The sequence below is a fragment of the Protopterus annectens genome, chromosome 5.part0, assembly GCF_019279795.1.
Source record: "Protopterus annectens isolate FY-2018-M chromosome 5.part0, PAN1.0, whole genome shotgun sequence".
Classification (NCBI taxonomy): Eukaryota; Metazoa; Chordata; order Ceratodontiformes; family Protopteridae; genus Protopterus; species Protopterus annectens.
Genome location: NC_056735.1, coordinates 603,182,098 through 603,254,186, shown reverse-complemented (window position 1 = coordinate 603,254,186; position 72,089 = coordinate 603,182,098).

The window sequence follows — 72,089 nt, the reverse complement described above, 5'->3', positions numbered from 1 at the left end:
CATCTTGCTTCTTTCTTTCCTATATTAATCAACTGAAATAAAATCACAGGCCACTGGTGGCATTCACAAAAATATGGAAGGTTGGCATACTAGTTAAGGTCTTTACCTCATAGGCACAAAGTACAGCATTTGATTCTAATGTATTGTTATAGGTTAGACTTAAAATAGCCCTTCAGGGCAGTTAACCTAGTATTCCCCTATGAAACTGATGGTCAACATTGGTAATGTTGCTAACCAAATAAGAATCACTTGCAAGTGCCCTACCCAATTGCAAACAAACGTGATTTGTGGACAATGTGGTCATACACCCTGGATTATTCCAACCTAACAAATACACCTAGCAGTGCAAATGAGGAGATCCATGGCCATTTGTGATTTACAGTTGTATTTACCTTGGAGTAAGGGCAACAGACACTGGCTAGAGAATACTGATGTATGACTGGAACAACCATAATGTAACTAAAGCTGCAAATGTGGATTAGGAAAATAAAAAGCTGTAGTACACAGTATAACGTGACTAACCAATAAGATATAGCAGATAGTACAATGTACAGCAAATGAATACAATATATCCCAGTTTTGCAAACAGTCATATGGGATTTCAGTACTGTGCAACTGTGAAAACGCATACCCTGCAGCTCTTTTAGCTGATAATGCTACAGTAATGCCTCATTAATAAGTAATCCTGTAGTGGATGTTGCAGATTAAATCTATGCAAACAACTGGTCTACATACATGAGTAACAAGTCTCCATTACTCATGCTTGCAGACTAGCTTTTACCCTTTCTGCACTATTATGGCAGGCTTGTACAGTGTAATGTATAGCAGATATTGTACTATCAGTTAGTGATGCTGATTACATCTGCAGTATACACTGTAATGAAGCATACAAGGGATATGCACTAATGGCTGTGAGTGGGCACCCATGGGTCAACAATGTGGTGGTGAGCACAATGCAGCAGTAGTTGGATTAAACCTACTACTGAGGGCACAAGTTTCAAGTCTCTCAATTTATCCTGGACATATTAAGAATCATTTGTTGTCTGCCTTCCAAAATTAAGCTGTCCAGTTCCCATTTTCACAATGTCACGCTGCTGTGCATGATCTTGTATGGCAAACAAATGTTCTTCCACTTTACCTATCAGAAGAGGGGGCTGGTATGTTTGAAGTAAGAGCTAGCCTCAACCATGCTAATGTCAGTTAGGTGCATATTTTTCAGCTACGCTCTACAACAGATCATGTATCAGATACAGGTACAAAGTCTGCTGTCTTTCCTTAAGGGACAGGTGAAATCCTACTAATCTGCTCATTCACCACTTGTGGTAATTCTCAACTTTGACTTTCCACTGATAAGACACAGGGGATAACACACTGGAATATGACTGGAAGTGCCCCGGCCACTCCTGTGTAGGAAAGTGAAACATGTCCTAGATGGTACTTAGTGTCTGTGTGTTCAATAAACAGCAGAGCAATGAAAAAATAACCAAAATGTACAAATGAAAATCAGCCCTGCTTAAAAAACTGTATGTGTAGTTGTCATACTAAGTGTGGTAAATGTAAAGATGTGCAACACAGGATTTCACAGTTAAACATACATCATGCCTAACAAAACTAACATGAATAGGTAATGGACAAGTAATTGCTGTTGTAATAATTCAGCTCAAAAGTAAGCCTCATTACAGTGGTACATAGCTTCATTACAGTTGTTGCACCCATGTTATTCCACAAATAACTGGCACAGAGAAGGACACTGAAATGGCTACAAAAGAATTACAAAATGGTGGTGCAACAACAGCAATGTTATAAGTCTGTTTTCTTCTATTTCCTCTTTGTTGCAAAACACAAAAGATAGACTAATGGGCACAATTTAACCATGGACATTAGAAACAGCATATACCTATACATTAAGTTCTACTGTAAGATAACAAAGCACATTAATAATCATTACTGTAATAGTCAGGTTGCCTCTCTGTATGCTCTTCTACTCACTGGTGAAGAAAGTCAGAATGGCAGTTCCTCACGTCATTATACACATAACAGCACTGCTTACCAGAGCAGTTAATGCCCATGACATCACTCTCTGCCCTGGAAAGTAAGTGCCAATTGTCAACTTTGCACAGGTGACCCTCACAGGAGTCCCCCAACAGGCACTTCCAGTGGGGCATGTGTAGCAGAAAAAGAACAATCGCACTCTCCATATTGTACCATGTAGTAATCCTGCCACTCACAGATCTTACAATACCTTGTACCCCCAACAGGTCAAGTCCAGGAGTGAAAATGAGTACTTGGAGCAATTCCACACATTAAGGATACCATGTGATGTGTATCAATAAGAAGCATAGTAGTACAATGCCTGTATATGGCAACACATTGAACGTAGTCAGTAGTGAAGGCCAAGGTGACAGTTCTGTGGCTATGCCCCACATTCACACAAGCTACATGAAATACATGCCTAAGCATGCCTACAGTTTGCAAATAGGTAGATTAATGGCATGGCCTTTATTGGAATGTAAATGTAAAGTAACACAGCCCAACTAGAAAGTTCTGCAGACCTTAATTGACCAAATTGTATATGATAAGGTAGGTTGAGTCTCATAGCATCAAACAAGGCTGAACACACTGCATTATTGGCATGATTCAGAGAACATCACTTTATATTGTCTCTTTAGCATAATCAATGTGTTACTTATTTATTTATTTATTTACTTACATTTATTTACATTTGGTTACTGGGAAATTCTGACTGGACGCAGGTCCTTTTTCAGCGGATGCCCGGGGAGAAAAGCTCAACATCATGTACATGATAAATAGAGATACAAAGTTGCAGCAATAGTAAACAACATTACAGGTTGTTGGCTTTAATACAATAGCAAGATATTGATTATCAGCAGTATATACAGTAAATGTTTGAAGTTAAGATAGTTTCTTGTCGTTTATAATATTAGTAACAAAGTTGTCAGACAAGATGTTAAAGTATGTAAAGACAACTAGCTAATTCTGACTGTGGTTAGTAGTGGTGGTAGTATAGTTGGGTTAAGAGTCTAGGTAGGGGAGGTAAGGGGGGTGTTAGTCTGGATTAGAACAAGGACAAAGCCAGTGCAAATGTAAGTGGAATTTGAGTGCAGTCTTGAAAAGGCTGCTGGAAGGTAGAGTAGTTATAGAGGGTGGAAGATTGTTCCAAAGTTTAGATATGGTACATGAAAATATGGCTTCTCCTGCTGAGATTTTGGGTTTGATAACAGTGAGTTGATTTTTGTTGCTTGACCTTAGGGGCCTAGTGGACTGATAGGGTTGGGGAAGGGTTTGAAGGGAAGAGATGTTAAGAGTTGGTTAATAAGTTTATGAGCAAAGGTGAGTTGATTAAAGTGAAGGAGTTGTGGGAGTTCTAGTTAGTTTAGTTCTTTAAGAGAGATACAATGATGCCTGCGATAGGAGGTTCCAGTGGCAAATTTAGCAATTTTGTTGTAACAAGCATCCAGCTTGTGTAGGTCTGTCTGTCTGTCTAAGATTGGTATTTATGGGGGATGCATAGAGTAGGGTGGAGATTAGCTGGGAAATTGGCTATGGAGATTCTAGCTGTCTTGGTTAGGAATTGGCGGCTTTGATATAATGCATCAAGTTTCTTGTGAACTTTTTTTATTGTGCGAGATATGTGGGTGTCAAATCTAAGTTTGCTGTCTATTTCCACACCGAGTAATTTTGTGTGTTCTGATGGAGAGATGATGGTATTGTCTTTGGCAAGAATGTTGAAGTGGGGAGTGGTTTGCGTGGCTTTGGAAGGTTGGAACAGGAGAAGTTTTGTCTTACTTGGATTGAGTAGGAGCTGAGCATTGGATAGCCAGCTTTCTACAGAAGAGAATGATTCCTGTGTGATTTGTTGTAGTTCTGGTAGAGTGGGGGCAGAGCAGATGAGAGTAGAGTCGTCTGCGTACTGTATAAGAGATGCTTGTGTGGTGGCAGCATGTAGGTTGTTAGTGAAAAGTGAGAATAGCAGAGGGCCAAGGATAGACCCTTGGGGAACTCTGAGAGTAATTGGGAGGTGAGGTGATATGTTATTGTCCCAGATTACTGATTGCTGGCATCCGTGTAGATAGCTGTCGAACCAGTTGCAGGCTGATTGTGAGAAGGAGAGGTTGGGTGGAGTAGAGAGTAGTAACTCATGAGATACCATGTCAAAGGCCTTTGAGAGATCTAGAAATACAGCAGTAGAGAAGAGGTAATTGTTACAAGCTCCAAAATAGTGAAAAGAGCAGTGCAGTTACTATATTACACAAGACCAAGCTATAAAAAAGGATAGATTACCCCAACAATAGAATAATGCACAGAAACAAAATATAGGAAAATCTACAGCAGATAGGAGTATTGGTGAAGTGCACCACATTGTAGGGACAAATCCAGGGAGTATGGTAGCCACACACTGCTGTCACACCATACTGATTGCTTTGTGCTACTACTGCAATGACCCTCATAAAAATACCTGTTTTGGGGTGGCAGTCACCAATATAATGAGTAAGGCTGAGAGAATGGGCAGGAAATGTTGTAGTGTTGGACTGAGTAGTGTTCAAATAGCAAACCCAATGGGAAGAGGCACAACAGACACTGTTCCAAATGGTGGTAACACATTTTAGTCTTTTTGGAGACAGCTGCACAGATTACAATAAATGGCCATTCCAGCTGGCATGCATGTAGGGATTGGGGATCCAGGAAGAGAGCCCAGGAAGACTATATTGTATACCCACCTGGAAGATTATTCTTGGATTACAATTCTATGGGAAACACCTGTGTTGTGAGCACTGCACTGACAGCCACTGTGTGTGGACCACATGCCCACATGTAATGCTGTCTGGCTCAGTGTCATAACAGTTAGGTAATTACATCGGAAAATACAATAACTGCCACAGTGAATTGGTAGGTGTTATGCAACATAACAGTCCTGAATACACATGTTGATCTATGTGTGTTTCCATAAGTGTGCTGGAGTTGTCATGGCATGTAAAGAACAGCAACACACTAAGAAATATGCACTTCAGGAACATATGTTTCACTCTAGGCCTTATTGGCATATGACAGGCATATCCTGAAGATAGATGAAATAGATAATGTCTTCAGGGACCATGTGTTGAAGGAAGTGGTACAGAAGATAAATGTTGTTGGTGGTCACAACTGCATATTGCTGCATTTTTAATGGAGGGCGATTGATGTGATCTTGCGTGCAAGGAAGAGGGCACAAAACATAACTGTTGCCAGGTATGCCACTAAGGTTACTCCTCCCACAAATCTTCAGCTCACAGAGATGGAACAGCTCCTAATAACATTCAGAGGTGACACTGAGGGAACACTGATTTCAGGTAATAGACTGGATGTAGGAGTGGGACAGGTCATGAGTGCCTAAGTCTCTTTTTGGTAGGTCTCAGGTAAGTAGCAGCAAATGCCAGTCATGTAGACATTGGTATCTGATCCATGTGGTGTATGTAGACTTTACCATGTGCTTTAATACCATCCAGGAACATCAGAGCTTCAACTCTAAACAGAGGTGATAACTGCCTGTTTGCCTGTGTAAGGAGTACCTGGTGACTTTTGTGACGTGATTGCAATCCAACATTGGTGAAAATCTCTTCAGAGCATATTTCTACATACAATACTACATTTCAGTAACCCAGGGACTTCAGGACAGCAACATATGTATCCTTCATCAACAGATATGTATGTGATCATAGGTTCTGTATATTACTAGAACTCAGCAGTCTACCTCACACATGGTAGCAGAGGTCACATATGTACTGGAATGCATATGGTTAAGTTACTATAATTTTTTCACAGGCTGCATCATCAGTGCTTAGTAAAGGATAACCTATCCATATGCATCCCACACAATGAACGCAGCAATCACAAATAATGCCAGCATCAAAGTGACACCCAACATTGAGGAACACACACATGGTATTAGGGAGAGGTGCACGCCCATAAGTGACTGGGAGTACAAGTATTACATACTATTGGTATTTCCCCAACTATGAAGCAATAAATGTGCTGGGCTGTGATCCAGATACAGATGGATGCTACTCAGAGCATGCCAGCAGTGCTCAGTGTGCTGCATGTCCTGCTGGAAGACAGCCATGACCTCTGGGGAGTACCTTTAAATACTGCAAGGAATGGCAACCCATGACATCTGTTAGTGTGTCCTGCAGTTCACTGTACACAAAAGAAATAGTTAACATGGGGTAGTTGCACCCCTTTGCACAGTCACATGGCTCCACTGTTGCCTCAGTCCCCATTTTTTGACATTATCATGGATATGGATGACACCTCTTAAGGCTTCACTGTTGCCTCCTGTCCTGACCAAGCCCACTCATGTGGATATGGAAGACAGTTTTCTGTCTCCATTTACTGCATCCACCTGTGACTGCAGAAGCTGTCTTGGATATGCACAATGTTTGTCTTGTCCTTCAGTGGGCTTTCCCTACACATCAAAATTACTGTCCCAGAGTTACACACTAACCTGTCCATGGTTGATGCATCTGAATGACACATATCTTTGGCTAGACACACTAGGCAGTCATCCAGCCATCTGTCATGATCACAAAGCATGGAACACAGACACAATCCTACATATGGAGACCACACACACTATCACCTCCCTTGAAGCACATGCCTGCACACCTGCCACTGCTGCAACAGCTGGTGCATATGTCCAGCAAACTACTCCAGGTAGCTCCACATCATCACCTTAGGATCTGATCTCTAACATCCCACTCACTACCCAAGGGACATGTGCAAGCTTATCAAAGGCATAAACTATGATCTCTCCAACTATGCTAGTGTTTTTATCCTATGCCACTTGCATTTCATCTGTGCAAATGCTGATTAATCTAGCTTTCTCACCCACTGGCTCATGTGGATTAAGTAATGTATGATACACAGTTTGGATATTCTGTGAAATGAACTGGGTGCATAAATGCATGCATTACTTTTGTTCAGTGTTTGTTCTGTCATGGTCAATAGTTGTGACTCAGACACCATCTTTTTGTCAGTGCCATGACAAATTGCACCTGCCTTAGCTTCACAAAGGAGCTCACTCCAGCAGTGTCCTCCTCTGTCTCCTCACTTGGTTCCTCCTCCACTAGTGGCACAGTAATGTCAGCCAGTGCTATAGTCTTCCCTTGTTGCAACAATTTACATAGCATCATGTATGTAACATATCACACACCACAGATAGCTTGATGCATGTCTTGGGAAAGCACTGTAGTCACTGCTAGATGTATCTAGTCAGTGGAAGCAAGACTTCACCAGTCACATTCAATGTTGTCCAGTGTCTGTACTAGTCTGATGTTGTACACCCTCTCTGCCTCTGTTTGGGCACTGCAGATAGGGGTCAACAGATGTCATTCCAAAGGGTATGCAACATCAACTGTAAAATACAAGAACAATCACTTTTATGAGCTGTCTGCTATGTATCATCATGTCACTAGACAGTTATGGGCTGTATGGTTGTTAATGTGTATACAAGAAGCTGAACTTGTGAAAAGTCCCACTCTGCAAGAAGATCTGGTACAGTTTGCATGTCTCCCAGGTGCAAGAATCAATAGATCCGTCTGGATGGCATGCAGGCACGCTGTCTATAATACCCTGTTCATTGCACACCACCTGGAAGTTGATGGAGTGCAAACCCTTCTATTTGATATAGCAGATGCCATGTAGACCAGGTGGGAGTATGATGTCAGTTTGAGTGCAGTCAGTGGCCCATCAGCACCTCATGGAAATGAGTTATGACACAGGACACCCACACAGTGGTAGTTTTCTTATTTGCTGCCCATGGGAACCTCTTCTGCTCCTCAACATGCATCAGGATCATATCTAGGAACAGCTGCACGATTTATGAAGCTGATATTTGTGAAAGTCCTAGTGTGCCACCATTTGGATACCGAAAGGTCCCCATAGCAGGAAATCTTAGTACCACTTAACCCTTCCTGTCAACAGGGACCAATAATCCATGCATCTTCCTTGATATAGTGGTAGGACAAGCACCAGTCAACCAGCTTCTGTGTAACATATCTATCCACACAGTAGTGTTCAGCTATGTTCTGGTTATGGAGGTGTTAGTATGTCAACCACTTACAGATGGTCCTGTGATGCGAAAGGCAAAGGCATACAATACCAGAAACACTGGCTTCTAAGGTCACTGCTAACACTGGCTAAAGTAGATGCTACTTCTAACATCATTGCTCACGGTATAATCCTGTTCACTGACAAATGCTGGTCATGTTAGAATTAAATAATCAACTAGAAAGGGTGATAACTGTCACTATAACTGTGCTTGGCTAACCCCACAGGAATGTGCTCCAACGTGACAGTATAACTGCTTATCCACAATGAAATGTGCAGAACACAAGACAGAGTATTCTGCCTTAGCACTGCCAGGAACCGCAGCACACCAAGCAGTCATACCCATTGCTGATTGTTGATTTAGTCTGCCTGTGTCCTGTACTTTCTGTGCTTGTCCATCTCCTCAGGAACATCTGAAAAAACATAGTATAACCTGCCTGGACACACTGAAATATGCAGAACATGAGACAGAGTAGTTTGCCTGACCAATACTGCCAAGAACTGCAGCACACTAGGCTGTCATATATTGTTTGTTTTAGATAGCTCCTTTAGTTCTTTCATGACTAAGCTTGCCTGATTATTCTCCTTAAGTGTGGCATCCCTCCACCCTCTTCTTACCTCTTAGTCTAGTTAGAAGTGCTAGCCATATTTACATTAATTATGCCAAGTATGGGACATCTGTAAGCATTCCACTGTAACTCTTCCTTCCCACAAGTTTGTTGAAAGTGCTTGTAACTGTACTGTTTCCTCTCAGGACTCTCTGACTGCTTCTTCAGAGAACCCCACTATTGAATTACTGCAGTTTATTTTACTTTGACCAATGCAGATATTTCTGTCTTAACAAACTAAACCCACCTCTACTGCACAATTATGCCCTATCTTTATTCTACATTCCCTTGATAAAATTCCTGTGACATTCATATGTAATCTCTTCACTTCCAACATACAACAATACACCCATTTTTCCAAAAAGCAGCATGGATACTGATCAAAAAGGAGTACCATAACTTTAATATGTTCACTGACAGATGATATTGTAGAAAAACATGGATGAAGATAACTTTACTGTGGCTCTTTTCACAGGTTAATAGGTAAGAAATACTCTAGCTGCCTTGCAGACCACTTTAAGCCTAGCAAGTTTCCTTTTTTGTGCTTGAATATACCTATCCTCTTTGGTTACACACTGGCCTTACCCATCCGATGGTCAATAATTATAATTATTGACTAATAGATGATGATTGATGATTCAAATTAATTGACTTCACCTCTGCTTTTGATCTTGTCGGTCACACCTTTCCTTTTCTCACACCTTACTGACATAGGTATCAACCAACAGGCTACCATATGGGTGAAGAACTTTTTAAGTAAAAGATCTTTTAGTATAAAAATGTTTTTTTCCCTTCAACAGACACCGCCATCCAACCTGGTATTCAGCAGTGATCAATTCTTTTAAAATCTCCATACTTCTCTCACGCTAAGATTACCGCCTACAAACCAAATTAGCAATTGTATATGTATTGATAATTGTTTCTCTTTATTTTACTATCTACCATATTTCTCTTAGTGTACAGCATTTCTTGACATCCATTATAGTGTTATTAAATTAATAGGAATACCCTGTGTTACATTTAATAAACCCTTTTTGCTGTGTGCTTTAGTATGACTTCAGCCATCTTTTATATATCAGTATATATGTGGTGTCTCCTATTATAATTCCTATATCTATTTCTTTTGTACAAGCTGAGCCTGCATATGGCTATCTTGACCTGTGCTCTACCCAAGTAAACAGACAGACAGTTAAATAACTAAATAAAATGCTGTTCTGAATACAGATATTTTATGCTAATGAAGTGTGTCGGTCACATTCAGAAAGCATTATTGTTTCACAATTATTTTCATTCCACATTATTCTCCTCATGTGATTTTGCAACAAAAATAAAGATTGTAGAGCGTTGTTTGATTTTTTTATTTTCACTGTTTACTCCGGTTTTCTGTAAAACCACAGATGCAAAATGATGTCATGAGATGTATTAAACAATGATTTACATTTGACTGTAACGTATTGTGGGTACTCAAAAGCAAGTCACCTCTGCAGAGGAGCCACTTCTTACTTGCATTGCTACTACCGCATCATGTGTATTAATTTTCAGAGTGAGGTGCTCCACCTACAATAATTAGTTGCCAATTTGCTTTTCTAGGAAGTAAGTAACACCTGCTGATGCATTTACTGTGGAAATGCAGCAGGCTATACATTAAGGTAGTGATGTATTGTGGGCAGTCCTTTATGATGTCATAGCATAGATTATCAACATCTCAGAAAAAAATTAAGGGACTGTCCACATCAACAAAATGCAATACAGAAACACTTTTTGCATCAAAATGCATAATTTGGTACTGCAAATGGTAATGAGGTTATGCTGAACTCCAAAGGTTTGTTACTTAATGTTGCTCCAGAATATGACCAATGCACTTTAAGGGTCCCTCATTTTTTAGCTGTATTTCCCTAATTATTATGACCTCCGTCCCTTATTTTATTATTAGGAGGAAGAGAGCTTTAAATGAAGATACACCTGATTTAGAAAATGTTTCTGATCCTGTGTGTTGACATTCCTAACCGAGCACTTGCAAACTGCAAAAGTATCCATATCTACAGTGATCATAGTACTACTGCACTATTTGCCCTAGAGGCATCACATATGGCCATGCACCTGTATATCCAGGTGGCTTCTAAGGGTCTACTTTGGAAGGACAAAATACCACAACACTGACATTCACAATCCTGAGATGAGAAGGCCGACAACATCAGAAAACCGATGTCTCAAAACACTAACTGCAAACTCCAGATAAGTAACCACTTGGCCACCATGTTGAATTTTGACCCTTACGCCTGCAGTAGTGCGACCTCAGAGTTGGTATATTTAGTTAGGGGGATGTGGGGGGCAAAGCCCCCACATAGTTTGCCCTCCACATAAGTGGGTTTAATTTGCTTTGGGTTTAATTTTATACTTTCTTGGACAAGTGGATACTTACCTGGAGTTCACAGTCAGTGTTCTGGAAAATCGGTTTTCTGATGTTATTGGCCTTCTCATCTCGGGGTTGTTAAAGTCGGTGTTGTGGTATTTCGGTCTTCTGAAGTAGACCCACATGACATCTGGCTCTGTTTGTGATCCATATCCACAGCAATAGTTGCTGAGGTTTGAGTATGCACAGTCTGACTCTAGGATAATTCTTTTTTTATGAGTCATGCTATCGTCTTGACTACATATCAGCAAATTGTCCACAGCCTAGTTATGGGACTGTGTACCATGTTTGAGAAAAATGCCTGCCTTCCACAGATGTAAGGCATGAAATGACACCTAATTAAAAGTCAATATAGCTTTAGGGAAGAGCATAACATGAAGAAATATATTGTATATGTAGCATATCTAGACCTGGACAAGGCGTTTGACACTATTTCTCATGGAGACATTATTGACAAACTTGCAAATCTCAACATAAATCTATATATTGTCCAATGGATAGCTATCTGGTTGTTTGACAGAACCCATGTAGTTAGAGTCATAGGTAACACTTCTAATTCCAAAAGAAAGGTTACCAGAGGTGTATCACAGGGCTTGGTGTTGAGTCTTCTGTTGAGTATCTGTTTCTCAAACCTTCAAGCCAAATCTTCTGGCCTATAATTATCTAAGTTTATGGGCGGCTGTAAATCGGGTGTTGTGTTCAATCTTCCTTTGACTCAGAATTACTCCAACATGGATTAGACTAACTTAAGAACTGGTACAAGGACAACAGTCTTAAACTGAATGTGAAAAATGTACTATAGTTCATTTCCATAAACAAAACATTTCAGCCTTATACCATATAGATGGTGCAGTGGGCGGCCACTGTGGTGCAGCGGTTAGCATTGTCACCTCACAGCAAGAGGTTCTCCGGTTCAATCCTCGGCTGGGGTGCCTTCTGTGTGGAGTCTGCATGTCCTCCCTGTGGCTGTGCGGGTTACCTCCAGGTGCTCCGGTTTCCTCCCACATCCCAAAGACATGCTGTAGGTGGATTGGACACTCTAAATTGGCCCTAGGTGTGTGTGTGTGTGTGTGTGTGTGTGTGTGTGTGTGTGTGTGTGCGTGCGTGCGTGCGTGTGTGTGTGTGTGTGTGTGTGTGTGTGTGTGTGTGTGTGTGTGTGTGCCTTCTGTGGAAGGTTGGGCGCCGGGCTGGCAACTCGACACTGTAAAACTCCACTGCCAATCATGAGTGGACAGGTGATCTGCTGTGGCGACCCCAAACCGGGAAAAAGCCGAAAGAAGAAGACCATATAGAAGACACATCCCATCACTCAGACATTTTGGTAAGAGATCTAGGTACTTTTGTTGTCACTTCCTTATTATTTTACAAAATGTATCCACAGTAGTTTATAAACCTTCTGACTCATGCAATTTCCATGGGCATCTCATCTAGACCCAAAAAGGAAATAATTCCCCATTACTTATCTTTCATCAGACCCATTATTGAATCCCCTTTGGCCCTGTATTTGTTGAAACATATCACTTAACTTGAAAGATAACCTTTATTATTCTTTTAAAAAGATGAATACCCTCAAGATCTTTAGTTATCCACTATGGTGATATGTGTCTGACCTTTCAAACCATGAATGATCTGACCCCCCCCCTTGAACCTCCTATTCCTTCTCAGAACAAATTGTTCCTTAAATACCTGTTTAAAGGAACTACACTTTCATCAACAGTCAAAAAATCACACTGGCATAGTAGATTCAAATACCAGCTTAGCAATCATCTCTGAAGCAAACATCTAACACATGTCAAGTATAATAACACCCTGCCCATCTTCCGAGTAAACCTAGATAACTCTATGGACACCTTTTAACTATTCCCTGGTTTATTATGTGTCACCCTCCATGAAACTGGATGGAACTTTTGAATATGGTAAATAAAGTTTATTACATGTACTTATTTTAAATGCGGGTCATATCACTTTAAGAGTGGGACTATAAAAAGGGTCTAATATGGTGGATGTTTCTACTTTATTTTATTTTGGCTTTGAGAAAGGCTAACAATAGCCGAAACCGGTTTGCTTCAGCATAGGTTCTTACCTATGCTGACAAGATTTTTTGTGCTATGATGCAGCAATAAATATTATTACCATCATCCTGTACGTGCTGGTCCGTTTTTGGTTTGATGTTTGTGCTTTTTTGGGACCGAGCACGCCAGTCCTACGTGCGTGATAGTTGGTCGGTTTGGTTGCAGTTGCAGTCTTCTTTTCGCGCTGGGGACGCCTGGATGGTTGTTCTACTCCACCAGTCTTCTATCTTTTTGGATATTACCTGCTTCGGATTACCGGCGATACAAGTATAATTTTCCATAGCAATGTAATTTAGACATTTGTTCTCTTTTTGATATTATGAGCTTGCCGAGTATTATTGGTTCTGCTGGAGGTGGCCTTCAGATACTTTTTGTTCTCAGTTAACTTTGGACTTCTACGTGTTGGGCCTTGTTTATGGACGGTCGTTCCATACGGTGACTAGACATCCATGATTTAACATCTCCTGCCATTTGCTCACTTCTCGGCTGTATGGTTATTGAAACGTGGGCTTTAATTTCAGGTACTGTATGTGACTGGCTTAATTTATGAGCTTCGAGGGATCTTATGTGTTGGGCCTTGTTTATGGATGGATGTTCCATACGGTGATGAGACAGCCATGATTTAACATCTCCTGCCATTTTTTCACTTTTCGGCTGTATGGTTATTGAAACGTGGGCTTTAATTTCAGGTACTGTGTGGGACTGGCTTAATCTTTGAGCTTCGAGGGATTTAGGGCAGACTAAACTATCTATTGAAGCCCGCTGAGTAAACAAATAAGTGACTATAATACCTGTCTGGAACTGTCGAGTTTATTATTATTGTCAGCTTGCGATTTCTGCACAGAGGATTAACATTATGAGAGCATGATATATTTCCTAGTTACTCGTTTGGGAATGGACATTATTTTGGACTTCCAAATACAAAATTGTGTTCATGGTTTGTTTAATAATCTGTATGTTTACTGGGATTTGTTCTAACCCATTTTGTTTAGCTTAACATACTTTCGGACTTAAAGATGCAGCATGATGTATGGTTTTTGAACATATTTGTCATCTGATTCTTTAAATATGTTTATTATTACACAATATTTGGTTTTCATGGCACATTTTGCTAAACGCTTAAGCCAATGTGAAGACTTTTAATTTCTTATGTTTTTTTATTTTCTAACTTACTATTTGTATGTAAGTTATACAGTTTCTATCATACAATTGTTTTTTAGGGTAACGATTGGATTACATTGTGCAATTTGAATAATATTTGGCATTGGTGGTTTGGCCCTACGCCTTACGTTATCTTTTTATAACAATAGTTTTGGGCTGGTATATATTTTTTTGGGACAACCTCACCATAATGTGGTTTTGGAAACATAATTGAATAATCTTGGGTTAGTTTGGGTGTAGTCAAATATATATATCACACTATTTCAACCATTATTTTTGACCTATTTATGGTGACCAATATATTTCTTTGTGTTAAACTATTTTTAATATAATTAACACAAACACTAGATGAGACGAAGGTCGACCTAGTGAGGAACATTTGACTTAGCTGTTTGGATACTCCCAAATTGAGTCTTATGGGTTGTATCCTATTTTTTCATTCAACCATAATTGGCATAATTAGGTGGCCGATGGTTGTTTTGATGTTGGAAGGATAAATACCAGCTTTAAAGATTCTGGGTGAGACGAATGTCAATCCAGTTACTGTATTTAGGTTGGATTCTGGTTTGATTCTATTGGGATATATGGATCTTTATTTCTGATCTAATTTTTATTGGATCATTGTTTATCTTTTTGGCTAGCATTTTGCTGGTCAATATATTTTATTAGAGTTGATCACTTATAATAATAAGGCCTTTGATAGTAGATTGGTAGTGTTGGTATTTTGACTATTATAATCCAGACATTTCTAAACACTTTGTATTTATATTTTTTGGGTTTTTTTCCAATATATATATATTTTTAATCATAAACCTCTTATGTCTGAGGTGGTTCTAAAAAACTATATGTCCTGAAGGTCTTTAATTGGGTTCTGGAATTATTCAAATATGGATTTAAATGAAATTTTGCAAGGATTAGCATCTGATAAGGATAATCTTGAAGTGTTTGGCCTGACTACTAGTGCTGGTTCTACTATGTCTAACCCTATAACAAATGACCAACAGAAATGCAGCTATGTTTTCACTAAACTTGGGAGACAGATGAAGATCTTGCGATCTAATGTATGGCACATGAAATTGTTCAAAGCCTATCAAGCTAAGGATATAACACCAAGGGGGTTGAGAGTACGTTTACAACCCTTAGTGGCACAGATAGATAATGAGTTATCCAAAGATTGGGCTGAAGCACAACACTCATCTTCTATGCTATTTGTGGAATGTTTGTTAAAATATTATGACAGAATTATTACATCTAATTTGTCAGAAATTCAAAGTTTATGTGTGGAGGCTGAACAATTTAATAAGTATGAGTATTATTCTCAGCATGTCTCAGATTTGGCTAAAGATTTGTCTATTCTTGAAAAACAATTGTTGAAACGCAAGATCAACAAATTTCAGCGTGACCTTATGGATTATGAAAAAGGCAAACCTTTTATTAGTCAGAAAACAGTTAGATTTAATGAACCAAAAAATACTCAGAGGGTCAACAATAATAATAAAAAAAGACCTAGGTCTATTCTTAGACATCAAAATATCTCATCAGATTTTACTTCTGAAGAGGAAACTTCTTCGGCCACTGATGGAGAAGTAACCTCCCGCCAGGCGTCCCCAGTAGCCAAAAGAAGACAGATGCCCCCTTTAGATCAAAGGGTAGGAGGAGGGGGGGCAGAAAACATAGATCTAGGTTCAAATACCCCAACCTTACAGAATTTGTTGAAACAGATGATAAAGTAATTAACAATGTTTATAATATTTCTTCGACTGTCCTCTCCCCAGTTCAGATTACACTTTTTGAATAAAGGATTGAATTTTGTCCCAAGCTCTGTGGTTTCTGAAAATGATTTACTAAATGATGTTAATGATTTTTGTCGATTATTAAACCTCAAAATATTTTTTTCAGATATTGATGGTTCTCAAAGATCAACTGAATTTAGATTTGGCAAATCCTCTTTTGTCCCTCCGATGAACAAACATGTTTCTATTTTTAGGGAATGTGTTATGAAAGAGTTACACTTTTCTAATGTGTACCAACCACAATTTAATAATTTATCTCCTATGGAAAGACAGGCATTGTTGGAACTCAAAAATAACCACCAGTTAGTTATCACCATGGCCGATAAGGGTGGTGCCATTGTGGTTATGGACCATCAAGCTTACATCAATGAGGCTTTACGACAACTATCGGATTCTAGTTATTATAGAGAGTTACATATAGATCCAACTCCACAGTTTAAGGAAGAAATTGATAGGTTTTTGGAAGTGTCAACTAACCAAGGGGTAATCACTGAACAGTTAGCCAAACAGTTGCAAGTGGAGGAACCCATTCCACAATACCTGTATTTGTTGCCCAAGATACATAAGGATGCTCAGAATCCCCCAGGCAGACCTATTGTATCTGGGCGTGGTTCTCTAACTGAACCTTTATCAGCCTTCCTTACACATTACTTAAAACCATTGTTGATTCAAATCAGATCACGTATTCAGGATACCACGGAATTCCTGAATATTGTTAATGATTCACAGTTAGAATCCTCTTGGTGGTTGTGTACTCTTGATGTAGCCTCACTATATACCAGTATACCACATGAATTACGCATTTTAGGCATTTCCTATTGGCTGTATAAATCCAATCTTTATTCAATGGAATTCAACAACTTTTTGACTAAATTGACGGAATTTGTATTGTGTAAAAACATCTTTTACTATAATGGTAAAGCCTATTGGCAAATTAATGGAACAGCAATGGGGGCCTCATTCGCATCCATATATGCGGATCTTTTTATGGGCTATTTTGAGGCCACGTATATATACGACATACAACACAATACATTTCTTCCGTATTTAGACATTTGGAGGAGATACTTAGACGATTGTTGGATGGTGTGGCGTGGTAATAAGGAACAACTATCTAATTTTGTGAATTATCTTAATGATAATTCCTTTGGAATTAAATTTACAGCTAATATTGAACAAGGTAGCATTGTGTTTTTGGATGTTCTGGTTACGAGACTTGAGGATAACACCTTAGCTATGTCTGTTTATAGGAAATTTCCTCAGTACAACACTCTGCTACATGCGGATAGCTGTCATCCACGCCACATCATCCAGAATATTCCTAAATCACAATTTATGAGAATGAAAAGGATATGTTCTTCTTCACAGGATTGCTCTCATTTTTGTGATGATTTATCGAACAGATTTGTTGATCGTGGATATAAAACATACAACATTACCAAATCTTTGAAGACTGTTAGTAATATACCTCGTTGTACATTATTACAGTATAAATCTAAGAATCAGACCCAATTGGGTTCCAAGGACCATTCTATGTTGAGGTTAGTAATTACATATGGGGCCAATACCAATCGTTTTATTGGTATCATCAATCAACATTGGGATATATTACGGTCACATGAAATCTTGAACCGTATATTACCGGACCAATGTTGTTTTTCTTACCGTAGAGCCAGGATCTTAAATTCCTTTTTTACTCATTATAAGAGATACACTCCCCACACTTCCTTACAAACTACTTTAGGAGGCCAAATACGTAAAGGCAGCTTTCCTTGTGGCCATTATTCTTTCTGCAAATATATGGTAAAAACCTGTGAATTTTCCACCAAAAATACGTTTCAGGTTTTTGATATCAGGATATTTGCTAATTGCAGTTCTGATTGGGCCATTTACTTGGCCACTTGTAATTGTTCGGCATTCTATATTGGACAGACCTCTACGTCTGTCAAATTGAGAATTTGTGAACATATGAGTGCCATTAGGAATAGACGCACTACCAATGCTTTATATAAACATACTTTGGAACATCCTTCAGCTACCTATACATTTGTCATTATAGACAGAATTATTCTTCATAGAAAATTTAAAGCAGGATGGCACCAAAAACTGAATGATATGGAGAACAAATGGATAATTAGATTAGGGGGTCTATTCAGACCAGGTTTAAATACTTTAGAACCATCATATTGAGAGGATATTAAATTGTATTGAGGTGATTATTTTGATTTTCAATTTTTTCTAAATATGGATAACCATGCAAATATGAAATATTGCAACATTTATTACAGCTGGCACTATTCAGTTTTATAAATTAATATGTGCCACATATATATGTATTGTGATTTGTAGTATATTTAGTGTGGCATGGCTATCATATTTCTATTGTTATATATTATGTGCACATAATAATTCACATGTGCAGATTATTGTTTATATACATGTACATGTCTCTAATATGTTATAATTTAACATGAGATATGTGCATAGATATTTTTTGTTGACTATTGATATTTGCCTATTATGGGTTTTGTATATTGTATAATACATGTACTCATTTTAAATGCGGGTCATATCACTTTAAGAGTGGGACTATAAAAAAGGGTCTAATATGTTGGATGTTTCTACTTTATTTTATTTTGGCATTGAGAAAGGCTAACAATAGCCGAAACCGGTTTGCTTCAGCATAGGTTTTTACCTATGCTGACAAGATTTTTTGTGCTATGATGCAGCAATAAATATTATTACCATCATTCTGTACGTGCTATGAGCCTAAGACTGTTGTCTGGCTCCTGTCTTTCACTGCTGTCAACAACATGGGCAAGAGATGCCAAACGAATATGATATTTGTTTATTTTGTAAGGGTATTTCACTCTCTGAACACTGTATTGCTAATTCTCTTGATATTTTCAGACAGAGGCTTCATGCTTGCCCTTGTCAGAGTTGAAAACTAGGTAGCTGACCTGAAGACAATCCAAACTGGTGCCTGAAAAGAATCAGTTCCTCTTCATTACTATGATACTATGTTATTTTTATATCTTTTGACTGAGTATGCATCTTTCTGAGATCCTGTTAATCAGATTTTACAGCATTCTTATGGTATTCAAATATACAACATCTCATGTGAAAATCTAAATGACTGTATAAAATGACTTTATTGCCCTCACTGACTGGACTTGGTAGCTCTACCTCTAGGTTATTGCTAATAAAATAATTTGTTTTATTTGGTGTAGTTCCCCCTGACTGAAGGATTTGAAATACAGGCTGTTTATTGTTTCTGGTTTTGTCCAAATTACACCTCCTGTGGAGCTAAGTAGACCTAGCCCTCTTTCCGTTAGCTACCAGCTACTTGATTAATGAGAAGATTAACACGGTGATAAAACTATGCTATAAGATAACTAGACTTCTGAGCCCTGAAACAAGAATAGTTTTCTGTAATGGGATCCTCATAACAAAGCTGGATATAGTCCCTTCCTTCCTGTAAAAACAGTGCATCTTACCATAAAGCATGCAGATTAATGTGACTATACCTTAAGAGAGAACATAACTACATAACTATCAATAGAGTTCTGTGGCTCCTATTTTGAGAGACAGAGGATATTTTTGTTATCAGCTGCTGGTCATATTTCCCAGTATGGATTACTGTCTTCTATTTACCACCAGTTTAGTAATGTTGGATAAACCATACGAAATGCATTCTGCTGATGATTAAAAATCCAAAATGCACAGACTCAGAATTAACCTCTAGCTTATTCTCTGTGTCTTTTCTGCACTTGGCTTTCCTACAAGGAGTCATATCAGCTTTTTTCAAGATAGCTAGCTACTTTTCCTCAGAAAGAGGTGAGTCACTGAATATACTATGAAGTTCACCTCCATAGACCTGAAGCTATCTGTCCTTGTCTTTGTATATACTTCTTTTGGGGTCAGTGGTAATGTTTTATGTCCTCATAGAGTTTTTTCCTGCTGCACATTTCTTCAAGTTTATGCTATATGCATGATAAATTGTATGCTCATTCTCTGGAGCCCCTTTTACTGCTTTAAATATAGGATATCTGGCAGATTGTAAATGGTAAATATTAATTGCTGTACATGCCACTGGATTCTTTTAAACTGACTCTGGTAGTGATCTTTATTAATGAAACAATTTTCACTGAGCTGAATATTCAGTGCCACGCATTGTGCTTTATATTTCCTGAGATTGTATCACTGTATTGCTGGCCTCTGATGGCTGAAAAAGGTCATCTCTGATCAGTAAACCTACAGAAGCAAAACAAACAAAAAAATAAATAAATAAATAAATAAAAACAACAGCCAAGCATATACATATAAAATAATATAACAAATAACTCAAACTCTCCGAGTATGTTGAAGAAAATTAGATTAATATAAAAACACACTTCAATAACTATTGTTCTTATAAAGCACTAAGTATCAACGAGACGGAGCAGGTATTAAGCTTTCGTTCCTTTATTAGTGTGAGGAACTTCATCAGAATGTACAATATTCGTCAGAACAAATGGATATATACATACAAATATGTCACAGGAGTAGGTGTGCCATTATTATATTAATCCAATAAACAGTAATGTATAGATTTCAATGATAGAATTGATTGGATGGAGTCAGATAATGTATATAAGCAAAGCCGTAGTCATGGAGATCAAGGTTTGACAGGCAGACCGGCCACTGGTCGGTATTGAACTTCAGTTCTAATAATTAAACTTAAGGTAGTAAAACTATGTACAACAGTAAAAAGTATCATATACTTGTAAATATAGATAAAATGAAAATATATATGTGATTAGTGTCTCTAACTCGGAGCGCATTAAACATTCAAAATTTCATTCAATTCTGAGGGTGTCTCAGTGTTTCGTATGAGCTGCCCATGAAGTTCTATGACTTTAAGGATATATTGACATCTTCGGTAACCAATAAACTTCAATAAAATTAGTATGCTTAAGACAGTTATAATAATAACAACATTATGTGGGAACCATAAAAAGTGTACATGTAAATACAGTGAAATAGGAATACACAAGTGATTAGCGTTTCCATCTCAGGGCGCATTTAACATTCAGCATTTCATTCAGACCTGGAGGCGCTTCCGCATTTAGTCTGAGCTGCCAGCGAAGTTCTTTGACTTCGAGAAGAGTGTTGACATCTCCCATAACCATATCTACAAAGTCAAGTACTAAAAATTTGAAATGTGAGAAGTTATGGCACTCTAAACTATGTTTCATTAAGGCATTCTTCATGTCTTTATTACGTAAAGCTGCACAATGTTCCTTAATGCGGGACGAAAACTTGCGTGTAGTTTTCCCTATGTAAAATCCAGGGCATGACCTGCAGACTGCAGCATATACAACATTAGTGGTTTTGCAATTGAAATGTCTTGAAAAGTGTACTTTGAAATTGTTGTGTGGAAATGTAAAGGTATTTCCAATTAAGATAAATTCACAGGCAACGCATGTGCCACAGGGGAATGTGCCAACAGTATTGTTAGTGTTATTAGTTTCATTGTTATCAGTAGGGTTAAAAGGGAGGTCTCTGTTCTCAAAAGAACAGCGTAGTGATCTAGTTTTCTTATGTGTAAACAAAGGGTTAGGACCTAGTGCAGTACAGGTTTCTTGACTGTTCGTGATAATATCCCAGTTATCTGTTAAAATTCTTCTAATTTCATCAGAATCTCTGCACATGGGGACAGGGAAGCTGATGTTCCATTCTGGACTGGTAGGTTGGGTTGAGTCTGTTGGAGATATATGTAAGGGGGTTACTGTTGAATGTGATGAAGTAGGTTCGGGAAACCTGTGGGTATTAGAAGCAGAAAGGACATCATTGGTAGTGGTAGGAACCGTAGAACCAATAGTATGATTCAGTGTAGGCAAAGGGCCAATGGTATTGTTCGTGGAAATTAAGGGGGCTTGGTTGAAGGGAGTGCAATGATTGGAAGTATGTCAGTCTAGTCTTCTACTTTAAGACAAACTCATCAAGGACAACATAGTAAGTCTAAATTGTTGAAAATCTAAAAATCCAGAAATTCAAAAAATATTTTGTTTATTCGAAATTTATTTTCTAAAAAAAACACACACACACACACACACACACACACACACACACACACACACACACACACACACACACACACACACACACACACTCACACACACAGACACACACACACACACACACACACACACACACACACACACACACACACACACACACACACACACACACACACACACACACAGGAAACTCAATCCCTGGGATTCGCAAAGCTCCATGGAAGAATAAGAATATTCTTGCATGGAGCGGTTCATGTCTGCTTAGAAGAGCAGCATGCCTTGCATATGCATGAAGGCGCACTGCTGTTTAATCTACATGAACACAAACCATGAATGAGTGCAGGGGGCATGTCCGAGTAGTGCACGGACACTAAACATGCCCCCTCACCCATACGGCACTTTCTAAGATGAACTAGCATAATATTACAGCTTTGCTCTAATATTATGCCAGTATTTCAGTGTCCGCAACACTGAAATGATAAAATAATCATCTCAGTGTCCACAGACAGTGAAATAAAATCAGAAATTAGAAAGCAATCCAAGCAGTATGTTTCAGGTTCTGTGACACATCCCCTGCATTGCTAAAGTGTTGTACGGCAATTTTGCAACCTGCTAAAGCAGGAAATGTGTGCAAATGCACACATAACAGGGGATAAATCCCACAAAAGTGAAAAATCGCAAGCACAGCTCCACAAACATAGAAAGTTGATAGTGAACAGGTCATGCAGCAGCATGAATCACGTAAGGGTAGACGTCTGAAAGCAAATGTATGGCAACATTCCCTTACAGCACTTCATGTTAACAAAGGCACAAATGATTGGGGGAATAAAACTACACTAGTGACACACCTGAAAAATTGCCCTTACACACTTAGAAAGTTGATAGATAACAGGAAATGTATTAGCAGGAGTCCATGAAGGATAGAAGCCTGAAAGTCAAATCAATGCCAGGATTTCATGACTGCAGTCCAGCGTAGTCAGAACACCAAAACACACACCCATATTACCTAAAAATATAATACTAATAATAGTATTTTTCCACTAACCTAAGGAATGTTTAAGTGTAGCTAAGTGGGTGTGCACGTTATGGCTGTCCACTTAGCAGAGCTTAAACATCTCATAGGAACTAAATGCAAATAGAGAGGTAAACTTTCCAAGCTGTGGTAGTGTAGTGGTTGGAGTTGTGCCTTTATATACAAGTGGTCCCAAGGCAGGCAACTTATTTTCCTATGTGAAAGTAGTGTTAAAATTATTTTAGTAAATTTGAATTATGTAACAACTTTTTTTTTTGTCATCCAGGGCAGTATAGCAGTTCCAAAAGTGAGATGTCAGTGTAGAAAAGACGTGAAACCCCCATATAAACACAAGTGTCCCATAGAGTATAGTCACACAAGAATATAATTTAATGAAAGCACATAGGGGGATGTCATGGAAAAATAAATGTAAAATTATAATGTGTATATAAATATTATTTTATAATATAAAATTATATGTCTAATATGCTTAAACGTGCCTTAATCACTCTGTATCCCTCAGACCTTGTTCTACCTAGCAACAAAATAGTCAGCCCTACCAAGTTTTGAACTCAGGGTGCTGTCCTCTACAATCATAGCAAAATGCCAACATACCATCTGAGCTGTGAGAAAGAGTAATGCTTTAACAAACATATCATGCATTCTGGTCATTTAACATTAATGAAAAAACAGTCCCAAATGTCATACCCATGGCCCTGAACACTATAGTCAGAGAAATGTACCTCTACACCATCTAAACTTATGAACTAATGTTGCTTTTCCAAACATATCATGCAATTGTGGAACCAGTGATGTGTTGTATATACACACACACACACACACACACACACACATATATATATATATATATATATATATACATATATTATACATATACATGTCTGATGAAACATACATATGAAAAAGTAGAGTCATAATATAGATATACATATATAAAAATATAAAGGAAGGAAGAAATTATATATGTATGTATATATATATATATATATATATATATATATATATATATATATATATATATATATATATGTCTAAATATTGATCGTTGTTTGAAATCTGTTCTGTAGTTTAAAATATGTCTTTAAATTAAATTGTTCAAATGCATAGTTTTAGGTATTTTAATGCTTAATTGCTTAACTGATTAATGGATTGAATGTTTTATTGGATGTTAGTGGGTATAAAATGAGTTAGTAACATTGTGAATTTACTCCTTGAAGGCTTAGTACAAGCCAAGGTGCCAGAGTGTTTTGCAATAAATTGGGATTTACTTGACTATGAGTTGTTTCTTTTTAATATCCATCCAGCGTTTGTTGTATATTGTTGAATATTCTGTGGTATGCCGAATGATCCAGGGATTAATTTACCACGTTTCTTTAGAGAAGAGTCTCTGAATTTGTCCCAGTTAACTATGGACACTTTTATGAGATCCAATCGAGAAGGTGATCAGGTGGAAATTGTGACATTGGCTAGTGGCAGTAGTGAAGGGCTACCCAATCTAGTTTGGGAGAGGATGCTAGAAGAGACCTGAAGTAAACGTTCTTCAAACCCATTTGTGGATGTGGGTAAGTGTTCCACTGCTTTCTCGTCTGAAGCTAAAGTCCTGCTTAATAAATTAGAACAGTTATTGAATAAAGAAACGGCAACTCATTATAACAGAATGAGTTTGCAGGGATACATGGAACTAGATATAGCACTGAAGGGACTTAGAGCTATGAAATTTCCATCTTTACCTTTTGATTTATCTAAACCTTGTGAAACAGTGTTTAAACAGAGGTGGGAAGCTGCTGCACATCATTGTGCGGTGGAATGGACTAAAATATTAATGGAACATGATGAAGTGAAACTTTTAGACATTAAGCAAGATATCAGTACAGTATGTTGACTTTGGTTGATAAAACAAAGTTTGAACTTGGATTACATGATATTCAAGAGAAATTGGTAATGTTGGAAAACAAATTGCGTGACCAAAAGTTACATAAATTAAAGTTAGATCTAAAAGACTATGAGAGTGGTACAGCCTTTTTTGGTTGTTCAATAGGAAAACTAGATCTCGTGTTCGTTTTCAAAAACAGGGAGGGGCAGATACAATGTAAGGGGAGACATCTTCAGCAGATACTAGTCGAGGTCAGAGTAACGTAGAAGACAAACAACATTATCCTGCCCTTCCACAACCCAAAAATCCACAATATATGAAGAATAATTTTCATTGCAACTGGAAATCTAATCAACCAAAGAAATGGAACTATGTTGAATATGAACGAGAACAAACCAAGGGAGATTCGAATTATTGACAATGGAATAATAAAAGAAAAAGGACTAAATGGTACTGATATCATTTTTTTTGACACTAGACATTTGCATTGAATTTTTCAGAAAGTGTATTGAATGAAAATTAATTAGCTGTTTTACAGCATTGTTTAAAATTTGTACCCACTGTAATACCTAGATTGCATTTTTTTAAACTAGAGTAGTTTAGGATGATATGAAAAATGCACTTGTGGTATTTTTTTCAAACAAAATTTTACAGTCTACAAATGCTGAAATGTTCTCTCATACTGGGTATAGTGATGTTGATTGTGATGATATTTCTGATATTTATTTTGTTTCATGTGAAAGTGAACTGAATGCGTATTTAACTTGGATACTTCAGATATTAAAATTGAAGGTAATTTTATGCCACCGTTTATGCATGAAGGCATAAAGAAATTTCATTCTATGGTAGAATTTGAAACAGAAATGTTATTTAATGAACTTAAAAAGAAAAATGTCATTTATAATTTAACAAAGCGAGAATGGATGTCCTTAAAGAAATTCTCAGAGCAAAGAGAATTGGTAGTCAAACCCTCAGATAAGGGAAATAAAATTGTAGTGATGCATTATTTACAATATAGCAAAATGTGCTATGATTTACTTCATGATACGGAAGTTTATGAAGTGACGACAACAGCTAAGTTAGAAAAAGCTAAACTTCAATATAAACACTTAATAAATAAGGGGTATAGATTGGGTTATTGGTCTGAGTCAGATGTGGAACCTAGTTGGACTTTCCCGGTCAACAAATGTTAAATAAACAAATAAATAAATAAATAAATAAATAAATAAATAAATGAATAAATAAGAAGCTATCTTATGAAAAGTCAGATAATGCATATTTTTATTGTTTGCCGAAGGTGCATAAACAAGTGATAGATCCACCAGGGAGACCAATAGTCTCAGCCAGGAAATATTTTCTACATAATTTAGGAATTGTACTGCTTAAATATCTGCTAAAAGAGGTAGTTCATCTTCCATCATACACTAAAGACTCTGTAGATTTTATAAGTAAGATAGATAAAGTAATATAGAAAGGCAATATGTTTTGGATGACATTGGATGTAAAAAGCCTGTATACTAATATCAAACACAATTTTGGTATGGAAGCCCTCAAATTATATCTAGGTGACAACCCAGTGGCACGTTTTGTGATGGATGTAGTTGGATTTTGTTTGAAAAATAATTATTTTTATTTTGAAGACATAATGTATCATCAATTACAAGGTACTTCAATGGGTTCGTCATTTGCCTCTATATATGCAAATCTGTTTATGGGAATGGTAGAGACTGAATACATCTATACACACAGTTTTTTTAAACAATATGTAAAGTTATATTATCGATCCATAAATGATTTGGTCTTTTTATGTGATGGAAGGTCAGAATTTATTGAACAATTTGTGACGGATTTGCATGAAAATAGATTTGACCTCAAATTTGATAGTTTACTGTGGAGCACAGAAATTCCTTTTTTAGATATAGTGTTAAAAGGCATTTCTGGAAAAGGGGTTGTCACCAAGCTACATACAAAATTTGATGTGGTAAACCAATTTATGTCAGGCAATAGTTGTCATCTAACTCATACGTTAGAATATTTACCTTATGGTGAATTTTTAAGGATATCTAGGATTTGTAATAATGATGAAGATTTTGAAAAAGAACTATTAAGAACAGAAGATATGTTTGAAAATGGGAAATATGACATGAATAATGTAGAGACTAGCATGGACAGAGTCAGAAATGCAAGATATGGGATATGCAGTAATGAGGTTATTGGACTACCAAGAGATAATATAAGGACATATAAAGATATTAATAAAATTATTTTGTAGTTCTAACATTTGATATACTTAGTGAGACAGTTAAATATATTATAAAACATTATTGGCAATTTTTGTCAAAGTATCAAGAGTTAAAAGGTTTGGCAGAACAGAAGCTAACATTTTCTTATAAGAGAGGGACTAGTCTCAAAGATATGTTAGTTCAAAATAAATTTAGTAGACCAACAGAAAGGTTAATACAGCATATTCAATTCACAGGTACTGCACCATGTGGCAAATGTTTGGGTTGCAAATATATTGCGAATACTTTTCCTGTTACTAATAATATTAGGTTTAAGGCTGTTGCAGCATTTAACTGCCTTACAGAGAGTGTAGTTTATGCAAAAAAATGTGGATGTAATAAATTGTATATAGGTCAGACAAAGAGAACATTTAAAACTAGACTGTTGGAACATATTAGGGACATTAAAGCAAAGAAAGAAGAAAGTCCCTTGGCTCAGCATTTTAAATTGCATCATGCTAGTGATCCTAAAGATTTAACAGCTACAATACTAGAACAAATAAATATAGATAATGTGAATAATAAGAGAAGCAGGTTATTATACAAAGAGACAGTTTTTATTTTGAAGTTTGGGACTTTGGTCCCACAAGATCTAAACATTGATTGTTGTTTGAAATGTGTTATGTAGTTTAAAATATATCTTTAAATGAAATTGTTCAAATGGATATTTTTAGGTATTTTAATGCTTAATTGCTTAATTGATTAATGGATTTAATGTATTATTGGATGTTAGTGGGCATAAAATGAGTTAGTAACATTGAATGTTTACTCCTTGAAGGCTTAGTACAAGCTGAGGTGCCAGAGTGTTTTGCAATAAATTGGGATTTACTTGACTACAAGTTGTTTCTTTTTAAATGTACCTCCACACCATCTGAACTGTATGAACTAATGTTGCTTTTCCAAACATAGCATGCAATTGTGGAACCAGTGATGTGTTGTATACAGACACACACCCACACACACACACACACACACACACACACACACACACACATATATATATATATATATATGCATATACATGTCTGATGAAACATATATATGAAAAAGTAGAGTCATAATATAGATATACATATCTAAAAATATAAAGGAAGGAGGAAATTATATGTTTGTGTGTATGTATATAACATGCAGTGCAGTTATACCTCAGAACCATCCCTCTCAACCTGTTAGTGGAAGAAACCTCTGCAAAGGCTGTAAAGGGGGGGATGGGGCACATATAGGGATATATTTCAAATATTGCTGTTACAAATGAAGACATTTGCTACAGTAACAGGGTGCATTACTGCAAGCAATTACTGAAGGATATGAGGATGGAAACTGAAATTTCATGTCATTACTTACTGACATAAATCATTGGATCATCACTGTGATTTACCAGACAAATACACATAAATTGTGGAACTGAACAAATGTATGGGCCAAACATCTGGACATTCTGTGAAAATCCTGGCAGTGGAGAGGTATGCTCAGAACTCCTTAGTACAAGGGTTGGGAGGGTGGCCTGGTGGTTAAGGTGTTTGCCTTACAAACACAAGGTACAGGGTTTGAATCTCACAGGGGATAATTGGACAGGCTTAAAATGGCTCGCAAGGGCAGTTAGCCTAGTACTAATCTATGAATCTATGAATCTATGAATTAATCTGGACCAAGCCTGGAAAACTGGGGTGACAAAGGCATGAAAATAAGGACATATACAAAATATGTCCGTAGATAACCTGAGAACGTTGATGTAGTAACACTATATCCTAACATATATTGAATGAAATATCACAATTTCAGGACTCAATTGCTTCATACTAGTTAGTGATGTGTCAAGAATACACAACAGTTATGGAGACGAGACCAAAGATATTGGCTAGAACCTGGACATCCTACAAATATGTGGACATAACACAACAGTAGGGAAACTACACTGCGCTACTGAGCAATGTCCAAACTACAATCAGACTGACATAACACTACCCAAGTCCAGCTCTGTGGCTGTATACATGCATTTGCAAATATAACAGGCACTACATGGATGTAACACTAGTGAAAAACAGACACTGGTGTGAAAGTGCATACCCCCCAAAAAATTGCACCAGAGTCACAACGATATTCCAGTAAACAAAATGAACACTACAATATAATGACTGTGTGAGCAACAAAATCCCATTTGCCACTCACACATTACCCCTACATATACTGCCCCAAGTCACAGTGTAGTGAGAATTGTGAGTTGTTACAGACATGTCACGGTCTGCATGTACAAACATACAGGCAATAGGGAACCAGAAACTGGAGCAGCATGCACTGTCAAATAGAAAGGGCCCATGACACTCACATGTATCCCCTCCTTACCCAGCTCAAATAACATAACCACACTACACTGCTACACAATCCTGACAGTCTTTTAACAAGGGGAAAAACATATACACACCTCTCAAATGTACAGTTTCCCACAGAATGTATAGGCGCAATACTCATAGCTATGGCTGCTTCCTTATTACATGTCTGGGGGGTCTATGACATCACTGGGATGGTAGCAGGAATGAATTCAATAAATAATGATACTACATACATCTGAACCTCTTAGTGCATGGCATCTGGACAAAGCCTGACATAATTTGGGGACAGAGGCCCAAACATAGGGGTATATTGGACATACTGCTGTTATAAATGTAGACAGTTGCTGGTGTTACCAACTTTATTGTAACATATCTTTTCTGAGAGATACGAAGTCAGTAACACAAATGGATGTTAGCATTTACTGAATGCATTCCCCAGAGTATCCTAACAATTAGCCAAAGACAACAACTGTCTTGGGAACAGACCAAACATATGAGCCACGCATTTGGACAGGGTCTAGGCCTCCGGATAGTGTAGAGGTATGACCACATTGATGTAACAGAATGGAAATCCCCTGACAGATGCAAAACATGTCACCTAGCACCTTATGAAGTGCAGTAAGACCAACATGACACTCCCCCACATCACCTCTGGGCAATTACCTTGTATATTGAAATATAGCATGCACTACAGGGATGGAACTGTAGTGAAAAGCAGAGAATGGTGCAAAAATGTCCACACAAAAACATTTAAACCATAGTCACAGCAACATACCAGTACCAAAATGAATTCTAGAGTAGAACGACTGTCTGAACAAACATATCCTGATTGCCAGTCACACACTACACCAACATATACTGGCCCAATTCACAGTGTACCTGGAATCACGAGGTGTTACAGGACATTTCACAGTCAGCCCCTACAAGCATACAGACATGATAGATGACCAGCAGCTGTAGCAGCATGCAGAGTCAGATAGGTAAAGGATGTATGGCACTCACATCGTCTACTCTCCCTACCCAACCCAACAAACATCTACACACAACACTGCTACACAATCTTGGCAGTCTGTTCACAATGGCCAGACAGACATAACTGTCATATGTACAGATTTCCACAGACTTACCAGGGTGTGGAACCATAATCCTGGCCACCGCTGCATACCATGGCCAGGAGTCTGACAGGTTATTGACATGATAACTGGAGTGCAGTTTTTAATTAATGAAATACCATACCTCTGCACCTCATAGTGCAGGACATGTGGACAATGAATGATGCACTTGTGGGACAGGGGGCTGGAAAGAGGGACATAGCACAGATAATGGTGTTACAAACTGAAACAGGAGCTTGTGTTACATGGGTTGTTGAAGGATATGATGTCTGGAACACCACTGGACATCAACAGTTACTGACTACAATCCTCACATTATCCTACCAAGCCCACAAAAAACGACATTGTTTGAGGAATAGACTAAGCCTAACAGGCAAACATCTGGCCAGTATGTGGACAATATGCTAGTTGAGAGGTATGTCACAGGCATATCACTGTCAGATGTCAAGTCACCCAGTAAAAGCATGTCCAGACTAACCATGTCAATCTAGCAACCATCCATGTGTATAACAGCACTAATGACATACAATCTGTACCCAATTCTGGAGCTTTGTCCCCCATGTTGTTGGCCTGTCTCTGCATGTCCTGTCCTGTGAGGTATTTCCACCTATTGTCTGTGAAGCTGTAGCTGCCACACCTCCACATGTCCTCCACACAGGCAAGGAAAATGGGCAAGGCCCACATGAAGGGTGTCCCACATGTTGGAACCAGCAGCAGTGTCCAGGCCAACACCAAAATACTATGTGGGCACCTACATAGCTTTATGGCCACAGCAATACCTGAAAGGACAACATAAACCCCCTCACGTTAGGCTGAATGTCTGTGGTGGATAGTAGCAATACACAACTACCATCACAGGTGGAAATAATTGCAAATAAGGTCACAGGTGATGCACCCTAAGGCTGTCTTTGAGTGCAAACTGGAGATATCCTCCAAGGCCAGTCACCAGGCCTTCCAGATGTGTGTCTGCAATTCCAGAGGCAACGCACATATCTGTTCTGTAGTGCTGGTCAACAGCACCACATACACATATGCCATGGATATAGGCAACCGGCTGCAGACAGGTGAAGTGTAAACATCCCCCCTGTCCCCCCATACGTACCAGTGGTGCAAGTACAGCAACTACCCCCCTCCCCTCATGATCAGGAAGCAGGTTTGTAATGCCCTCTCAAAGGCAACACATAGAGGTCTCCATAGACCTGATACCTTTCCTGGCTGCATCCAACATGAACACAGGCATGGGCTCTCAGGCCCATTCTGCAGTGTAGTCAACCACAGCCTGAGCACCAGTGTCATCCCATCTGCACAAAAGACAGACAGAAAGTTGATAGAAAACAGGTTATGCATTACCATTAATATTCAGAAGGATACGAGTCTGACATTGAAATGTATGCCATAATGTCATGACAGCAGTCCTCAATGCCATGTCCGAAAACTGCAATACTTTCCATTTAATATAGTAATATAATATTAATATCCATAGGTGATAAATAAAAACATACAGCTTAAATCACCAAACCAAGATAGCATAGTGGTCAGAGTCCCAGCTTTGCATGCAGTGTCCAGAGTTCGTGTAATACGACAGGCAATCCAAATCTACATGGGAAAGCAGTGTTAAAAGTGTTATGTTCATATTAAAATATGTAGTAAGTTATTTTTGTCACCCAGGGTAGTGTAGCTGGTGTAAAATGGATGTGTGAGTGCATATAATATGTGAAAACACCCATGTATACACTTGTCTCATACAGTGTAGTTACACCCCTTGCTACTGTAATGAAAGCAATTACAGCCATGTCATGTATGGGAAATCATATACACTTACCAAATTAAGTCAGTAGTGTGGTATATTATGAAAATGAACTGTGAGCAATGGTTAGCAATGCTCAGCTATGCTTAGCAGGTTTAACAACACATTTCTGTTGTCCTCACCCCTCCCTCTGGGGTTTGAGTGTCCAACTTCACCTCCAAAGTCTATACAAATGCCCAGCTGTTGCTGTATATGAAATGGCCAGCTACTGACCTTCTGTACACCTGTCCTGCACATCTGAAGCTAGCTTCCATATTGTTCTTTCCTCCGTGTGCCTCTTTCCCACCACATTTGTATCACCCCTTTCTCTTTCCTTTTAAAGAATTAGTGCAGGTGCAAGCAGGAGTAAGTGGTTTTAAGAGCAACAAAATTACCAGGCCTGCCAGGTCTTGAACCAAGATGCCCTGTACACGATAGTCCAAGCAATGTACCTTTACACAATTTGAGCTGTAGGGATTGCACATGTTTTTTCCTATGCTCATTCAACTGTAGGGAAAAGATTCTGTAGAATCAGTGTGACCTTTTATTTATACATATACAAATGTATTTATGTATGGAGATGCATACATATGGACAAATATATACATAATATAAATAGTGATATACATATAAAATATACACACACACACACACACACACACACATATATATATATATATATATATATATATATATATATATATATAAAAATAACTATACATATATAGAATATTTATAGCTATATATATATATATATATATATATATATATATATATATATATATATATATATATACATATATATATGTGTGTGGTTTCACTTCAGAATCCTGAAATATCACAATCCTGAACTTCACAATCTTGAAGCCCAAAATCCTGAAAATTCAAAATCCTGAAAACTCAAAATCCTGAATCCCAAAACACTGAAAATATACAGGACACAAAGAATGACAATATTCCAGTACAAGGACACACAAACACACATACAAGACAAAGGATAGCACTTTTCACCAAGTATGGGCAGGGGAGCAATATATGAACTCCAAGATTGTACTCCACAGAAAAAAATGGCAAACACACCATCACATGTTTTATGACTGCCGATTGTAACCTTAGTAATGTTCACTTTTAACTTGCTATACTACAACATAACTCATGACAGTGTAGTGAAGTGCAATCATGGAACTGATATATTTAAATAGCAGGGGGTGTGGAGGGCACAACCCCCCACATGGGGTGCAGAGGAGCTTGCCCCCTGCTTATATCTGGTGGAATGTCATATGGTTTGTCTTGCCTATAGTCAGTATATGTATCCTGTGTGTTTTCAGTATTTTGGGATTCACAACTCCCCTCTATGCACACTGTCATATGTTTTCCCTATGTCCAGAAAGACACAAAGCAACCTCTGATCCTCTCTGTACTACTCCATCAACACCCTCAGAGCTAACATCGCATCTGTAGTGTACTTACCTGGCATGACAACAAACTGCTGACCATTACTCATCACTGCCCTGCTTAACCTAGCTTCCACTATTCTTTCCCATGACTTCATGCTGTGACTAATTAATGTTATCCTTCCGTTGTTATTACAGCTCTGCACATCAACCGTATTCTTAAAATGGTACACAAGCACTTTCTTTCCACTCCACATGCAACCTCTCACTTTCCAAGATATCATTAAACAATCTGGTGAAAAACACCACTGCCATTTCCCCTAAACATCTCCATGTTACCACAGGTATGTCATGTGGACCAACAGGCTTTCCAATATCCATCCTCTTCATAACTATCCTTATTTCCTCCTTGGTAAGCTGATTCACCATACCTACATCATCCAACCCTCTCTCTTTCATTCTCTTCATTCATCATCCTCTCAAAGTACGCTGTCCATCTGCTCAACACACCCTCCTCATTTGTGAGTATGTTTCTCTCATTATCCTTTATTACCCTTATCTCCTGCACATCTTTACTAGCTCAGTCCCTCTGTCTAGCCAACTAGTACAAGTCCTGTCATCCCTCCTTAGTGTCCAACCTGTCATACAAGTCATTATACGCCTCATCCTTAGACTTTGCCACCTCTCTCTTTGCCATGCACCTCATCTCCTTATACTCCTGTCTACTTTCCTCATCTCTCCAACAATCCCACTCCATCCCCAACCTCTTTCTCTGTATACTGTCCAGTACTTCCTCAGTCCATCACCAGGTGTCCTTGTACTCCTTCTCCCATTCACATATCACACCATGCACCTTTCTAGCCATCTCTCTTACTAGCTCTGCTGTACTTTCCCAGATATTTGGTAAATCGTCACTGCCACCCACTGTCTGTTTTAACTCTTCCCTGAACTCCACCTCACAATCACCCTTTTCCAGTTCCCACATATGATCCTTGGTGCTGCCCTCACACTCCTTCTCTTCTTGATCATCAACATCATCTTACAGATCAACAGTCTCTGCTGCCTAACTACACTTTACCCTGTCACCATTTTATAGTCTCCAATCTCCTCCAAACTGGCCCTCCTACATTGGATTTATATTCCACCTGTGTGCATCTCCCTCCACTCTTGTATTTCAACTTATGCTCCTCCCTCTAGATATGGTATGTATTCACCACAGCCGTGTCCATCCTTTTGGAAAATCCACTACCATCTCACCATCTGCATTCCTTTGTTTAACACCATACATACCCATCACTTCCTCTTCCCCTCTGTTCCCTTCACCAACATGACCATTGAAATCTGCTGCAATCACCACTTTCTCACCCTCAGGTACAGTCATCCAACTGATTTCACATTTCTCTTTCTCTTTCTCATCCATCACACAAGCAACTTGTGTAGCATATGCACTAAAAACATTCATCATTACATCATCCATTTTCAGATTCATAAACATCACTCTATCAGACACTCATGTCATCCTCCAAAAACACCCTTGGCTTACTTACTGTTCTGTCAGGATAACCCTTACCCCCTTTCCCCTCCCATCCACACCCTGATAGCACAATTGAGACCTGACTCGAATACATCTAGCCGTACTCCCCTTCCATCTGGTCTTTGGGATGCACAATATATCCACCTTCCTCTGGCCATCAAATCAGCTATCTCTATCCCTATACTAGTCATACTGCCAACATTGAAAGTTCTTACCCTCACTACCAAACTCCTAGCCTTTCTCCTCTCTTCCAGCCATATCAGTGTTGGACATCCTCCAAGGTATGTCTGTCAATGCAAAGGCTAATTTGCTATTGAATGACTCAAGTGTGTTACAGCAATATTAAGACAGTGTCTGTAATTTTGTACCATTGCCCCCCCCCTCCCATGTATGTGTGGCATCCTACAGATGTCCTGCTCTAACAGGTTGAAAGGGATGACTGGACAGCAAGAGTGTGAATACAGTGTGCCATACTGACACAGAACAGAAATGTATATCAGGTATTACCTGTGCACATGTCAGTATGAGTAGTTGTATCTGGCCGCCTCATAACAACAGACATGAGATGCAAAATGTCAGTTAAATAAGATGTACATGTTGTACATGTGTTCATAGGTTCATACTAGGCTATCTGTCCTAGGGCATTTATAAGCCTGGCCAGAGTGTGTTTGGCTTTCGCCACCCCTTGGAATGAGTATACTGTGCCCATTATAAGGTTTAGTTTACTGTACCTCTGTCTAGCAGTGACACAGAAGTGACCCCCGGGGTAAACCTACGATCTCCCATTGACTCGTCAAGATTCCTCTTGAAGAGAGTCAGTGATCTGCCTAACATGGACTGGGATTTTATTCCACAGTGAAGGGAGCCCCTGGGTTATGAATCTGTCCCTCCAGCATGTCCTATTTATTTCTGTGCTGAGGTTCAAATCTCTCACTCGCGTAGCTCTGGTGGATTTGGAATTTCTGAGGTGGAGCATGTCCATTAATTCTGGGTTGGACATAGCCTTGTACGTTAGGCATAGATCGCCTCTGAGTAGGCGGTATGCTACTGAGTAGAGCTGGAGTTTCTTTAGCCGGGCAGCATACAATATATGTTTGAGTCCCTTGATCCTCTTGGTGAGGTACTTTTGGGGTCTTTTCAATTGCTGCAGGTGTTGGGTAAGGTACATCCCAAATGGGGCATTGTACTCAATTATGGGCCTGATGAGGGAAGAGTAAAGGGGCACAATGACCTCTCCCGATCTAGATGTGAATCCCTTCATGATAAGGTGGGCAATATACAAGGTCTTTCTAACCACTTTGGCAATGTGAGTGTCGAACGAGAGGTTACTGTCAACTTGGGTCCCTAGGTCCATAATTACTTCTTCCGTACTTAATGGATTACCATCTATGTGGCAATTTGTGGGCACTTTGTTTTTCCCAAAAGGTATGACTATACACTTTTTGGCGTTGAGTTTAAGGCCATGGCTCTGGCACCAGTTTTCCATTTCTATGAGACCCTTTTGAAGGATGCTTGTGTCTGCTGGAGAATCAATTATGGTGTCCAGTTTGCAGTCATCTGTGAACTTGGTCAGCTACAATCCCCCACATTAGCCTGCACCTCAGAAAAATAAATACTGAACAAGAGAGGTCCCAGGACTGAGCCCTGTGGGATGCCACTTGTGACTGGTTTAGAGTCTGACATTGCTCCAGCAATTCTGACCTTGTGGGTTCTGTCCTTGAGCCAGTTTGCAACCCATCTTATGACATAGCGGTTTATATTTAAGCTGGAGAGCTTGTCTATGATGCCCGAGTGGGGTATTGTGTCGAAGGCTTTTGCAAGGTCAAGGTAGGCTGTGCGAACTACCTTACCCTCATCAATGGCCTTGGTGACTGTTTCAAAGAAGTTGACCAGGTTCAAGAGGCAGGATCTGCCCTTAACAAAGCTAAATTGCGTAGGATCCAATGTCTGTAGGTCCCCAATGTCTTTGTTTATGAGTTCCATAATGATCCTCTCCATAGCTTTGCAGACCAGGCTCGTCAAGCTTATGGGGCGGTAGTTTCCAGGGTCCGTAGAAGCACCTCCTTTGTGGAGTGGGACCACTGTTGCAGTACGCCATTCTTTGGGTACATATCCTGTAGTAAGGCTGAGATTAAACAGCAGCCTTATGTGTGGGTTTAGCTCTTCTTGGAGTTCATGTAGCACGCAACCCGGGACACCGTCTGGTCCCATTGATGCTGTGTTTTTAGCTTTGGAGAGGGCGGCTCTCACCTGGGCATCTGATATGTCAGGGAGGCAATACTCTGCTGGGATAGATATTCTTCCTTTTGGGGGGGAGGGGGGGGGAAATTTGCACTGAACCTGTCTGCTAGTATGTTGACAATGTCTGTGGGTTCAGTGTATTTTTTGTCATTTTGGACTAACTCTGAGCATATCTGGGAGTTTCCACCCAGGTTTCTAACATAACTAAACAAAGCCTTGTGATTATCTTTAGTGTCTTGTGCAATTTTTCTCTCAAAGTTGGCCTTGGATGATTTTATGAGTGTTCGTAGTTTTTTACTAGTACTGATCAGAGATGCCTTTCCTTTTAGGGATTTTGCTCTATCATGTAGTAGCTTCCTCCTTCTGTTGTATAGCTTATTAATGGCTGGGGTCCACCAGATAGGTTGCCTGCCTTTGGTGGAATCGGTCTTGGTATTATTTGGGATTGCATGATCCATGCATTCCTGTAGGTGTCCATAGAATGCGTTTATAAAGGATTCAGCAGAGTGAGCTGTGGTTTCCACTGGCCTGGGGGTTTTGAAGGATTCCACTTCGGTCTTAAGAAGTGTGAAGTCAGCTTTTGAGAAGTTCTTCACTGTGGTCTTCTGTGCTGGGTGTGGGGGCGGGATGTGGATTTCCAGGGAGATTAATTTATGGTCCAATCTTACCAATGAGGGGTATACTTCTGGTATGGAACATTGTGTCCCCATGTTTGTGATGATCAGGTCTAATATGTTTTCCCCTCTTGTGGAAGAAGTGACTAGTTGTTCCATAGCATTTGAGTTTATGAATTCTAGGAACCTTTGGGCTAGGGTGTTAGGGCTTGAGTAATGCTCCCAGTCTATGTTTGGGTAGTTGAAGTCCCCAAATATGATGGTGTTTGGAGAGAACTTCATATTCTCCAGTGTCTTTAGGAAGGCCGAGTGGGGTGCCTGAGTTTGAGAGGGTGGTCTGTAGCATGCTACAAACTGGAGGGCAGTTTTGCCTACTGTTAGTTGCACATGGATGGTCTCCAATGCTTCGTGCATTGCCACTAACCTGGAGGTGTGGGTATCCTTGATGAATATGGATACTCCCCCTCCTTTTGTGGTTTGGTCCAAGTTCTGGGGCCAAAAAGCATGATATGAGGTATAACCTGGTAGTTCTGGGGTGCTCTTGGGAGCCTTGAACCAGGTTTCTGTCACTGCACAGACATCGATGTTCTCCATACTGAGGAGGGCTTCGAGAGCGTGCATCTTGAGGTTTAGACTTCTGGCGTTGAGCAGCATTACCCTTAGTTTCTTTCTAATTGTGTTTTTTAAGGAGGTGGATTTGTGTTTTGAGCCTTGCCTAAAAAGGCACTATGGGGGTGGCAAGAGCCTTTGCCAATATCCAAAAGCCCAGGGGTGACAGGTGCAAGCTGTCCCTTGTGAAGCAGAGTGGCTTGTCGAGCATGTCATCCCAAGCAGACAGACATTGGATCCCCTTAGATTGACACCAATACTTAAGCCAATTGTTAAAATTGATCATTTTGTCTTTGTACAGTGGCATCATTCTTGGTGAGGGTAGGATGCTGCTTAAGGTCAGGGTCATACCGGCCTGGGCTACATAATCAGAGAGCTCCTCTATGTCTCTTTTCATGTAGTCCAGGGAGGTACATCTCAGGTCATTCACACCAGCATGGACAATGACTGAGTCATATTTGTACCTGCTTTGGAGTGACCTGAGTGCTTGTGTTATGTGGTGGATTCTAGCGCCCGACGGGCAGCTTATTGTGACCTTTTCCTTGTTCAGCCTGGTGAGCGGGACGTCAGTGTGTCTGACTATAGAGTCACCTATTGCAAGTGTATCAGGTATGTTGTTTAGCCTTAAGGGCTGTGACTGTTTGGCACACTGACTTTGTGAACTATGTGTTGAATGTGTTTTGTTTTGAGGTAGTGGTTGCTTGGATGTCTGCTTTGGAGGTCTCTGTTGCTTTGGCAGATTTTTATTAAGACCCTCCGAGTATGTTTTTGAATGTTTATGTGTTTGGTTTGCAGTTGTGGTAGGTCTATGTGAGACTGGATTTGTGGTGTGTGTGGTTGCCTTCTCCTCCTGACTGGTTATGCCAGTCCTGAGTCAAGAGAGCTCAGCTTCCAGTTTGGCTATATGGTTGCATCTCTCACATATATTTGTATTTGTTGCGAGGAGGAGAGGGTTGTCTGTGTACATGAGGCAGTTGTAACATTGCTTCAAGATTCCCAGAATCACCCGTTGAACTTGAGAGGAAGCCAGCAACTGACCTTTCGACATGCCAGAATACTATAAGGAACTGCTATGTAAATGATTCAGAAAGGATGTATAGGGATAGGGTGCTCAAGGAGATTTTAGGAGGATGTAGTGCTTTTTTAGTTAAAAAGTGCTTAACTTATAAAAAAGATGCTTATAGGGGCATGTGCAGGGTTTTTAGATTGAGAATAGAATGTTTAGATTGAGAGTTAGAGCAGTTCTAAGGGAAAAAATGAAGAGCACACTTTGTGGAGCCGGGAATAGTTTAAACCTGATTAAATGGCGCTGCCCGATGCTGCGCTATGCGCAAATTCGCGCAAAAGCGCACTAAAGCGGGCTTTATAGCAGGGGGTTAGAAAGAGCTAGGAAATGGCCCAAAACGGCCAATAAGCTGCAAGTTACTGGGCTGGAACCACTCCTTTAGGGACAGATAGGCTGCTCAGAGCTCCCCACACCCACTGGTGAACAAAGAAGCTTCTTCCTATCCAAACAAGGATATAGGCAACACAGGAACTATGACCAAGCCCAGAGATCAGCAATACCTGAAGACTGGACTATTCTAGTTCAGTAAAGGCGGGAAACAAGGATATTTTTTTTTCCCTTTCAAAATAGCAGAAAATAGATACAGTAACAAGAGTAAATGCTTTAAATCGGCTAGCGCACTTGAGTGTGTAGCCTACCAGTTAATTTAAGCAAAAATGAACTATAAAAGTGCAAAAAGTTCAGGAAAACCAACAGTAATGCAGTAAATCAACTTTGCAGAGATTATTTAGTTATAGAAACTCGCTTTTCGGCGAGAAAAAGCAATCGGAAATAAGTAGCCAAAAAATACTTATAAATCAATGGAAAGTCACTCTTCCACTCTATGTTGCTTGCAGAACTCTGCAGGACACCACGAGGAGCTGTGCTGAGTCAATTACAAGTGCAAAGCGCGATAAAGCAGGCTTTATAGCAGGGGGTTAGAAAGAGCTAGGAAATGGCCCAAAACGGCCAATAAGCTACAAGTTACTGGGCTGGAACCACTCCTTTAGGGACAGATAGGCTGCTCAGAGCTCCCCACTCCCACTGGTGAACAAAGAAGCTTCCTCCTATCCAAACAAGGATATGTGCATCACAGGAACTATGACACAGCCCAGAGATCAGCAATACCTGAAGAATGGATTATTCTAGTTCAGTAAAGGCGGGAAACAAGGATATTTTTTATTTTTTTTTCTTACAAAATAGCAAAAAATAGATACAGTAAAGACAGTAAATGCTTTAAATTGGCTAGCGCACTTGAGCGTGCAGCCTACCAGTTAATTTAAGCAAAAACAAACTTTAAAAGTGCAAAAAAGTTCAGGAAAACAAACAGTAATGTAGTAAATCAACTTTGCAGAGCTTTTCGGTGAGAAAAAGCAGTCGGAAATAAGTAGCCAAAAAATACATATAAATCAATGGAAAGTTACTCTTCCACTCTCTGCTGCTTGTAGAACTCTGCAGGACACCACGAGGAGCTGTGCTGAGTCAATTACAAGCTCAAAAGCGCGCTAAAGCGGGCTTTATAGCAGGAGGTTAGAAAGAGCTAGGAAATGGCCCAAAATGGCCAATAAGCTACAAGTTACTGGGCTGGAACCACTCCTTTAGGGACAGATAGGCTGCTCAGAGCTCCCCACTCCCACTGGTGAACAAAGAAGCTTCCTCCTATCCAAACAAGTATATGGGCAACACAGGAACTATGACACAGCCCAGAGATCAGCAATACCTGAAGACTGGACTATTCTAGTTCAGTAAAGGCGGGAAACAAGGATATATATATATATATATTTTTTATCTTACAAAATAGCAGAAAATAGATACAGTAACAACAGTAGATGCTTTAAATTGGCTAGCACACTTGGGTGTGTAACCTACCAGTTAATTTAAGCAAAAACAAACCTTAAAAGTGCAAAAAAGTTCAGGAAAACAAACAGTAATGCAGTAAATCAACTTTGCAGAGCTTATTTAGTTATAGAAACTCGCTTTTCGGCAAGAAAAAGCAGTCGGAAATAAGTAGCCAAAAAATACTTATAAATCAATGGAAAGTCACTCTTCCACTCTCTGCTGCTTGTAGAACTCTGCAGGACACCACGAGGAGCTGTGTTGAGTCAATTACAAGCGCAAAAGCGTGCTGAAGCGGGCTTTATAGCAGGGGGTTAGAAAGAGCTAGGAAATGGCCCAAAACAGCCAATAAGCTACATGTTACTGGGCTGGAACCACTCCTTTAGGGACAGATAGGCTGCTCAGAGCTCCCCACTCCCACTGGTGAACAAAGAAGCTTCCTCCTATCCAAACAAGGATATAGGCAACACAGGAACTATGACACAGCCCAGAGATCAGCAATACCTGAAGACTGGACTATTCTAGTTCTGTAAAGGCGGGAAACAAGAATATTTTTTTTTTTTTTTTTTTACTTACAAAATAGCAGAAAATAGATACAGTAACAACAGTAAATGCTTTAAATCGGCTAGCGCACTTGAGTGCATAGCCTACCAGTTAATTTAAGCAAAAATGAACTATAAAATTGCAAAAAAGTTCAGGAAAACAAATAGTAATGCAGTAAATCAACTTTGCAGAGCTTATTTAGTTATAGAAACTCGCTTTTCGGCTAGAAAAAGCAGTCGGAAATAAGTAGCCAAAAAAATACTTATAAATCAATGGAAAGTCACTCTTCCACTCTCTGTTGCTTGTAGAACTCTGCAGGACACCACGAGGAGCTGTGCTGAGTCAATTACAAGCGCAAAGCGCGCTAAAGCGGGCTTTATAGCAGGGGGTTAGAAAGAGCTAGGAAATGGCCCAAAACAGCCAATAAGCTACAAGTTACTGGTCTGGAACCACTCCTTTAGGGACAGAGAGGCTGCTCAGAGCTCCCCATTCCCACTGGTGAACAAAGAAGCTTCCTCCTATCCAAACAAGGATATGGGCAACACAGGAACTATGACACAGCCCAGAGATCAGCAATACCTGAAGACTGGACTATTCTAGTTCAGTAAAGGCGGGAAACAAGGATATTTTTTTTGTCTTTTTTTTTTCTTACAAAATTTTAGAAAATAGATACAGTAACAACAGTAAATGCTTTTAATCAGCTAGCACACTTGAGTGTGTAGTCTACCAGTTAATTTAAGCAAAAACAAACTTTAAAAGTGTAAAAAATTTCAGGAAAACAAACAGTAATGCAGTAAATCAACTTTGCAGAGCTTATTTAGTTATAGAAACTCGCTTTTCGGCAAAAAAAAGCAGTCGGAAATAAGTAGCCAAAAAAATACTTATAAATCAATGGAAAGTCACTCTTCCACACTCTATGCTTGTAGAACTCTGCAAAACACCACGAGGAGCTGTGTTGAGTCAATTACAAGTGCAAAAGTGCGCTAAAGCGGGCTTTATAGCAGGGGGTTAGAAAGAGCTAGGAAATGGCCCAAAACAGCCAATAAGCTACAAGTTACTGGGCTGGAACCACTCCTTTAGGGACAGATAGGCTGCTCAGAGCTCCCCACTCTTACTGGTGAACAAAGAAGCTTCCTCCTATCCAAACAAGGATATGGGCAACACAGGAACTATGACACAGCCCAGAGATCAGCAATACCTGAAGACTGGACTATTCTAGTTCAGTAAAGGCGGGAAACAAGGATATTTTTTTTTTCCTTTCAAAATAGCAGAAAATAGATACAGTAACAACAATAAATGCTTTAAATCGGCTAGCGCACTTGAGTGTGTAGCCTACAAGTTAATTTAAGCAAAAACAAACTTTAAAAGTGCAAAAAAGTTCTGGAAAACAAACAGTAATGCAGTAAATCAACTTTGCAGAGATTATTTAGTTATAGAAACTCGCTTTTCGGCAAGAAAAAGCAGGCGGAAATAAGTAGCCAAAAAAATACTTATAAATCAATGGAAAGTCACTCTTCCACTCTCTGTGCTTGCAGAACTCTGCAGGACACCACGAGGAGCTGTGCTCAGTCAATTACAAGCACAAAAGCGAGCTAAAGCGGGCTTTACAGCAGGGGGTTAGAAAGAGCTAGGAAATGGCCCAAAACGGCCAATAAGCTACAAGTTACTGGGCTGGAACCACTCCTTTAGGGACAGATAGGCTGCTCAGAGCTCCCCACTCCCACTGGTGAACAAAGAAGCTTCCTCCTATCCAAACAAGGATATGGGCAACACAAGAACTATGACACAGCCCAGAGATCAGCAATACCTGAAGACTGGACTATTCTAGTTCAGTAAAGGCAGGAAACAAGGATATTTTTTTTGTTTTTTTTTGTTTTTTTCTTACAAAATAGCAGAAAATAGATACAGTAACAACATTACATGCTTTAAATCGGCTAGCGCACTTGAGTGTGTAGCCTACCAGTTAATTTAAGCAAAAACAAACTTTAAAAGTGCAAAAAAGTTCAGGAAAACAAACAGTAATGCAGTAAATCAACTTTGCAGAGCTTATTTAGTTATAGAAACTCGCTTTTCGGCTAGAAAAAGCAGCCGGAAATAAGTAACCAAAAAATACTTATAAATTAATGGAAACTCACTCTTCCACTCTCTGCTGTGTGGAGAACTCTGCAGGACACCACGAGGAGCTGTGCTGAGTCAATTACAAGCGCAAAAGCGCAATAAAGCGGGCTTTATAGCAGGGGGTTTGAAAGAGCTAGGAAATGGCCCAAAACGGCCAATAAGCTACAAGTTACTGTGCTGGAACCACTCCTTTAGGGACAGATAAGCTGCTCAGAGCTCCCCACTCCCACTGGTGAACAAAGAAGCTTCCTACTATCCAAACAAGGATATGGGCAACACAGGAACTATGACACAGCCCAGAGATCAGCAATACCTGAAGACTGGACTATTCTAGTTCAATAAAGGCGGGAAACAAGGATATTTATTTATTTATTTATTTATTCTTACAAAATAGCAGCAAATAGATTTAGTAACAACAGTAAATGCTTTAAATCGGCTAGCGCACTTGGGTGTGTAGCCTACCAGTTAATTCAAGCAAAAACAAACTTTAAAAGTGCAAAAAAGTTCAGGAAAACAAACAGTAATGCAGTAAATCAACTTTGCAGAGTTAGAAAGAGCTAGGACATGGCCCAAAACGGCCAATAAGCAACAAGTTACTGGGCTGGAACCACTACTTTAGGGACAGATAGGCTGCTCAGAGCTCCCCACTCCCACTGGTGAACAAAGAAGCTTCCTCCTATCCAAACAAGGATATGGGCAACACAGGAACTATGACACATCCCAGAGATTAGCAATACCTGAAGACTGGACTATTCTAGTTCAGTAAAGGTGGGAAACAAGGATTTTTTTTTCTTTTTCTTACAAAATAGCAGAAAATAGATACCGTAACAACAGTAAATGCTTTAAATCGGCTAGCGCACTTGAGTGTGTAGCCTACCAGTTAATTTAAGCAAAAACAAACTTTAAAAGTACAAAAAAGTTCAGGAAAACAAACAATAATGCAGCAAATCAACTTTGCAGAGTTTATTTAGTTATAGAAACTCGCTTTTCGGCGAGAAAAAGCAGTCGGAAATAAGTAGCCAAAAAAATACTTATAAATCAATGGAAAGTCACTCTTCCACTCTCTGCTGCTTGTAGATCTCTGCAGGACACCACGAGGAGCTGTGCTGAGTCAATTACAAGCGCAAAAGCGTGCTAAAATGGGCTTTATAGCAGGGGGTTAGAAAGAGCTAGGAAATGGCCCAAAACGGCCAATAAGCTACAAGTTACTGGGCTGGAACCATTCCTTTAGGGACAGATAGGCTGCTCAGAGCTCCACACTCCACTGGTGAACAAAGAAGCTTCCTCCTATCCAGACAAGGATATGGGCAACACAGGAACTATGACACAGCCCAGAGATCAGCAATACCTGAAGACTTGATTATTCTAGTTCAGTAAAGGCGGGAAACAAGGATATATATATATTTTTTTTCTTACAAAATAGCAGAAAATAGATACAGTAACAACAGTAAAAGCTGTAAATTGGCTAGCCCACTTGAGTGTGTAGCCTACCAGTTAATTTAAGCAAAAAGAAACTTTAAAAGTGCAAAAAAGTTCTGGAAAACAAACAGTAATGCAGTAAATCAACTTTGCAGAGCTTATTTAGTTATAGAAACTTGCTTTTCAGGGAGAAAAAACAGTCGGAAATAAGTAGCCAAAACATACTTATAAATCAATGGAAAGTCACTCTTCCACTCTCTGCTGCTTGTAGAACTCTGCAGGACACCACGACGAGCTGTGCTGAGTGAATTACAAGCTCAAAAGTGCACTAAAGCGGGCATTATAGTAGGGCATTAGAAAGAGCTAGGAATGGCCCAAAACGGCCAATAAGCTACAAGTTACTGGGCTGGAACCACTCCTTTAGGGACAGATAGGCTGCTCAGAGCTCCCCACTCCCACTGGTGAACAAAGAAGCTTCCTCCTATCCAAACAAGGATATGGGCAACACAGGAACTGACACAGCCCAGAGATCAGCAATACCTGAAGACTGGACTATCCTAGTTCAGTAAAGGCGGGAAACAAGGATATTTTTTTTTTCTTACAAAATAGCAAAAAATAGATACAGTAACAACAGTAAATGCTTTAAATCGGCTAGCACACTTGAGTGTGTAGCCTACCAGTTAATTTAAGCAAAAACAAACTTTAAAAGTGCAAAAAAGTTCCGGAAAACAAACAGTAATGCAGTAAATCAACTTTGCAGAGCTTATTTAGTTATAGAAACTCATTTTTCAGCGAGAAAAAGCAGTTGGAAATAAGTAGCCAAAAAAATACTTATAAATCAATGGAAAGTCACTCTTCCACTCTCTGCTGCTTGTAGAACTCTGCAGGACACCACGAGGAGCTGTGCTGAGTCAATTACAAGCACAAAAAAAGTGCTAAAGTGGGCTTTATAAGCAGGGGGTTAGAAAGAGCTAGGAAATGGCCCAAAACAGCCAATAAGGTACAAGTTACTGGGCTGGAACCACTCCTTTAGGGACAGATAAGCTGCTCAGAGCTCCCCACTCCCACTGGTGAACAAAGAAGCTTCCTCCTATCCAAACAAGGATATGGGCAACACAGGAACTATGACACAGCCCAGAGATCAGCAATACCTGAAGACTGGACTATTCTAGTTCAGTAAAGGCGGGAAACAAGGATATTTTTTTTGTTTTTTTTTGTTTTTTTCTTACAAAATAGCAGAAAATAGATACAGTGACAACAGTAAATGCTTTAAATCGGCTAGCGCACTTGAGTGTGTAGCCTACCAGTTAATTGTAGCAAAAACAAACTTTAAAAGTGCAAAAAAGTTCAGGAAAACAAACAGTAATGCAGTAAATCAACTTTGCAGAGCTTATTTAGTTATAGAAACTCGCTTTTCGGCTAGAAAAAGCAGTCGGAAATAAGTAGCCAAAAAAATACTTATAAATTAATGGAAACTCACTCTTCCACTCTCTGCTGCTTGTAGAACTCTGCAGGACACCACGAGGAGCTGTGCTGAGTTAATTACAAGCGCAAAAGCGCACTAAAGCGGACTTTATAGCAGGGGGTTTGAAAGAGCTAGGAAATGGCCCAAAACTGCCAATAAGCTACAAGTTACTGTGCTGGAACCACTCCTTTAGGGACAGATAAGCTGCTCAGAGCTCCCCACTCTCACTGGTGAACAAAGAAGCTTCCTCCTATCCAAACAAGGATATGGGCAACACAGGAACTATGACACAGCCCAGAGATCAGCAATACCTGAAGACTGGACTATTCTAGTTCAGTAAAGGCGGGAAACAAGGATATTTATTTATTTATTTTTTCTTTCAAAATAGCAGCAAATAGATACAGTAACAACAGTAAATGCTTTAAATTGGCTAGTGCACTTGAGTGTGTAGCCTACCAGTTAACTCAAGCAAAAACAAACTTTAAAAGTGCAAAAAAGTTCAGGAAAACAAACAGTAATGCAGTAAATCAACTTTGCAGAGTTAGAAAGAGCTAGGAAATGGCCCAAAACGGCCAATAAGCTACAAGTTACTAGGCTGGAACCACTTCTTTAGGGACAGATAGGCTGCTCAGAGCTCCCCACTCCCACTGGTGAACAAAGAAGCTTCCTCCTATCCAAATTAGGATATGGGCAACACAGGAACTGACACAGCCCAGAGATCAGCAATACCTGGAGACTGGACTATTCTAGTTCAGTAAAGGCAGGAAACAAGGATATTTTTTTTTTCTTACAAAATAGCAGAAAATAGATACAGTAACAACAGTAAATGCTTTAAATCAGCTAGCACACTTGAGTGTGTAGCCTACCAGTTAATTTAAGCAAAAACAAACTTTAAAAGTGCAAAAATGTTCAGGAAAACAAACAATAATGCAGCAAATCAACTTATTTATTTATTTATTTTTATTTATTTAAATTTGTTGCCCGGGAGTGTCCGACTGGACGTGGGTCCATTTTCAGCGGAGGCCCGGGGAGAAAAGCTCCACAGTAAAATAAACAGAAGGTAGTTACATTGGATTACATAGCGATTAACAATTTAACATAGAAATTACTTACTTACAACTTTGCAGAGCTTATTTAGTTATAGAAACTCGCTTTTCGGCGAGAAAAAGCAGTCGGAAATAAGTAGCCAAAAAAATACTTATAAATCAATGGAAAGTCATTCTTCCACTCTCTGCTGCTTGTAGAACTCTGCAGGACACCACAAGGAGCTGTGCTGAGTCAATTACAAGCGCAAAAGCATGCTAAAGCGGGCTTTATAGCAGGGGGTTAGAAAGAGCTAGGAAATGGCCCAAAACGGCCAATAAACTACAAGTTACTGGGCTGGAACCACTCATTTAGGGACAGATAGGCTGCTCAGAGCTCCACACTCCACTGGTGAACAAAGAAGCTTCCTCCTATCCAGACAAGGATATGGGCAACACAGGAACTATGACACAGCCCAGAGATCAGCAATACCTGAAGACTTGACTATTCTAGTTCAGTAAAGGCGGGAAACAAGGATATATATATATATATTTTTTCTTACAAAATAGCAGAAAATAGATACAGTAACAACAGTAAAAGCTTTAAATCGGCTAGCCCACTTGAGTGTGTAGCCTACCAGTTAATTTAAGCAAAAACAAACTTTAAAAGTGCAAAAAGGTTCTGGAAAACAAACAGTAATGCAGTAAATCAACTTTGCAGAGCTTATTTAGTTATAGAAACTTGCTTTTTAGCGAGAAAAAAACAGTCGGAAATAAGTAGCCAAAAAATACGTATAAATCAATGGAAAGTCACTCTTCCACTCTCTGCTGCTTGTACAACTCTGCAGGACACCACGAGGAGCTGTGCTCAGTCAATTACAAGTGCAAAAGCTCGCTAAAGCGGGCATTATAGCAGGGGGTTAGAAAGAGCTAGGAAATGGCCCAAAACGGCCAATAAGCTACAAGTTACTGGGCTGGAACCACTCCTTTAGGGACAGATAGGCTGCTCAGAGCTCCACACTCCCACTGGTGAACAAAGAAGCTTCCTCCTATCCAAACAATGATATGGGCAACACAGGAACTGACACAGCCCAGAGATCAGCAATACCTGAAGACTGGACTATTCTAGTTCAGGAAAGGCGGGAAACAAGGGTATTTTTTTTTTTCATACAAAATAGCAGAAAATAGATACAGTAACAACAGTAAATGCTTTAAATCGGCTAGCGCACTTGAGTGTGTAGCCTACCAGTTAATTTAAGCAAAAACAAACTTTAAAAGTGCAAAAAAGTTCAGGAAAACAAACAGTAATTCAGTAAATCAACTTTGCAGAGCTTATTTAGTTATAGAAACTCGCTCTCTGCTGCTTGTAGAACTCTGCAAGACACCACGAGGAGCTGTGCTGAGTGTAATCTTAGTTACTGTGCATCTAACAGAGTGACATTTCTAAAGCTACTGGTTGTTGCATTGCCCTGACACAGTCATGGGTACTACAATAAGCATGATTATCTCTTTGAAACTGGAGAGGTGTCCAGCTGTGTTATGACTGTGTGTCCATGCCTACTACAAACAGCTATATGAACACCAACATAGCTGTATGGACTCAGAAATACCTTACATGTAAAACCTGCCTCCACCAAAGTAGAGTAATCCCCATTGCTGGACAGCAGCGATGCACAAACCACATACTTGGTCCCTATATTGGTTGTACAGGGCAAATTAGGAGCTGGCACCAACTTGGCATCAAGTCAACCTTTGTCTGATTAAGCATATAAGGTCACAGGAGGAGTACTGTAAGGCTAACTATGAGTACAAATTGGACACATCCACCAAGGCCAATCACAAGGCATTCTTCATATATGTCTGCAATCTCAGAGGCAACAAACCAACCCACCCTGTAATGGTGGTCAATCAGACCACATACGCACACAACATAGCTATAGCCAACCTGCTGCAGATAGGTTTAGGGCAAATATCTTCCCCTGGCTCAGCATCACTATAGGTGGATATGCACAGCAACCACACCCCTCCCCTCATCACCAGTGAGTAGGTACATATTGCCTACTGAAAGGCAACAAACGTAAGTATCCATGGGACCTGATAACATCCCTGTCTGCATCCTACATGAACTCATTCATGTGCTCCCAGATCCATTATACACTGTAGTTACACCAAGCCATGGCACCATCCACACCCCATCGACGTTGAAGATGGTCAATGTCATTCACTCTACACAGACATGAATGAGGAGTAGAGAATTATAGCAATAACCCACGCCTGGGTCTGGGTAATGCTGGATTTACCCACAGTTGGTGTGGTTTGGTCACAAGGGCAAAGCCTGAGTGGCCAAACAAAGACAACCGTGGGTAAATCCAGCATTACTCACACCCAGAAGTGGGTTATTGCTATTAGACAATGGCATTATTTAAGAAAAAAAAATTACTTTTCTTAAATAATGGCATTGTATTTACTCCTTGCTGCCCTTCCACAGCTGTCTGGTATTCTGAGGCAGTTTTGATGTATTGTGCATGCGTATGCTTACGCAATACATCAGAGCTGTTGGCGGAAGCAACGGAGAAAGCAAGATCTACCTTGCTTTTTACAAACTGTCTCTCTATGTTTAACATAGTGAGACAGCTTTAAAAATAGCAACGGAGAATCTCCGTTGCTTTTTTTAAAGCTGTCTCGCTATGTTATATCCATTTAACATAGCGAGACAGTTTTGAAAAAAGCAACGGAGAAAGCAAGATCTCTGTTGCTTTTTACGAAGTGTCTTGCTATGTTAAAGGAGTTTAACATAGCGAGACAGCTTTAACAAAAGCAAAGGAGAATCACTTGTGGTGGGTTTAACTGCATTGCATCACAGTGGTCACCACAGGGGACTATCTGAGGAGAAAGTAACATTCCTGTAGCATACCTTACAACCTGCTAGTGCAAGACTTCTGGACAGAGTCCAACAAGATGAGGGGACAAATGGCCTAAGGTAGGGACATGTGTGAAACACTACTCTCATACAGTGGATATAAACAGTGTACACACCCCTGTTAAGATGCTAGGTGTTTGTGAGATATATATATATATATATATATATATATATATATATATATATATATATATATATATATATATATATATATATACAAATTGAGACCACAATATGTCAATCCACACCTTTTCCAACCTGTAATGTGACATGAACAATTCATTTTTAAAACCAATCAATCTGTTGGGCACCAAATATGGAGTATACAACCCTTACAATAAGCAAATAATATTTTATTGCAGTAGCTTGTGATTTACTGATAGCATTCAGTCTGCTTGGGTACATACCTGCCATCAAGTAAAGGCAATCTGAGTAACACCAAATAACAATCTGCTGTCCAAGTAGGATATTCATGACATTTATTCAGTTGCCTGCAACAGCAACAGCCATGGCTTGCAGACAGCTTACAAAGCAGCAAAGGGATCTCATACTTGAAAGGTATCAATCAAGAGTAGGGTACAACAACATTACCACAGAATTGCATACACCATGGAACACAGTGGAGATAGTTTTCAAAAGGTGGACTGAATATGGGACAACAGTACTGTTGAAAAGAACCTGACGTCCCTCCAAAAATGATGACAAGACATGTCAAAACCTGGTCAGGAAGGCTGCCAGGAGACATACAGCAACACTGAAGGAGTTGCAGGAATTTCTTGCAAGTACTGGTGTTGTATCCTACATGTGAGAACACTCTCCCTTATTATGCATACGTCTGGCCTATGAGGTTTGGTCAGAAGATGGAAGCATTTCCCCACACCAAAAAACATCCAGGGGTTGATACAATTTGCAATACAGCACATCAAGTCTCCCAAAGACATGTGTGAAAATGTGTTATGGTGTAATGAGACTATGGATTGACCTCACAGCCACAATACCAAAAGGTATGTGTGGTGCACAAGCAACACCCCCCTTAACCTGAACACCAACATCCCCATGGTAAATTACACAGGTGGCAGTGGCCTGTTGTGGGGATGCTGTTCCAAAGCTAGAACTGGACCTGTAATCATGGTGCTGTTAATTCTAAACAATTCCAAATAACACCCATATCTGGCCCAAATCCATCAGGCGTCTGCAAGAACACTGAGGACTGGGAGGGCTGTCAGCCTTCAACATGACAAAGACCCAAAGCATACACCCAAAGCTACCTAAGAAAGGCTCCACCTGAACACACTCATTATTTTGGATTAGCCCAGCCAGAGCCTAGACCTACACCAGACAGACAAACACAAGTGTGACCTGACCAGGGCTGTGCACATGAGCTGCCCTTGCAATCTGACAGAGTTGGGTGACCTTTGCATGGAAGAGTGGCCAAATAATGCCTAGTCAAGATGTGCCATGCTGAGAGACACCTTCACAAGAAGCATGAATGCTGTAAGTCACTTACAAGTTACTTTGACAAAGTATCATTTTAAGGGTGTGCACACTTATGCAAACACCATATTGTACATATTGCAGTCATTTTATTTTACATGTAACACATTTGTTTTTTATCGATTGGATTGCACAGGTCATTTATCACATGAAAGGTGGGTAACATATCTGAATGCATTATTGCGGTGTCATCTCATATATTACAAGGACACAGCATGTTAACAGGGTTTTATGCACTTATCATATCCACTGTAAGCTTAGACGGTTGGTGGTGTAACAGGAATTGTGTGACCATACATTCACTACTGGTTTGGAGGTCTGACACTCAAATGTATGTCATTAATCAGCAATGTCACTCCTCAGATCATCCCAGTTATGTATCATAGAAATACAGGGGTTATGAGAAACAGAGCAAACATATGAGCCAGACATCTACACATTCTGTGAGGATCTGTACAGTTGTGAGATTTGTTCTGTAGTACTTGCTACTGTGCTATACAGGTGAACAGCAATGATGTGTACATGGGTGCAGTCTATGCTGGGGAATGTCCATCACCTACTAACACTAATCATGTGTCCCAGAGCTCTATATTGTTAGTTACATGTAGTAAAACTGGCTGCAATGCATGATGTTAGGGGCCGTGTGTCATGCATGTCACCATTTGGGTAATGTGTGGTCTGTGTAACAGATTTGTGCCACCTCACCTGTAAGTATGTGCGTGTGTGTGCGTGTGTGTGTGTGTGTGTGTGTGTGTGTGTGTGTGTGTGTGTGTGTGTGTGTCTGTGTGCATGTGTATACCAGCCAACCTCAGAGTGCAGATATTAATGTACATATTTTGCTTTCCCCTCACAGGTGACGATGGGGTTTGGGTTCCCTACCACTTGGAAACTGATATCATTATCTTTGCAGACTCTGACGATGATAAGAATAGTGAGGTACAGGTGGGGTTGTCAGGGGCTGAATCTGTGCCATTGGTTGGCATCCCACTCTTGTCCACACCATCCCCGCACACAGTGACAATGCCCACACATACCGTGTCAACACTGGCCACAGATGATGGACAGTTGGCAGGTGGTGGCATTGAACAGGTTAGTGTGATGACTATGGCAGGTGTGAGTGTAGACATATGGGACAACAGTGCTGTTGAAAAGAACCTCTGCCCTGTTGCAAGTTCCACAGCAAGAGTCACCAGACCCATGTTTTGGGCTGTCATGGATGCACAGGCACGTAGTGAATGCCACACTAGACAAATATTCAGGGTGGTGGATGCAACTGTTCCTGATGACATACATGACCTTGTTGAGGCCACACGTCAGAATACTGAGGTCATTAATAGACGGTGGGGTGAAACCTTGGCAATTCCCTGACCATGGCATGTCTGTGCTACAGCGTGTGGTGGGACATGGGCATCAGCCACTTGGCTGTAGGTCAGCAGCAACAACAGCTGAGAGTCAACGGGGCCATACACCTTCATACTTCTGTAGTGACAGTGTTTCAGGCACATGTTCCTGTCAGGTGCCATCAGGGACATGGATCCAGCAGACAGCAGTCACCATCAGGAAGCAGTACTGGATCTGGCCTTGGGCCTGGTAGTGCCAGTGATACCTCTGGCAGGACCAGTTCCCATGTCCATGGCTGGAGATGGTGAACTGGACATCCTGCCATGTATGGCCCACACCTGTCCAACATAGCCCTGTGTAGGGCAGCCACATGGTGTGACTGTGTGCATACATATACACCCACACATCTGTATCACAGGCAGGTCACCTCCAGACACACAGTACCTCTGCACAGCCCATCTATTGGATACCCCTCCAAACACACACACATGATGTCAACCATATGTCCCAGCCTTGGACTCTGGCAAACCCACACCACACCCTGTGCATATGATAATACCTGTGCCACATCCCTGTATCCATACCTTTGATGCAGGGACATGCTAATATGGGTCTGATGCACAGGGTGAATATAGTACAATGTAGCTATGTAATACTATATACAGCGCTGTCTGCTTGCATTTGTTATGGGTACACATACAGGTGTACGTACCTTACTAGCCAGGATGCATTATTGCTGTTAGTACCACTAAATGAATGTAGTCTGACATGCTGTATTCTGTTTGTGTTCCAAGTGTATGTGTGTCTGCAGGCTGTGGCTCTGCAGACATTCCCAAGAGGGAGTATGGCAGAGTGAGAATACACCAACCATGTCATAGGCAAGGTACAGCTTTATATGTACATGTACCAGGTGTGTATGCATGTGACAGTGTGTGATGGACACGGTTGTCAGACAGTGTGACCTTGTATACATACCCCTTGTCACAGACAGGTAGCCTTCAAACATGTCAGCTCAGTGTTGTGTACCACAGGCTCATACATACAGAACAGGTTGCTGCAGTACTGTCAGCAGCTCCCTCCCAAGTGTATCCATTACATTAACTGCAACAAATTCACCTATCAACACTTGTTGGCCCTGCCATTTCTTTCCCATACACTCAACCCTGATGCAGTTGATGAGGGCATGCATGATACTGTGTATATTACATTTTTGGTATGTATTCCTGAGTTCACTGGGTGGAACAGGGAAATAAAATGGTATATACTTTGCATACACACAGTAAGGACTGACACAGGGGATGTGCACATAGTAACATAAACACAGTTGGCAATAGACAGACTATAAACCTACATTTCCACCTTGATGTACTGTACTACTACATATACATGACATGCCCCACATAGATTATATGCATGGGACATAACACACCACCTCTTACAACACATAATGTTCTGAATGCCTTCATGAATGCTGAGATAACCCACCAGAAATAGCATGTGGAGTCATGTATTGCTCCTACAAGCCTGGACAAGTGATAGTGTAGCAAATATTGTATCAGCATTATGTTTCAGTCAGGTATGATGCCTGAAGCTGGCATGTGTGTCACTATACTCATTGTGGCTGATATGGCAACAATATCACATACATGGGCATTGGTAAAGGACACAGACCACATATCATTTGCAAACATTTGGATATTCCATAGACATCTGTACAGAGGACTGGTATGCAGTTCACAATGGTTTAACATGCTGCATGTGAGGTAGATGCTATTACCACACTGTCTAAAGTAATGCCATCAGGAGGTGGTAAACAGGTGTGGATGGTACACAAGTTGAAATGGTATCAGCCAAACAGGATATGATCTTCACCCAAAGACACATACACAGTTTCCAGTATTGAGATTAGAACCCCTACATATCTAGTTATTTCTACTATAGTTTTACGCAGTTATCAGATGTATCATGGAGCTTACATAATTTCACCTACTCCCAAGGTACTTCTGAGGTGAATGACATCAGCAGGCATAGAAAAGTAGTGTAATTGGAAGTTTATAGGGTGGTACACAACTCAAAATGGTATAACACACACAATATATGACTCTCACACAAACAGTTGCCAGGAGTGAGATTAGAACCCCTATCTATCTAGTTATTTCTACTTTAGTGGTAAGCAATTATCAGATGCACCATGGAGCTTACATAACTTCATCTAGTCCCAAGGTACTTCTAAGGTGAATGACATCAGCAGGCCTAGTAAAGTAGGGTGATGGGAAGTTTACAGGGTGGTACACAACTCAAAATGGTATAACACACACCCTATATGATTCTCACACAAACACGCACACACAGAAATAGTTGCCAGTAGTGAGATTTGAACCCTTACCTATCTAGTTATTTCTACTATAGGGCTACACAGTTACCAAACACGCCACTGAGCTTACATTATTTCACCTAGTCCCCAAAATACTTTTGAGGTGAATGGCATCAACAGGCCTAGTAAAGTAGGGTGATGGGATGTTTACAGGGTGGTACACAACTCAAAATGGTATAACACACACAGTATATGACTTTCACACAAACACACACACACACACACACACACACACACACACACACACACACACACACACACACACACACACACACACACACACACACACACACACAGTTGCCAGTAGTGAGATTAGAATCCCTACCTATCTAGTTATTTCTACTATAGTGTTACACAGCTATCAGATGCACCATGGAGCTTACATAATTTCACCTACTCCCAAGGTACTTCTAAGGTGAATGACATCAGCAGGTCCAGTAAAGTAGGGTGATGGGAAGTTTACAGGGTGGTACACAACTCAAAATGGTATAACACACACAGTATATTATTCGCACACACACACACACACACACACACACACACACACACACACACACACACACACACACACACACACACACACACACACTTGCCAGTATTGAGATTAGAACCCCTTCCTATCTAGTGATTTCTACTATAGTGCCAAGCTGTAGTGGGCTGACAATTGGCCAAAGGTGCTGATAATTACACAGCTAGGGTAAACTGTTACAGGTGTCAGACAGTCTGCCTTCAGTTTTTCCTTTAGAACTTGTAGTTCTTTCTCTCCTGCACTTCAAATAGCCTAATAGTTTTGCACTTCAACAGGTTTTTTTATCAATTATTCTAGCACACCTGAGTAGGGTTGCCACCTTTCATCATGGCTAAAACTGGAGTAAAGCCACACCCCTAGCATCACCAGTAACCCTGCCCACACCACCCCTCTCCCGCCCACATTCCACCCATTTTGTGACATCACAATTACATCACTTGGCAAGGAACGCCCTCTTTTTTGGTTCGTGCAGCCTGCTTTTTGGCTGATTTACTATGCTTTTTGGTAAACTCAGCCAATTTACAAACTCAGATAGTCTGTTTCCTTTTTGAAACAGAATACCAGAGTTTGTACAGTGTTTTCCGGACTACGGGAGAATCAGTTTGATTTCCAGATAGTCAAGGGAAAAAAATGGCGGGGTGGTAACCCTACACCTGAGAGCCATCAGCAGTAGTCGTTTCTCACAGAATTAGCTTCAGTACTTATTAGTTATGACCACCCCTCCTGGCATGATTAAAGTGCAGTTCTCTGTGCTTTTGCCCATTAACCTGGTGCACTTGGGCAATTGGGCATTCTGAGGCACTGTTGCAACTGCCTCATGTACACAGACAACCCTCTCCTCAAAACTCCCAACAGTCAGACTTGTGAGAGGTACCCCTATATCACCAAATTGGAAGATATGTACTCTCCATCGAAGACTGGACTAGCTGTTTAAAAGAAGGGTCAACACCTGCAACACACCACATGGAACACATACCCCTGCAGAACACTCACTATCACAGCTCTGACAGACAAACAATAACCACACACTCACCCTCACAGAGCCACTCAATAGACATTTACCCAAACAGTGGAGACCACCAAGACAGACACCCACTCAACCATCACAACACAGCACAGACCACAGGACACATATCCCCCAAAGGTGAACCATCTTGCCTGATACAGTAATCATAGGTGAATCAGTAGTGAGGCATACAGATGCCCCACTCATTAGGTTGAACATGGAGGAGGTAACAGTCAGCTGTCTATCAGGTGCCAGAATCCAACACATAGCATACCCAGTCAGGTCACTCCAAAAACTACAAGTATCACTCTGTCATTGTCCATGTGTGTGTGAATGACCTGAGACACACCTCTATGGAGTATATCAAAAGAGACATGGTGGAGCTCTCAGATTATGTGGGCCAGGCAGGTATGACAGTAGAAGAAAAATACAACCAGCAGCAAAACAAGAGAAAATATCCAAAAAACGACAAAAGGATTCAGTTCCACAGTAAAATTTATTACACTGACTTAGCGCCTCGGCCACAACAGCCTTCAAAGAGTACAAAATTGCAAAAAACACATTCCCCTATATATACATCATCAGCAATCATTTAATAAAACAATCAATCAATTAAATAAATACTTTAATAAGATTTAAAGCAAACTTCTCCAATTTACTTCTCTATTCAGACCTCTTGGTGTTAATGTGACAAACTTCAATATGAAAACAGTTTCTTTGTATGATAGAATATTTTTAATTAATCTTTCGCCCCCCTTCCTGACAAACACTTCTTCCAAAATTGTAGGTTGTAATAAATTAATATCATTATGATGTTTTTCCAAAAAGTGAGATGCTACAGGATTTTCTAGTTTCTGTTTCCTAATGTCTCTTATGTGTTCCTGCAACCTAATTCTAAATTTCCTCTTGGTTTCACCAACATAGAAAAGGTTGCAGGGATATTTCAAACCTGCTGTATCACATGAAAAATGATTATGTGGTCTAAATATTTTCCCATTAATCCTAGGAAACTTGATAACATATGTTACAATTATTACAGGGTGTAGTACCCAGAGACATTAGGGAACTGGAAGGGCTTGCTACCGGTGAAATAAAGTAAGCTTTGACTAATTTATCCCCCCAAATTCTGTCCTCTCTTGTAAGCCACATAGGGTATATTACAAATAATCCTATGCAGCAGTTCATCTCTATGTAAAAATTTCCAATAATGTTTTATTAATTCCCAAACTCTTGTACTTAAAGTATTATAAGTAGTTACAAAAAACATTTTATCTCCCTCAGCAAGAGAATTTATTGTTAGGGTGAGTATATCTTTTACCACTATTATTATTGCATTTAGGGAGGTTGAACTGTATTAATTTATCAATAGACACTTTGATTAAATTCTCACTATAACCTCTATGTAAAAACATAGGCAAAGTTTGACAAATTTGTTTTTGTAAATCCAACTTATTATTGCAGAGCCTGGACAATCTAATCATCTCCCCATAAGGTAAAGATTGGATAGTATGAGCTGGATGGCAACTAGTACCAAATAAATATTGGTTGCCATCCTCAAATTTCCAATGAACTGTAGTTTGAATAGAGCCATCTTGCATTCCAGATAAATGAACATCCAGAAAATTCACCTCTGTGCCACATTGTAAGCCATCAAATTTAATATTGTACACATTGTTATTTAATTCTGAAAGAAATACTGATACTCCATCCAACCCTCCATCACAAATAAAAATTAAATCATCAATGTATCTGAAATAAAATAAAACATGTTGTTATACAAACTCATTTTTATATACATAATCCAACTCAAACATAGCTATAAAAAGATTTGCATAGATGGGGGCAAATGGTGCCCCATGGCTGTACCTCTTAACTGATGATAAACAACTTCATTAAAACTAAAATAATTATGAAGCAAACAGAAGTGAGTAAGTTCTACCATGAAATGAGACCTCGGACTATCACTCAAAAAATATTGTAAGGCTCGTATCCATCAATGTGTCTAATATTAGTGTACAAACTGCATACATCAATAGTTATCCAAAACATATCCTGATTCCAATGGATGGCTGATATCGTATCTAGAAAATCAAATGAGTCTTTAATATAGGATTCCAACCTCTCTACATGGGGTAGTAAGTAATTATGAATCAAGACCCCAATATTGTGCAAAAAATAATTTACAGCAGACACAATAGGACACCCCGGGGGATTAATATTATCCTTATGTAGCTTAGGAAGACAATAAAAAGTTGCTAAGTTACAATTGTCTAAATTAAATTTAGTATCTAAGCCCTTCTTGGAAAAATAACCCAGGCTAACTCCCTTTTCAATTAATGCAGAAAAAGCTTTCATAGCATTCAAATATGTAGTAACATCCCACATTTCATAAGTTAGATTATCATTCAAATGTTGCATACACATATTATAATACTGCGTGTACTGAAGCACCACAATTTTGTTGCCTTTATCAGAAGGCTTAATAATCAAGTCATTCCTAGCTACAAGATTCTTAAGGGCAAGCCATTCATTCTTGGTCATAATATATTAATGAGAAATATGACTATATTCTTTAACAAGTTCCTGTATAGAAAAATTAAGCATTTCAGAAAAATGAGCAACAGTACTATTCACATAGGGGGGTATAAATTTGCTTTGGAAATGAATGCCACTAGTATCTAGTAAACTGTAAGCATTTGGAGAAGTATTAACATCAGAATCACCAGATAAACAAGAAAATAAACTGTCACATTCACTATCTGTTTCCAAACTAACAGTATCAAAATTAATATCCCTTTGCTGTTTATTCACTTGCACATCAAAAAAACATCTAAGATGTAATTTCCTAATCAATTTGAAAACATCTTGTTTAATCAAATATAACCTAGGTACTACAGTCGGTACAAACTTTAAACCAAGATGGAGAACAGCATACTGTTCATCAGTTAATGCACATCCAGATAGAGTTACAACATTAGAAATGTTACAGCTAAAAGGAGAAAAATCAGTTCCATCTACCTCATTTATAAGGCTGTTTAAATTGTCCTTCACTTGCTGCAGAATTGAAACCAGTTCCTTTCTTCTTATTTCCCCTTTTGGCACCTTCTCCATTGTGATGAAAACGCTGTTGATGAAATTCAGGTTCTTGTGCTGGAGGCAACAGGGGAAATTTCCGGACATCATTTTCAGAGTCTGTAGTATAACCTACCCCATCTGAGGAAGCAAAAGATACGGACAACTGTTTTTTATTAACTGCAGTTTACCATTATGTCCAGAATGAACATTTTGTTTATTTCTCCATAGAAAACCATGTCCGTTGCTGTAATCACGCAGGTCACGTTTGATTTTATGTAATTTAAGGTGGACCTGCTCATTTTCAAATTTATTCAATTTCTCTTTTAAATTTTTAAAAACATCATTAACTTTTAAATTACCAACTTGGTTCAAAAGTTGTGTATGCATTATATTTAATTCATTTTTAAGTTTAGAATGCAACAGTTGCTCCTTTCTACTAAAATGCTTACCGACACCATAGCACATGTATGAGCTGCAGCTAACCAGCATTCCTTAAAAGCTGCATCTGTGGTATCCGATGAATCAAACGGAGAAGCAGGGCTCTTGAAAGCTCTCAATCCTCGGGGGGGGGTGATATTCAATTCAGTATATCTGATTAAGCCCAACAAATTGAAGTGACAACGTGGTTGAGACATTACCACCAAGAGGTCGGAATAAAGAAGTAAATTGGAGAACTTTGCTTTAAATCTTATTAAAGTATTTATTTAATTGATTGATTATTTTATTAAATGATTGCTGATGATGTATATATATATATATATATATATATATATATATAGAGAGAGAGAGAGAGGGGAATGTGTTTTTTGTAATTTTGTATTCTTTGAAGGCTGTTGTGGCCGAGGCGCTAAGTCATTGTAATAAATTTTACTGTGGAACTGAATCCTATTGTTGTTTTTTAGGTATGACAGTAGCCCTGAGCAGTATACTACTGTCACCCAGAATGATATCGCAGTACAAACAACAAATGATTGACTTCAACAATTGGCTTAAGTGTCTGGTATCACTCTCATGGGATCCAGTATCTGCTTGGGATGACATAATTGACAGACTGCGATGACTTGCCAGAGATGGCCTGCATATGTCACCCCTGTGTTTCCAAGTGCTAGCTAAGTGTCTTGCCACCCCAATAGTGACTTTTTAGGTGGTGTTCCAAATCAAATTACCACCGTAACAGCTAGACAAATATGCAATCTGAGGGTCATGCTGTTCAACACTACATATGTACATCTTGACATGCAGCCACTTGAAGCACTCCTCAAAATGGAGAACATTGACATTTGTGCTGTAATGGACATATGGTTTACATCAGCAGACAGCACCCCTGCACTACCAGCCTATAACTCATTCCACACCTGTCAACCCCAAAACATGGACCACAGCTACAAAGGCAGTGGTAGCTCCATATTAATAACAGATATGCACATATCCAGAGTAGTATCACAGCATATTGCATCTGAGATACTTCAGGTACAACTGACATTGGGTAATAGTGCAATCCAGGTCATAGCCTGCTATAGGTCCACATCCATGTCCATAGACTCTCAATCCACATACCTCAACACCCTGGAAACTATCAAGGTCCATCCCAACACTCTCATATTAGGAGAGTTCAACTACCCCTCCATCAACTGAGTGAGATATCGAAGCACCAATACACTGGCCCAATGCTTCCTGGAATTTATCAGTTCCAATGCCCTGGACCAGCTCATTCTGACACCCAGTAGATGAAGCAACATCCCTAACCTGTGTTGATTACTGACATATGAGACCATTGCTTGACAATAGTAGTCAATCACTAACTGGTCAGATCCATCATAGGGTAATCACCATGGAAATCCACATCTCACCCACAACCCCTGTAAAGGTAACCACCTTGAAAGACTTCTCCAAAGCTGACTTTGGACTCATAAGAACAGAGGTGGCTAATTTCACAACACCCATACCAATGGAAAATATCTGCATGACTGTCGAATCATGCACTAATGCACTGTACGAACATGTACATAAATGCATGGAACTAGCCATACCCAACAGAACCATGACACTCTCCTCCAAACACTGGATACCAATCTGGTAGTCCCCTGCCATTGATAACCTGTACAACAGAAGGAAGAAACTGTTGCAGAAAAAGGTGGAGTCCCAAGAGTGGTGAAACCCCCTTATTAGCCTCAACAACAACTTGAGATCCCTCATGAAATAATCTAAAGCTGCCTATGATGGCAGAATTGCAGCAGATACTGACAAAAATTACAGATCCTTTGTTAGTGATATCAAGAACCTCCATGCCAATACCCAGTAGTGCAGTGAGTTACTTCACAATGCTACCTCCTACACTGAACCAACTGATATTGCCAACATTCTTGCCAGCACATTCAATGCCAGCTTTACCCCTCTCTCCCCCCAGAGGAACAATCAGAATGCCAGAAGAATGTCAGACACCCAGGATTACTGCCACTCAGGTTACACCTGCATTGTCTCTGGGCAAGAATACAGCTTCCACGGGACTCCAAATTATCCCTGGCTATGTTCTACATGAACTACAAAGATACCTGTCACCACATCTGTGTGCTCTGTTCAGTCACAGCCTCACCTCAGGCTTTGTCCCTCCCAAATGGCATACTGCTACAGTCATCCCTCTCCATAAAGGTGTGGCAACTACAGACCCTGGGAATTATCAGTCCAGTCGCCTGACAAGTCTGATGAGTACAGCTATGGAGCACATCATCAGGGATCTGATTAAAAAACATATAGGTAATCTTCTAACTATGGGCCCCACACAGTTTGGCTTTGTGAAAGGGAGATCATGCATGCTCAACCTGGTTGACTTCTTTGAGTCAGTCACCAGGGCTGTGTATGACAGTATGACACTGCATGCAGCCTACATCAATCTGGCCAAGGCTCTTGATACCATTCGTTAGTCAGGAATTATGGTTGAACCCACCAATCTAAGCATCAACCCCTTTATCACTGGGGGGGTGTTGCAAACTGGCTCACAGATAGAACACACAATGTAAAAACAGCAAGCTCCAAGTCAGACTGCCAGCCAGTCATGAGTGGAGTCCCACAAGGTTCAGTCCTGGGTACTCTCCTGTTCCGCCTGTACTTCTCATGAGTCCAGGCCAACACAAAAGAACTCTGGCTGACCAAGTTCACAGACAACTGCAAGCTGGGAGCCATCATTAACTCCACAAGTGATGCAGACATCCTACAGAAAGGCCTCACCGAGACCACTGACAGGAGTGGAAACCATGGCCTGAAGCTTAATACCACAAAATGCATCATCAGCCCCTTTGGTAAAATCTCAGTTTCCACTAAGTACCACATTGATGCGAGCCCAATGAACACTGTAGGCATTATAAGAGATCTGGGGACACAGGTTGACAGCAATCACTCCTTTAACCACCACATTGCCACTGTGGCCAGGAAATCCTTCTATATGGCACATCTCATTATGAAGGGTTTTCCATCCAGGAAAAAGGAGGTCATCGTCTCTGTGTACTCTTCCCTCATTAGACCAGTCATCAAGTATAATGGCCCATTTGGCATATAATTCATTAGACACCTACAACAGCTGGAGAGGCCACAGAAGTACCTCACAATGAGGATCTTAAGCATTAAACACATGACCTACACAGACAAACTCAAAAGACTCCAGCTATTCTCTGTCTCATATCGCCTACTTAGAGGCGATGTCTGCTTGACTTGCAAAGCCATGTCTGACCCAGCTCTTTTACAAATGCTACATCTAAAGACATCCCAATCTCTCTGCACCACACACTGCAGGGACCTCAACATCATTACCACAATCAACACAACATGCTGGAGGGACAGGTTCTTCACCCAGAGACTGCACATGCCCTGGAATAGACTTCCCATACATGTCAAGCAAAGCACCTAGATGACCCTGTTCCAGAGAGATCTTGATGAATGGATGGGTAATAGAAAGTTCACCTCAGGGATCACTCCAGTGGCTCTATTTGATGGGGTCACTGGGAACTAATGCCAGGTGGCACAATGGCAGGGCACTTCTATCGGCTAGGCTTGTAATGGCTCCAGGTCCATTAGCCTAGTACACACCTATGAACCTATAAGGGGAGTGACATCGGCATGACTGATACAGTAGCCCAGTGGGTTGGTAAGTTATCAAAATATTTCTTCCTAGAAACATACAGTTACACACACACTTATATACCCACACACACATTTGCCAGATCTGAGAGTCAAACCTCTGCATATCTAGTTATTTGTACTATAGTGTTATGCAGTTATCGCATGCACTACAGAGTTTACTGGAATGACACCTGGCCAAAGGTGCTGATAAGGGTAATGACATCAGCAGGACTGATAAGGTATGCCAGTGGGTGAGAAACTTATCAAGATACTTCTTCTTACAAACATACACACTTTCACACACACTTACACACCCATGCACACATTTGCCAGATCTGAGAGTAGAACCACTGCTTATCTAGTTATTTGTTCTATAGTGTCATGCAGTTATCGCACATACTACAGAGCTTACTGGGCTGACAACTGGCCAAAGGTGCTGATAAGGAGAATGACATCAGCAGGAGTCATAAAGTGGGGCACTGGGAAGTGTTGTAGGTGGAAATGGCCTAAACCGTTTCACCTACAAACATCCCCTCACATACACAACCACCACACACAAACACACATAGTTGCCAGTATTGGATTAGAACCCCTACCTCTCTAGTTATTTTTACTATAATGTTACACAGTTATTGCACACGCTACAGAGCTTACAGGGCTGACCATCTCCAATGATACTTCTAAGGTGAATGAAAGCAGCAGATCTTGTGAAATAGAGCAATGTGAGGTGTACTGTGTGGGAAGAGTCTCCTAATACTTTGCTCTATGGAGACATGGGGTATACCTTCATTTGTTAGAAATGCATTTATATGACCGCACTGTTGTGGGGTTTTAAATGCCGAAACACAACATATCGCAAAAAAAATGTCAAAAATGGTAATCTGGAAAGCAAGATTTGACCATTTTCGAATTGCAGCACAACAGTAAATGTCAGGAGACATTTCTGAATGTTCCCAAACATCGTTATGCAGGGGGCAAGCCCACCTGCACCCCCACACCCCCACTACTTTAATATACAAACTTTGAGATCGCACTACAGTAGGAGAAAGGCTTCATTTCTCGATTACAGCTATAGTGTGATCTGCACCTGAAATGCCAAATTCAAATGAGTGAATGTCAATGTTCATTTGCTCATTTGGATTCGCAACAGTGGCAGTCGACATTTGTCAGATCTGGAGGTTGCACTTTCTTCACACTTTGGTGCATCGTACAACTTCCTTAAGACAAAATGAAGGTATACCAGGACACACACACACACACACACACACACACACACACACACACACACACACACACACACACACACACACACACACACACACACACACACACACACACACACACACACACACACACACACACACACAGGCAGGTGATGTGATATAAACTCAACCTCAGTACTGTTACACAATGGGGCTCACCTTTTATGCTGGCACATGCAACTGTTTACAACTGGTATGCCACTGTTCACAGCAGGACATCACTGTATTCCATTCAGGGTATCAGTGTGTGTAACCCACTCTGTCTGTGTCCCCCTGTGTCTCTCTCTGTATCACTGTCTGTCTGTCAGTTCCCCACATCTATGTGTGTGTATGCTTGACATATATCTGTTGCCCATATATATATGTGTGTGTGTGTGTATCTCACACAACAGATACAGCTATATTACATATGTGCCACCTATAGCTGAGGGTAATCCTGTCTGATGTGTGTGTGTGGGGATAGTTGAGGTGTACATAGCTGTCTGTATGCATGGACATATATACACAATACAGTCATATATTCCAATGTGGGTTTCAACATGTCCTGTGATTCTCTAAGTGTAGGAGCATGCCCAGTGTGACCTTCTATAGTTAGGGTGAGACTCCATTCCAGACATAGGTGTATGCCAGTCCAGGGTTTTGTGTGCTACAGCCATACCTCTCAGATGTACACAGAACTTTCCTCAGGGTACTTGTTTTGTTTAGCAGACATTTTCTGACATATCTGTAGTCTGAAACTGCAATGTATTGTGTCATTACCTAGTGGCAGACATCCTCAGAGCATCACAGTGCTTTACCAGAGGAATAGTAGTTGTATGATGCATAGACCAATATTATGAGGGCAGCTATGTAAATGTTTGCCCAACAAGGCCATTTGTGAGGTGTGGCTACAGCCAGTGTAGCAATGACACACAGCTATGTGAACAGTCCAGCAACCTGGTGATATACTGGCTGGGGATTTCCTGCTTGTGTGGTATCATTCTAACCTGATATGTCATATCCTTGTGTGTGCATACCTCTGACCTGTACATTTTTGGCAGGTTGTCCAGGTATTTGGCTAGAGATTTCATCCTTTCTACATAAACTTGTGTTTTTTTGGCACATTAGTTACATATAATTGAAGTGTGATGTTACAAAATAATACAGACATTACTGTTTCCAAATATATAACCTTCAGACAATTCCCACTACTGCAAACCCCTCACTCCACCAACTTTCTTAGTATGTAAGGGTGATATTTATAACACATGCCTATCATTCTACCTTTTCTTCCTGCCCTTGTCCAGACATCTTGCTGTAAGAGTTTGGGAGTTTGGGTCTGGGTACAGAGTGCCTTCAGCTGTGCAGGCATGTCCATTATTTGTAAAAGCAAACATAAGAAAAAGGATTATTGAGAATGACCACTGGCAACAGTACCACACAGCACTTATATTCACAAAAGCCTTGGCACCTCTGCTACACATCCTTCAAGATGTCAGTAATATGTGTAGCATATTCCACATAGCACTGTGACTTCCAGGTATGTCAGTGGCAGAGCAGTGGGTGTCACTGACATGCATAACAGTTGGCACTGCTATTATCTGCACATGGCCCTGTCAAAGGCAGCACTGTACCTAGGGCAGTACAAGACAACTGCCAGGAGAACGTGTTGGCCAGATCCAGACAGTATTAACCACACATACACATATCTCATTGACCCCTGCATATTGTGGACAGGCAACATGTTTTCATGTGTATTGGTACAGCCCTGCCAATGTATGCTATGCTGCTATTTCCATGCAAACATATATGTTACTGCATTTGTGTGGGTATATTTGGGGAGGCACACCTTTCCACTGTACACATTTGCACAGACTGTGCTGGCATTTGCTTTACATTTTGGTTCCATTTACCACACTGCTGTGCCCTGTCTTGGGGACTGGAGGCATATCAGTAAAGAGCCAGGTCAGATTGTGCTGGCATACATTTGAGTTTCAGACTTCTTACCCTTCATAGCCTTACTGCAACTGTGGGTCCTCCTGTGCTATCACTGTGTGAATCTGTAGGGGGTTAATTCAACATTCCCACCATTTGTGTGTCTTTACCAGACCTTTTGTGTGGTTTTCTACAGCTGACTTGCTGTGTGGGTGTGAGGGCTAGTCATGGGACCCCCACCCTGACATCCATGCCTGTGACTTATGACCCCCCACATAATTGTCCCCACAACTATACTGCAGTGGGATGTTCCACCTTGGGTACTACTGCATAGTGTGTGGAGGACAGTTTTGGCCAGACATTTCCTGGTGGCCAACATAGCTGTCAGTTGTGTGCTGCTATCCCAGTAGGCCACTCCATTCCTTTGCATGCATGCATGCAGCATTACCACAGATATACTAGCAGAACATACTTTTCCATTCATTTATTGTTAAGAAGGCTGACTTACCTTGTGCTTGCAGCAGTTATGAGGACAGTGCTTGAGGGCTGCCTATGTTGGATGCACACAGTACATTGCCTAAAGTTACAAATAATGTGATGTGTGTGTCATCCATTTTAATGTGTGTGCGAGTCAGAGAGAGGTGTCCCTGGAGTCCCTACAGTGTCAGTGTGTGTGCTATGCATTGCCTCTTTGCCAAGGTGTGAGCATACCGGGCATGTCTCTGTCTGCCTATGGGAGCAGGCTAAGGGGCCTCCTCCTGTGAGTCCCTCTGTGCCTGTGGGGACCTTGGCAATGGTGGTGAGCTGTGTGGCCCTTCCCCATGCTGTTCCTGATGCAGCTGTTTCCGCGTGATCATATTGTGCAGCATGGCACATACTATGAACATGTGTGCACATGTGGCTGGAGAGTACTGCAAGGCTCCACCAGATATGTCAAGGCAGTGGAACTGTGACTTGAGCATCCCAAACACATGTTCTATAATGATTCTGGTTTGTGCATGTGCCTCATTATTTTGTTATTGTGTGGGTGTGTATGCATTTCTGATGGGTGTCATCATCCATGGCTCCAGTGCATAGCCAACATATCCCACCAGATAGCCATATGGAATGCCCCCATTGGCAAATGCCTGGTACAGCTGTGAGGAATGCCAGATGTGGGAGTTGTGATAGCTTCCAGGGCTGCCAGCACACACATTTATGATAATGCCCTGGGCATTGCATATGACCTGGCAGTTGATGGAGAGGAATCCCTTGCAGTTTATGTAGACCCTACCCTGTTCACCAGGTGGTGCTTTGATGTGGATGTGGATGTGCATGCAGTCTTTGGCACCCAGTACCTCTGGGTATTCTGCTATACAGTGGAAGAGATGCATATTGTTGGTCTTCTCTTCATGGGTGTTGGGGAAGTAAATGTGCTCACCAGCATGTGGTAGCATGGCATCCAGGAACTGGTGGAGTACCCTGGATGCAGATGCCTGTTAGACCCCCATCATGTCCCCAGTAGTTCTTTAGAAAGTACCTGTAGCTCAAATACTTGAGGCAACACATACACTGGTATCCACTGGGATGGTTTCCCCTCTGTTTGTTCTAGCTCTGAGTTGAGGCCAGCACAGCTCAGTGAGTTGCTGTCAACCTTGTAGTGCTCTACTATCTCCAGATCATGTAGCCCCTGATAAGTTACCCTGGGTTTGAACACTCTTTTCCTGCTCCTTGGTCTGTGGCAGTTGTCAGCATTATCCTCTTCTCCACCCTCAACCTCTAGCACATACTGATGGATCAAAGCAATGGCAGCCCCTACCATATTTCAGTTAAAATTCCCCTGCATGTATACACCAATGGTGCAGAGTTTGTGGGAAAAAAACAGACTGTAAGGTGTTTCCATACTTTATACTGTTGTGCTGCAGATGCTGCCTGTATGATTGCCTGGCTATGATACATTCCAGCTGCCACCTATATTACTCATGGCTTTGATTTTGGCCACTGTGAGTGTTAGATGCCTTACTGGTAATTTGTGCATGGTTGCCTTTATTCTACTGTTGCCCTTTTTTAATTGTTTTTTACTTACATCTCCTCCCGCTTTCAGCTATCCAGCCACCTGCCAGCTGTATTATTGTGCATTTTGCATGGCCCATTGTGAGTTGCATGAGTCCCATATTAGTGATTTCTACTTCATTTCTCCTTTATTGTGCTGTTGCCCTTTATTTTTTTTTTTACATCTCCTCCCATTTTCAGCTATGCAGCCACCTGCCAGCTGTATTATTGTGTGCTTTCAATGGCCCATTGTGTGTTGCAGTATCTCCTATTGCTGTTTGTACTGCATTTACCTTGTTCTGCTATTTCCTTTTCTTTTCCTATATCCTTCCTGTTTAAGCCCCAGCACACTACCCAGACCCATTTAGCTAGTGTAAACAGCAAGAAATGGCCCTCCCTTGGGTGAAAACATGCTCCTCAGTTCATGGAATAAGTGTATACAGCCTCAGACACATACTCTCACTTAGCTGTGCTTAGCTAAGCACAAACCTGGCCAACAGAGCTCCAATGTGCTTACAGCAGGCATGACACACACCCTTTTCATGTTAGTTGCTCCTCTTGCCTATGTGATGGTGTTAGAGCACCTACATGGTTAGGTGCAGTGTGATACATAGAAGAATTTTGTGATTCAGTATAAATCCCCTCATTAACATACCCCACTGCCTTACTCCATAGTTACTGCACTACACAAGAGCCTTCCCCCTTAGCAACCCCTGTTCCCTGCCATTGTTTTGATTCTGCTTGCCATTGACTATAAAGGCGAAATGCAGCTTTCCCCTAAAATGGAATTTTCAGATTTACTTCTTTACTTTCCCCACAATCCCATTTCCTCGGTGCTTCCCTATGCTTAAACGGCCGAGATCAGCCAAGAAATAATAAACTTTTGATTTTTAAAACTAAACCATTTGACATGCCAGTGGCCATATATTTGGCCATTGGCATGCTTACAGACTAGGGTCCAAACTTTTATTGGAGCTGTCATGGCTCCGTTATCATTTTTCCAGAAATGTATTCAGCTAGTAGCTGAATACATTTCTGCAGCTTACACTGTTCTTGCACAGCTATCTACCTGCTTCCTGGATTGCTATTTTACCTAATTTGTATGGTTTTCACCAGCAAATGAGGTAATTAGAATCCTGCAATGGTTTCTATGCAGGAACAGTGTCGACTCGCTCGTGCACGTGAATATGGAGCATTTCTGGATCGCTCGGCAGCCATATTCCGTGCAGGAAACAACATATATATATATATATATATATATATATATATATATATATATATATATATATATATATATATATATATATATATATATATATATATATATATATATATATATCACAGTGGTGTGTTAACTGGTTTTATCTGAAGAAGTCCCACAACTGCGTGGGACAAAAAGTGCTTTATTTAATAATCCTTTTTTATTTTGTTACAACATGTGTGGTGGTCGAGACTCAGCCTTCAACTTTTTTGTGTTGTTTTCTAAGTTTGAACTTGTGCCTTGGTGATATTCCATGCAGGAGCAGCTACACTGCTCCTCCATGGAAATTTTAGTTTTGTGA